Source organism: Aquarana catesbeiana, linkage group LG03 (assembly GCF_042186555.1).
Source record: "Aquarana catesbeiana isolate 2022-GZ linkage group LG03, ASM4218655v1, whole genome shotgun sequence".
NCBI classification, from domain to species: domain Eukaryota; kingdom Metazoa; phylum Chordata; class Amphibia; order Anura; family Ranidae; genus Aquarana; species Aquarana catesbeiana.
In genome coordinates, this window is record NC_133326.1 from 207888039 (window position 1) to 207960127 (window position 72089).

A 72089-nucleotide genomic window follows, 5' to 3' on the forward strand; every position below is an offset into this window, starting at 1 on the left:
ATCTGTACGGATCAATATCTGATCCGATCAGATCTATACTAGCGTCCCCAGCAGTTTAGGGTTCCCAAAAACGCAGTGTTAGCGGGATCAGCCCAGATACCTGCTAGCACCTGCGTTTTGTGCCTCCGCCCAGCCCACCCAAGTGCAGTATCGATCGATCACTGTCACTTACAAAACACTAAACGCATAACTGCAGCGTTCAGAGTCAGGCCTGATCCCTGCGATCGCTAACAGTTTTTTTGGTAGCATTTTGGTGAACTGGCAAGCACCAGCCCCAGGCGTCAGGTTAGCGCCAGTACCGCTAACACCCACGCACGCAGCATACGCCTCCCTTAGTGGTATAGTATCTGAACGGATCAATATCTGATCCGATCAGATCTATACTAGCGTCCCCAGCAGTTTAGGGTTCCCAAAAACGCAGTGTTAGTGGGATCAGCCCAGATACCTGCTAGCACCTGCGTTTTGCCCCTCCGCCCGGCCCAGCCCAGCCCACCCAAGTGCAGTATCGATCGATCACTGACACTTACAAAACACTAAACGCATAACTGCAGCGTTCGCAGAGTCAGGCCTGATCCCTGCGATCGCTAACAGTTTTTTTTGTAGCGTTTTGGTGAACTGGCAAGCACCAGCCCCAGGCAGCGTCAGATTAGCGCCAGTACCGCTAACACCCACGCACGCACCGTACACCTCCCTTAGTGGTATAGTATCTGATCGCATCAATATCTGATCCGATCAGATCTATACTAGCGTCACCAGCAGTTTAGGGTTCCCAAAAACGCAGTGTTAGCGGGATCAGCCCAGATACCTGCTAGCACCTGCGTTTTGCCCCTCCGCCCGGCCCGGCCCAGCCCACCCAAGTGCAGTATCGATCGATCACTGACACTTACAAAACACTAAACGCATAACTGCAGCGTTCGCAGAGTCAGGCCTGATCCCTGCGATCGCTAACGTTTTTTGGTAGCGTTTTGGTGAACTGGCAAGCGCCAGCGGCCTAGTACACCCCGGTCGTAGTCAAACCAGCACTGCAGTAACACTTGGTGACGTGGCGAGTCCCATAAGTGCAGTTCAAGCTGGTGAGGTGGCAAGCACAAGTAGTGTCGCACTGCCACCAAGAAGACAAACACAGGCCCGTCGTGCCCATAGTGCCCTTCCTGCTGCATTCGCCAATCCTAATTGGGAACCCACCGCTTCTGCAGCGCCCGTACTTCCCCCATTCACATCCCCAACCAAATGCAGTCGGCTGCATGAGAGGCATTTTTATGTCCTCCCGAGTACCCCTACCCAACGAACCCCCCCAAAAAAGATGTTGTGTCTGCAGCAAGCGCGGATATAGGCGTGACACCCACTATTATTGTCCCTCCTGTCCTGACAATCCTGGTCTTTGCATTGGTGAATGTTTTGAACGCTACCATTCACTAGTTGAGTATTAGCGTAGGGTACAGCATTGCACAGACTAGGACACACTTTCACAGGGTCTCCCAAGATGCCATCGCATTTTGAGAGACCCGAACCTGGAACCGGTTACCGTTATAAAAGTTAGTTACAAAAAAAGTGTAAAAAAAAAAAAAAATATGAAATAAAAAAAAATAGTTGTTGTTTTATTGTTCTCTCTCTCTCTATTCTCTCTCTCTATTCTGCTCTTTTTTACTGTATTCTATTCTGCAATGTTTTATTGTTATTGTTATTGTTATTGTTATTGTTATTGTTATTATGTTTTATCATGTTTGTTTTTCAGGTGTGTAATTATTTACACTTTACTGTGCTTTATTGTTAACCATTGTTAACCATTTTTTTGTCTTCAGGTACGCCATTCACGACTTTGAGTGGTTATACCAGAATGATGCCTGCAGGTTTAGGTATCATCTTGGTATCATTCTTTTCAGCCAGCGGTCGGCTTTCATGTAAAAGCAATCCTAGCGGCTAATTAGCCTCTAGACTGCTTTTACAAGCCGTGGGAGGGAATGCCCCCCCCCCCCCACCGTCTTCCGTGTTTTTCTCTGGCTCTCCTGTCTCAACAGGGAACCTGAGAATGCAGCCGGTGATTCAGCCAGCTGACCATAGAGCTGATCAGAGACCAGAGTGGCTCCAAACATCTCTATGGCCTAAGAAACCGGAAGCTACGAGTATTTCATGACTTAGATTTCGCCGGATGTAAATAGCGCCATTGGGAAATTGGGGAAGCATTTTATCACACCGATCTTGGTGTGGTCAGATGCTTTGAGGGCAGAGGAGAGATCTAGGGTCTAATAGACCACAATTTTTTCAAAAAAGAGTACCTGTCACTACCTATTGCTATCATAGGGGATATTTACATTCCCCGAGATAACAATAAAAATGATTAAAAAAAAAAATTATGAAAGGAACAGTTTAAAAGTAAGATTAAAAAAGCAAAAAAATAATAAAGAAAAAAAAAAAAAAAAAAAAAAAACACCCCTGTCGCCCCCTGCTCTCGCGCTAAGGCGAACGCAAGCGGCGGTCTGTCGTCAAACATAAACAGCAATTGCACCATGCATGTGAGGTATCACCGCGAAGGCCAGATCGAGTGCAGTAATTTTTCCAGTAGACCTCCTCTGTAAATCTAAAGTGGTAACCTGTAAAGGCTTTTGAAGGCTTTTAAACATGTATTTATTTTGTTGCCACTGCACGTTTGTGCGCAATTTTAAAGCATGTCATGTTTGGTATCCATGTACTCGGCCTAAGATCATCTTTTTTATTTCATCAAACATTTGGGCAATATAGCGTGTTTTAGTGCATTAAAATTTAAAAAAGTGTGTTTTTTCCCCAAAAAATGCGTTTGAAAAATCGCTGCGCAATTACTGTGTGAAAAAAAAAAATGAAACACCCACCATTTTAATCTGTAGGGCATTTGCTTTAAAAAAATATATAATGTTTGGGGGTTCAAAGTAATTTTTTTGCAAAAAAAAAAAACTTTTTCATGTAAACAATAAGTGTCAGAAAGGGCTTTGTCTTCAAGTGGTTAGAAGAGTGGGTGATGTGTGACATAAGCTTCTAAATGTTGTGCATAAAATGCCAGGACAGTTCAAAACCCCCCAAAATGACCCCATTTTGGAAAGTAGACACCCCAAGCTATTTGCTGAGAGGCATGTCGAGTCCATGGAATATTTTATATTGCGACACAAGTTGCGGGAAAGAGACAAATTTTTTTTTTTTTTTTTTTTTTTTTGCACAAAGTTGTCACTAAATGATATATTGCTCAAACATGCCATGGAAATATGTGAAATTACACCCCAAAATACATTCTGCTGCTTCTCCTGAGTACGGGGATACCACATGTGTGAGACTTTTTGGGAGCCTAGCCGCGTACGGGGCCCCGAAAACCAACCACCGCCTTCAGGCTTTCTAAGGGCGTGAATTTTTGATTTCACTCTTCACTGCCTATCACAGTTTCGGAGGCCATGGAATGCCCAGGTGGCACAAAACCCCCCCAAATGACCCCATTTTGGAAAGTAGACACCCCAAGCTATTTGCTGAGAGGTATAGTGAGTATTTTGCAGACCTCACTTTTTGTCACAAAGTTTTGAAAATTGAAAAAAGAAAAAAAAAAATGTTTTTTCTTGTCTTTCTTCATTTTCAAAAACAAATGAGAGCTGCAAAATACTCACCATGCCTTTCAGCAAATAGCTTGGGGTGTCTACTTTCCAAAATGGGGTCATTTGGGGGGGTTTTGTGCCACCTGGGCATTCCATGGCCTCCGAAACTGTGATAGGCAGTAAAGAGTGAAATCAAAAATTTTCACCCTTAGAAATCCTGAAGGCAGTGATTGGTTTTCGGGGTCCAGTACGCGGCTAGGCTCCCAAAAAGTCCCACACATGTGGTATCCCCATACTCAGGAGAAGCAGCTAAATGTATTTTGGGGTGCAATTCCACATATGCCCATGGCCTGTGTGAGCAATATATCATTTAGTGACAACTTTATGAAAAAAAAAAAAAAAAAAAAAAAAAAAGTGTCACTTTCCCGCAACTTGTGTCAAAATATAAAATATTCCATGGACTCAATATGCCTCTCAGCAAATAGCTTGGGGTGTCTACTTTCCAAAATGGGGTCATTTTGGGGGGTTTTGTGCCACCTGGGCATTCCATGGCCTCCGAAACTGTGATAGGCAGTGAAGAGTGAAAGCAAAAATTTACACCCTTAGAAATCCTGAAGGCGGTGATTGGTTTTCGGGGCCCCGTACGCGGCTAGGCTCCCAAAAAGTCCCACACATGTGGTATCCCCATACTCAGGAGAAGCAGCTAAATGTATTTTGGGGTGCAATTCCACATAGGCCCATGGCCTGTGTGAGCAATATATCATTTAGTGACGACTTTTTGTAAATATTTTTTTTTTTTTTTTTTTTTGTCATTTTTCAATCACTTGGGACAAAAAAAATAAATATTCAATGGGTTCAACATGCCTCTCAGCAATTTCCTTGGGGTGTCTACTTTCCAAAATGGGGTCATTTGGGGGGGTTTTGTACTGCCCTGCCATTTTAGCACCTCAAGAAATGACATAGGCAGTCATAAACTAAAAGCTGTGTAAATTCCAGAAAATGTACCCTAGTTTGTAGACGCTATAACTTTTGCGCAAACCAATAAATATACGCTTATTGACATTTTTTTTACCAAAGACATGTGGCCGAATACATTTTGGCCTAAATGTATGACTAAAATTTAGTTTATTGGATTTTTTTTATAACAAAAAGTAGAAAATATCATTTTTTTTCAAAATTTTCGGTCTTTTTCCGTTTATAGCGCAAAAAATAAAAACCGCAGAGGTGATCAAATACCATCAAAAGAAAGCTCTATTTGTGGGAAGAAAAGGACGCAAATTTCGTTTGGGTACAGCATTGCATGACCGCGCAATTAGCAGTTAAAGCGACGCAGTGCCAAATTGGAAAAAGACCTCTGGTCCTTAGGCAGCATAATGGTCCGGGGCTCAAGTGGTTAATGACTGTGTTGAGTTATTTTGAGGGGACAGCAAATATACACTGTTATACAAGCTGTACACTCACTACTTTACATTGTAGCAAAGTGTCATTTCTTCAGTGTTGTCACATGAAAAAATATAATAAAATATTTACAAAAATGTGAGGTGTGTACTCACTTTTGTGAGATACTGTATACAATGGATATGTCCTGAAAGTGAACACTCACAGGTTTAATTTGAGGGTATGTACATCCAAATCAGAGGAAGGGTTTACGAATTACAGCACTTAAGAATAGCCACCCCCCTTTTCAGGGGACCAAAAGTAATTGGACAATTGAATCAAAAGCTGTTTAATGGCCAGGTGTAGTATAGCCAGTGTTTATCTGGTGCTCCAGATGGAGTAATCCTTAGTGGTATACTCTGTGGCTGTAATAGCTGGATGGTGATGTATCCATAGAAAGGGGTATTAAGGGTCAACAAGGAAGGCAGCCATCCTTCAGAGTGTGTCCAGAACTCTGCAAAACACGTAAGAAAAAAACAGGGACCTGAGTGTAGTATTAAAATGATGACTTTAATAGGATAAGATTAAAAACACTTACAAGATGATCAAAGATGCATGCCCGTCAAAGTAAAGTGCAGTCCTGGCATTCCACATGGCTCTGTGGATCCCTGTTCCGGATAGCTGGAAAGGATTGAGCAGCTGGCTGGAATGGATCACAGTGTTTCTCCAGGAGCAAATGAACCAAGCAGCTCCAAACAGACCAGCATGGACCGTGGAACAGGAAGTGATGTCACCGGCATCTGATTGGACCAAGGCAGGGCTGGAATCTTGTCAGTCAGGGCTGCAGTGACAAAAGGCTACGCGCTCGGAGCTGACTGCTTCTTCCATTGGCCTGCTGCCCTCTAGAGGAGGACAGCTATATATACACATAATGGAGAGCATGTGGGTGTGGCCGTGGAACTGGAACTTCCAGCGAACTAATCAGTAAACAATAAATTATAGTAAGGGGCAAGGTGAAGCAGGGGTTAACAGTCTTGGATTGACAAAAAATCAAAAAATATATCATTATAATTAGAAAAATAATAATAATAATAATAATATATGTATATATAAAAAAATTATATAAAATAAAATAAAATTGAAAAAAAAAGGAAAAAAATTAAAAAAATTATACACATGGAAATATTTGAAGCATAGTTCTCTTCTATATGTATAGAACCATCCATCCCCTCCGCCAATGGTTTGGCAAGCACAGGTGGTTCATCGAACAGGGATATGATGAGCACAGTGTGCCAAGACATTTTTTGACTGAACATCAAAAGTCCAGCGAAGGCCTGAAGATGTGGATCATAGAGGCCATCTTCGGAGGTTTGCCTGCTGTGGAGCGTTTCAAACGACTCAGCCAGTAGGATACTTTCTGGATATATTCCCTCAATTCCCTCTCGCCAGGTGGACTCAATGAGGAGTTAGACCTTGTACCTTCTCCTTACCCCTGTCTCTCCCCCCCCCACAAACAGGTCTGTCTCTGCTCTACCGGTTGGGAGTGGTATAGTAAATATATTATATTAATATTTCATATGTTTGTGTGTGTATGTATATATGTGTATGTGCAGACATATATGCATGTTGCATGATCCATCATTAGGTGCACCCCACTTGGTATCCACACCATGAAGGGACACACACATATACATCCCTTGTATACAAACTAGGGGGAACACAGCACCAAGTTTATCTTTACTGTTCATTATTATTATTTTTATTAATTCTTTACACTACAGCCTGTTCCTCCTCCATCACCTCTTCATGTTTACATGCATACAACCCCCCTTGCTTTTTTTCTATTTTTTTTTCTATTTTACTTGCTTGGCCCTTTATACATCATCAACCTTGTCAATAGGCTTCTATACATATAGAAGAGAACTATGCTTCAAATATTTCCATGTGTATAATTTTTTTAATTGTTTACCTTTTTTTCAATTTTATTTTATATAATTGTTTTATATATACATATTATTATTATTATTATTTTTCTAATTATAATTATATATTTTTTTATTTTTTGTCAATCCAAGACTGTTAACCCCTGCTTCACCTTGCCCCTTACTATAATTTATTGTTTACTGATTGGTTTGCTGGAAGTTCCAGTTCCACGGCCACACCCACATGCTCTCCATTGTGGGGGAACACAGCACCAACTTTATCTTTACTGTTCATTATTATTATTATTAATTCTTTACACTACAGCCTGTTCCCCCTCAATCGCCTCTTCATATTTACATGCATACAACCCCCCTTTCTTTTTTCTATTTTTTTTCTATTTTACTTGCTTGGCCCCTCTTCAATAGGCTTATATACATATAGAAGAGAACTATGCTTCAAATATTTCCATGTGTATAATTTTTTTAATTTTTTTTTTTTCAATTTTATTTTATTTTATATACAGTGGGGACGGAAAGTATTCAGACCCCCTTACATTTTGCACTCTGGGTTATATTGCAGCCATTTGCTAAAATCATTTATGTTCCTTTTTTTTCCTCATTAATGTACACACAGCACCCCATATTGAGAGAAAAACACAGAATTGTTGACATTTTTACAGATTTATTAAAAAAGAAAAACAGAAATATCACATGGTCCTAAGTATTTAGACCCTTTGCTGTGACACTCATATATTTAACTCAGGTGCTCTCCATTTCTTCTGATCATCCTTGAGATGGTTCTACACCTTTATTTGAGTCCAGCTGTGTTTGATTATACTGGTTGGACTTGATTAGGAAAGCCACACACCTGTCGATATAAGACCTTACAGCTCACAGTGCATGTCAGAGCAAATGAGAATCATGAGGTCAAAGGAACTGCCTGAAGAGCTCAGAGACAGAATTGTGGCAAGGCACAGATCTGGCCAAGGTTACAAAATTTTTTGCTGTCAATCAAAGTCAGTGAGCCAATGAGGAGAGAGCGAGGGCGGGGTCGAGCCACGGCTCCGTGTCTGAATACACACGCAGAGCAGCCGCTCGGCTTGGGTGCCCCCTTAGCAAGCTGCTTGCTGTGGGGGCACTGGACAGGAGTCAGGGGCCAGGAGTGCTGGCAAGGGACCCGAGAAGAGTAGGATCTTGGCTGCTCTGTGCAAATCCACTGCACAGAGCAGGTAAGTATAACATGTTTGTTATTTTCAAACAAAAAAAACAAGTAGTATCACTTTAATACTCTCAAACACTCAGCAGCCATTTGTTTTGTTTTTTTTTTTGGTATATGTATTTATTTCATCATAGTCAAGTCACTGGAGGCATAGCTTCAACGGGGAAAACGATAGCCATAAGCTGCCTGCCCTTCCACAATGCAGGGGGAGGGGCAAGCAGCAGCAAATAAAGGGGGAAATTGTATGGTCATGGGAAAGGGTAGGCAGCAGCAAAAACCAGGTGCAAAATCCTACTACCATAGGCTGCCACCCTCCCCTAAATCATCTTTTGTGGGGGGGATATTGTTTTTCTTGTTTCTATAGCCTTTTTTGTTGGGGCCTGACACAGGCAAAGCTTCACTTTGTTTGCACAATGTAAGCATATACTTGTGCTGTAACATAGTATGTACCAAAGTACCTCACATTTATCATTCCATTTTCATAGCTGCCATTAAATTTAGGCAACCCCCTTTTCTAAAAGAAAATGTGAGGCAGGCCTAAAGTGAGAAGTTAAAGTTCTGCATACAGAAGTATTAAGGTTTTTTTTATTTGTTAAACATTATTTACAGATCAGATTTACATTTTTTATAATTAGCATTTTTCTTTTTTTTTTTTTGTGTTCTCTGTGTATGACCATCCCTGTCCTGGTCAAGCAAAAAGTAAGAAGGAAGCTCTAGACCCTTGTCTCTATGCAAAACAAAAAAGGTACCATGCAAGGTCAGGCTGCTAGTTCAGACTCTCACCTACAAGGTTTCACCTATTGGAGAGGGTGGAATGTCTCTAATGTGTTTAAAAAGGACATTTCTATAGAGAAAAATCTTACTCAAGAAGCAGGGCCATCTTAATGCCCCCCCCCCCCCATACTGTACCCTTTGTGTTGATTAGCCTTTGATTTATGGCATGTTTTCTTATTGTTTAAAATTAATTTTATTGAAAGTACTAATAAATATGTTTAATTATATCAGCTAGTTATACTTTACCTCTTGAGAGTAGGTGTTAAAATTGTGGCAGGCTGAGAGGGGGTCCAATGTATTACTTTTCCCAGGGGCCCATGATGCTATTAAGAGGGCCCTGTCAAGAATAGGGATGAGCCAAACACCCCCCCAGTTCGGTTCGCACCAGAACCTGCGAACTGACCGAAAGTTCACACGAACTTTAGAACCCCATTAAAGTCTATGGGACTCGAACGTTCAAAATCAAAATTGCTAATTGTAAAGGCTAATATGCAAGTTATTGTCCTAAAAGGGGTTTGGGGACCTGGGTCCTGCCCCAGGGGACATGTATCAATGCAAAAAAAAGTTTTAAAAATGGCCGTTTTTTCGGGAGCAGTGATTTTAATGATGCTTAAAGTGAAAAAAAAAATTGAAACATTCCTTTAAATATCATACCTGGGGGGTGTCTATAGTATGCTGTAAAGTGGTGCGTGTTTCCTGTCCTTAGAACAGTCCCTGCACAAAATGACATTTTTAAAGGAATAAACGTCATTTAAAATGACATGGGTACCCCCCACCCCCCAGTCCATTACCAGGCTCTTTGGGTCTTGTATGGATATTAAGGGGAACACCGCACAAAAATTAAAAAAAGGAAAGGCGTGGGGCCCTCAGGCCCTATATACTCTGAACAGCAGTATACAGGCGGTGCAAACAAGACAGGGACTGTAGGTTTGTTGTTAAGTAGAATCTGTTTGTAATTTTGAACTGGTACATTTTTAAAGTGTAGCTCCAGACAAAAAAATCTATTTTTAAGCTTTTTGGAAAACATAGGGAAGGGTTATCACCCCTGTAACATTTGTTTTGCTGTCTGTGCACCTCTTCAGAAGATTTCACCTCACTTTCTGTCCCAATGACAAATGTTTTTTGAAAATTTGGGGGTTTTAGTGAAACAAGGATTGGTGATAAAGCATCAGTGAAGAGGAGACACATTTTTCCCATATTAACTCCTACAGGAGAGAATTTCCCTTCCTAGGGGTAGATTTCATCTCACTTCCTGTTGTCTTCTTCCGTTTTCAAGTAGGAGTCGTTTGTAAGTTGGATGTTTGAAAGTAGGGGCCTTCCCTATATACTCTGCAGAAATTGGGGCCCTAGGTGTTGGTGTTGCCACAACACTGTAAGCCCTCACAGTTACTCTTGGTGGGCGCAGGAATGGGCCCTGCTGTGAAATATTAGATCAAGAATTGTAATGACATGCCATTGTTGAACAGTGGTAGAAAAATTTGGCCTTTGGTGGTGGTGGTGGTACTGGTGCCACAACACTGTAAGCCCTCACAGTTACTCTTGGTTGGCGCAGGAATGGGCCCTTCTGTGAAATATTAGATCAAGAATTGTAATGACATGTCCCTGTTGAACAGGGGCAGAAAAATTGGGCCTTAGGCACTGGTGCCACAACACTGCAACCCCTCACAGATGCTATAGTTGGAGCGCAGGAATGAGCCCTGCTGCAAAGTATTGCATCAAAAATTGTAATTATACGCCCCTGTTAAACAGGGGCTGAAAATTTGGGCCTTGGGCACTGGTGCTGGTGCCACAACACTGCAACCCCTCACAGATACTCTAGTTGGAGCACAGGAATGAGCCCTGCTGCAAAGTATTGCATCAAAAATTGTAATTACACGCCCCTGTTAAAAAGGGGCAGAAAAATTGGGCCTTGGCCACTGGTGGCGGTGCCCAGAACCAAAAAAGTTCTTACAAGCTATCAGCATAAAAAAAATTGAGGAGGAAGAGGATTGTGACTCAGCATAACAGGATAGTCACTCAGCATCAGCATAGGCAGTCTTGAAGGGATCTCACATTAAAAAAAAAAATCAATTGGTTACATTAGCATCAGGTGCTTGGTAGCTGGTGATCCAAGATTGATTCATTTTTATGAAGGTCAGCCGAATGACCGATTTGGTGTACAGGCGCACCCTGTGATCGGTTACAAAGCCTCCAGCAGCAGTGAATGTGCGTTCCGAAAGAACGCTGGATGCAGGACAGGCCAGTAGCTCAATTGCATACTGTGTAAGCTCTGGCAAGTGATCCATCCTCAAGACCCAGTAACCCAGAGGATTTTCGGTGGGAAAGGTGTCCAAGTCTGATCTTGCCCCTAGGTAATTCTGCACCATGTGAATCAGACGCTGGCGATGGTTGCTGGAACCGATCAGACCTTGGGGCTGCGGACTAAAAAATTGTCTGAACGCATTGGTCAGATGGCCACCTTCTCCACCGCTCCTTCTGTGACTGACCGAAGCCTCAGCAACACGTTGTCCAGGAGGACCAGGAAATTGTAACCTCCCAGGCTCTGGAAACGCGTTGCACAAACCTTCTGCAAGGCCTCCCGAAGATGTTTCATCCTCTGCTCCCTCTGCAACGGCAAGCTAAGGTCAGTGGGAAAGGTGTCCAAGTCTGATCTTGCCCCTAGGTAATCCTGCACCATGTGAATCAGATTCTGGCGATGGTTGCTGGTACCGATCAGACCTTGGGGCTGCGGACTAAAAAATTGTCTGAATGCATCGGTCAGATGGCCACCTTCTCCACCGCTCCTTCTGTGACTGACCGAAGCCTCAGCAACATGTTGTCCAAGAGGACCAGGAAATTGTAACCTCCTAGGTTCTGGAAACGCGTTGCACAAACCTTTCTGCAAGGCCTCCCGAAGATGTTTCATCCTCTGCTCCCTCTGTGATGGCAAGATAAGGTCTGCAACCTTACCCTTGTAACGTGGATCAAGGAGGGTTGCCAGCCAGTAATCATCCCTCCCCCTGATACCACGAATAAGAGGATCCTTCCGCAGGCTTTGCAGGATCAGGGAGGCCATGCAACGTAGGTTTGCTGAGGCATTCGGTCCAGAGTCCTCTGGGTCACTAAGGACGACATGATCTGCAGCCACCTCCTCCCAGCATCGTACAAGTCCATGGGTTTCTTTGGACTGTAAATGATCCCTTGAAGACTGCTGCTGATGCTGAGTGCCAGGCTCCACCTCCATGCTGACACAATCCTCCTGCTCCTCCTCATCCTCTTCCTGTGCGATCGGCGGGCACGCAGAAACACTATCTGGATAAAGGGGGCCTTGAGAGGTAAGGAAGTCTTCCTCTTCCTCCCTCTGTTCTGCCTCAAGTGCCCTGTCCATTATTCCACGCAGCGTGTGCTCCAACAGGTGGACAAGAGGGACAGTGTCACTGATGCATGCACTGTCACTGCTCACCATCCTTGTGGCCTCCTCAAATGGTGACAGGACAGTGCATGCATCTCTGATCATAGCCCACTGGCGTGGGGAAAAAAAACAAGCTCCCCTGACCCTGTCCTGGTGCCATAGTCGCACAGGTACTCATTGATGGCCCTCTGCTGCGTGTGCAGCCGCTGCAGCATGGCCAGCGTTGAGGTCCACCTGGTGGGCATGTCACAGATTAGGCGGTTCTTGGGCAGGTTAAATTCCTTTTGGAGGTCAGCCAGCCAAGCACTGACATTATATGACCTGCGGAAATGCACACAGACTTTTCTGGCCTGCCTCAGGACATCCTGTAAGCCTGGGTACCTGCCCAAGAACCGCTGCACCACCAAGTTAAGGACATGAGCCAAACAGGGCACATGGGTCAGTTGTCCCTGTCGGAGGGCTGAGAGGAGGTTGGTGCCATTGTCGCAAACCACCATAACTGGCTTAAGCTGGCGTGGCATCAACCACCTCTGAACCTGCCCCTGCAGAGCTGACAGAATATCTGCCCCAGTGTGGCTCCTGTCCCCCAAGCACACCAGCTCAAGCACCGCATGGCATTTTTTTGCCTGTGCGCTTGCGTAGCCCCTTGAATGCCTACAGAGCACCGCTGGTTCCCGAGGACAAATCAGCACAGGAAGAGGCCATGGAGGAAGAAGAAGAGGAGGGGGTGGAGGAGAGAGGTGTGGCAGAATCACCACTAGTAGAATTTTGGAGGCATGGTGGCGGAACAACCTCCAACACTACTGCACCCTGTCCTGCATCCTTCCCAGCTGCCAGAAGAGTCACCCAGTGTGCGGTGAAAGATAGGTAACGTCCCTGTCCATGCCTGCTGGACCATGAGTCAGCGGTAATATGCACCTTACAGCTGACCGCCCTGTCCAGCGAGGCCAAGACATTGCCCTCCACATGCCGATAGAGAGCCAGAATCGCCTTCCGTGAGAAAAAGTGGCATTTGGGAACCTGCCACTGAGGAATTGCACATTCCACAAACTCACGGAAGGGGGCAGAGTCTACCAACTGAAAAGGCAGCAGTTGAAGTGCTAGCAATTTAGCCAAGCTAGCATTCAACCGCTGGGCATGTGGATGGCTGGGAGCAAACTTCTTTCGGCGGTGCAGCAGCTGGGGCAGGGAAATTTGCCTGGTACAATCTGACGTCGGTGTACCGATAGCAGATTGCCCGCAAGTACTTGGCTGTGACACACCTAATTCTACACCTTCATTCCTCTCAGTGCAGGTTTCAGAGAGGACTGAAGGTATAGTGGGGTTGGAAATCCCAACTGATGAAGAGCAAGGAGAGGTCCGCTTTGTTCTTTGGTGTGGGTCTTTTAGGTACGCTTGCCAATGAACTGCAGGGCAGGTCGACATATATCTGGTCAAGCATGTGGTGCCCAAGTGGGTGATGTTTTGGCCACACAAGATACGCTTGAGACATATGTTGCAAATAGCAGCGGTGGGATCTGATGCACTCATCTCAGAAAAGGCCCACACCAAAGAACTTTTGGAATAAAGCGCAGAGACAGCAGCATCCTGCACATGCAGAGCTCTGCGGTGTGATGCAGTCGGTGTGCTGCCCTTAAGCTGGCCCTTGGAGTGCATCCTGCCTCGTTGAAGATGTGCCTCCTCCTCCTCTCTCCTATCAGGCACCCACGTGGAGTCAGTGACCTCATCATCCCCTTCCTCCTCATCACTGGAGCAAAGCTGGCAGTATGCTGCAGCTGGGGGAACATGACTGCCAGATTGCTGTCCTTCTTGGGCACCCCCTCTCTCTGGGCTCACGTTACTGCCTTCCTCTAGCTGAGTACCATCATCGGAGCCTTCAAAACGCTGGGCATCCTCCTGGAGCATGTACCCAACACTGTGGTCAAACAGTTCGGGGGACTCCTTAAGGAGGACATGGTGGGGCTAGGGAAGGAGTGACTGATGTCACTGAGCCGAGAGAAGAGGCCACATTGGCAGCTGCTTTGCCAGACAAAGTACCCTGAGCCTGGGTGAGGGAGGATGAGGAAGATGAGGATGGCTTGGTCATCCACTCTACCAAGTCTTCCGCATGTTGCAGCTCAACACAGCCAGCTGCCGAAAAAAAGGACAAGCGTGTCCCACGGCCACGTGCTGATGAGGATGCACCTTCTCCACGACCAGCACTGTTGCCTCTAGACACAGAGTCTGCTTGCCCTCTTTTATTGGCTTGTGACTGTCTGCCTCTCCTTGTTGGCCTTCCAGACATACTAATGGCCTGCAGTGAGATGTAGCTGCACAAAACTGGAATGTATATATATACCGATACTGCAGCTAGCAGAATCAACTGCCTGCCTGTGGTACTAATAGGATCAGAAGCACACCACCAATTTTCTTCAGGTAGCTTTAGGTGGACACTGTGCAGAGGGAACAGTACACTAATGCCCCGTACACACGGTCGGATTTTCCGATGGAAAATGTGTGATAGGACCTTGTTGTCGGAAATTCCGACCGTGTGTGGGCTCCATCACACATTTTCCATCGGATTTTCCGACACACAAAGTTTGAGAGCAGGATATAAAATTTTCCGACAACAAAATCCGTTGTCGGAAATTCCGATCGTGTGTACACAAATCCGACGGACAAAGTGCCACGCATGCTCAGAATAAATAAAGAGATGAAAGCTATTGGCCACTGCCCCATTTATAGTCCCGACATATGTGTTTTACGTCACCGCGTTTAGAACGATCTGATTTTCCGACAACTTTGTGTGACCGTGTGTATGCAAGACAAGTTTGAGCCAACATCCGTCAGAAAAAAATCCTAGGATTTTGTTGTCGGAATGTCCGAACAAAGTCCGATCGTGTGTACGGGGCATTACTGTAAATACTGTAGCTGCCTGCCTGTGGTATTAATAGGAGTAGAACAACAGCAATTGTCTTCAGGTAGCTTTAGGTGCACACTGTGCAGAGGACACAGTGCACTAACTGTAAAAACTGTAGCTGCCTGTCTATGGTATTAATAGGAGCAGAACAACAGCAATTGTCTTCAGGTAGCCTAAGGTGCACACTGTGCAGAGGACGCAGTACACTAACTGTAAATACTGCAGCTGCCTGCCTGTGGTACTAATAGGATCAGAAAAACACCACCAATTTTCTTCAGGTAGCTTTAGATGCACACTGTGCAGAGGACGCACTACACTAACTTGTAAATACTGCAGCTGCCTGCGGTACTAATAGGATCAGAAGAACACCACCAATTTTCTTCAGGTAGGTTTAGGTGCACACTGTGCTGAGGACGCACTACACTAATTTGTAAATACTGCAGCTGCCTGCGGTACTAATAGGATCAGAAGAACACCACCAATTTTCTTCAGGTAGCTTTAGGTGCACACTGTACAGAGGACGCACTACACTAACTTGTAAATACTGCAGCTGCCTACAGTACTAATAGGATCAGAAGAACACCACCAATTTTCTTCAGGTAGTTTTAGGTGCACTCTGTGCCAAGGACGCACTACACTAACTTGTAAATACTGCAGCTGCCTGCAGTACTAATAGGATCAGAAGAACACCACCAATTTTCTTCAGGTAGCTTTAGGTGCACACTGTGCAGAGGACGCACTACACTAACTTGTAAATACTGCAGCTGCCTGCGGTACTAATAGGATCAGAAGAACACCACCAATTTTCTTCAGGTAGCTTTAGGTACACACTGTGCAGAGGATGCACTACACTTAATGTAAATACTGTAGCTAATAGGACTAATAGGATCAGAAGAACACCAGCAATTTTCTTCAGGTAGCTGTAAATACTGTAAAAACACCTGCCTGCCTGCCAGTAGGAAGAGAATAACAGGAACGGATCTAGCTAAACTGAATACAGTGTATATATACATATAAATATATATATTATATATATATATATATATATATATATATATATATATAAACACCTAGGATGCATATATATATATATATATACACAATACACTGTAAGTGCAGCTAACTGACTCACCTGCCTACTCTATCTAACTTAAATCAAATGACACTGTCTCTCTGTCTATCTATCTCTCTTCACCGCAACACACTACACAGGGCTGACATGCAGGCGGCCTTATATAGTGTGGGGCGTGTACTACACCCCCTGAGCCATAATTGGCCAAAGCCACCCTGGCTTTGTCCAATTACGGCTCTCTGTACAGACAGCGCTGACGGCATAGTGCATGCTTGGCCAATCATCAGCCAGCAATGCACTGCAATGCCGCAGTGAATTATGGGCCATGATGCGCCACTCGAATTTGGCACGAATGGCCCATATCGTTTGCAATTTGACGAATGGTCAAAAATGCGATGTTCGAGTCGAACATCGCATGTTCAAGTCGAACATGGGTTTGAGTCGAACTTGAAGCTCATCCCTAGTCAAGAAGTGGAGGCCAATGGTCTCTGAAACAAGACAGAAAGGGCAGAAACCAAACACTACTCCAGACCCAGCCATCAGCAGGACAATTTTTAATTAGCAAGGTTGGGCCCCATTTATTAGAGATAAAGAGCACAGGTTGGCGATATACTACAAGAATTGAAATACTGTACATCAATGGAAAAATGATGAAATGGGAAGTGAGGTAAATGTGAATGATTCACTCTCCCCATGCCCTTATTTTTTGTTCTATACTATATTTATATACTTTTTTGTCCTACAGAGAGATCTTATTTTTTCCCCCCTCATTTTAACCATGAGTCATTTTTGGCATTCCTTTAAGAAAGTTTAATTTCTCTTCATAAAACAAATAAATGTTGATATGCAACAGTTAATTACTTTAATAGGTAACTGCTAAATGCACAATAAAGCGAAATTTTGTCATTCACAGCCTGTAAAAAAAAATGGACTTATGTTTGTTCTTTCTATAAACTTATTTGAAATGTCCTTTCTTGTTTTCCAGGTATAAAAAGATCAAGTAATCTAAGTGAATCACCAAAATTAATTCCGTCAGCTTTTACTGTGTCAATAGCATCATCCATCCATGTCTTTCTTGGTCAGTGTCTTGATTTTCTTTCTTCGTCAGAAGTGCATCATCTATCTTAGGCCTTGTATTTTACCCATTTTTCAAACAAAGCTTTAGCAGCTAGGACTCTATACTCTGGCTTTCTCAATGGTATTTCCAACACCAGCTGTTTCATTACTGCTGACTCCCTCTGTTCACTGTATCCTGTGGGTTGTCGCATTTATCATTCTAAAAGTTTCCTTTTTGCTGTTTCAAGGTTTCTTGTAACCTGTCTTTTCTACAATACAACTCTCTATGTTGGTAGTCCTTTAACACTAAAATACACTCACTGGCCACTTTATTAGGTACACCTGTTCAATTGCATGTAACACAAATTTCTAATCAGCCAATCACATGGCAGCAGCTCAATGCATTTAGGCATCTAGACATGGTGAACACGACTTGCTGAAGTTCTAACCAAGCAGCAGGATGGGGAAAAAAAGGAGATTTAAGTGACTTTGAACGTGGCATGGTTGTTGGTGTCAGGCGGGCTGGTCTGAGTATTTCAGAAACTGCTGATCTACTGAGATTTTCATGCACAACCATCTCTAGGGTTTACAGAGAATGGTCTGAAAAAGAAAAATATCCAGTGAGCAGCATTTGTCTGGACAAAAATGCCTTATTGATGTCAGAGGTCACAAGAGAATGGGCAGACTCGTTTGAGATGATAGAAAGGCAACAGTAACTCAAATAACCACTCATTACAACCAAGGTATGCAGATTACCATCTCTGAATGCACAACACATCAAACCTTGAAGCAGATGGGCTACAGCAGCAGAAGACCACACCGGGTGCCATTCTTGTCAGCTAAGAACAGCAAACTGAAGCTACAATTCACACAGCCTCACCAAAATTAGACAATAGAACACGGAAAAACATTGCCTGATCTGATGAGTCTCAATTTCAGCTGCAACATTAAGATGGTAGGGTCATAATTTGGTGTAAACAAAATTAAAGCATGGATCCATCCTGCCTTGTATCAATGGTTTAAGCTAGTAGCGGTGGTGTGATGGTGTGGGGGAAATTGTCTTGGCACACTTTGGGCCCCTTGAGCACCAATTGAGCATTTTTTAAATGCCACGGCCTACCTTAGTATTGTTTCTGACCATGTCCATCCCTTTATGACTACAGTGTACCCATCTTCTGATGGCTACTTCCAGCAGGATAATGCACCATGTCACAAAGCTCAAATCATCTCAAACTGGGTTCTCAAACATCATAATGAGTTCACTGTACTCCAATGGCCTCCACAGTCACCAGATCTAATTTTTTGGGATTCCAAACACCTTTGGGATGTGGTGGAATGAGAGATTCACATCATGGCTGTGCAGCCGACAAATCTGCAGCAACTGTGTGATGCTATCATGTTAATATGGACCATAATCTCTGAGGAATGTTTCCAACACCGATTTAAGGCAGTTCCAAAAGCAAAAGTGGGTCCAACCCAGTACTAGCAAGGTGTACCTTTAAGTTGTTTGAAAGTTGTGATCCTTTTTAATAGATCAAAACCCTAGTCATCCTAGGATCCACAGGGCTGGCCCATAATTTTAATACAATCCTAAGATCCAGAGGATCCAGACTGTGTCCTGGGGCCAGTTGCTTGGACTCTTATTCCAGCACCTGGTTCCAGTTCTATGCAGACTTTGTAGGGCCAACTGATCTCCTGCTCTGTGTAGCCCTGGCACTGCAGTGCAAAGTAAAGGTTTCCCAATGACATCAATGTTTACTCCCACCCACTCCGGGAGCTTTTGTTCTCCTCCATCACCTACTGTGCATTACTGATCTCCCTCACCCACCACTGGGCACCATTGCCCACCCTCTCCCCCACTGGACATTATTGTTCCTCCCATCCCTCACTGGTCATAATTATACTCATTTTTCTTTTTACAAATTCATGCAAACACTAAAAATAAAAATGACATAAGAAATACGTAAATAAATAAATATATTTACATAAAAGAATACAGTAATTTAACTACAGCAATTTCTGTTGCTAAACAAAAAGATGGCTTTATGACAAAAAAGATAATCACACAAGTTAAAAAATATTACAGGGGGAAAGCAAAATCTTTATAAGAATCATACCAATACAGCAAACATCAAGCTGCGAGGTTAAAGCGGAGTTCCACCCTAAAGTGGAACTTCCGCTCATCGGATTCCTCCCCCCCTCCGGTGTCACAATTGGCACCTTTCAGGGGGGAGGGGGGGTGCAGATACTTGTATAATACAGGTATCTGCACCCACTTTCGGGTATAGCTAGCCGCAGCTAGCCGCAGATTCCCCGCCCACCCCCATTGTGTTGTGGGAGATACACAGTTCCCACAACACAACGGGGACCAGTGTAGACGCGCAGCGCGATTCGCGCATGCGCAGTAGGGAACCAGGCAGTGAAGCTGCAACGCTTCACTTCCCGATTCCCTCAGTGAGAATGGCGGCGGCAGCACCCGAGGATCGAGGGACGGTTCGGCCTCGGGTGCCGACATCGCTGGACCCCGGGACAGGTGAGTGTCCTTATTTTAAAAGTCAGCAGCTGCAGTATTTGCAGCTGCTGATATCTAAAAAAAAAATTTTTGCGAAACTCCGCTTTAAGAAACAAACACAGTCCTTCTTCAAAAATCAGATACAAAACCAAAGAAAAGTAAGGGGGTGAAAAGCGCAGCTTAGGAAAAAAGCAATTCATCCAGAGATGGATAGTTCACAAGGTCACAAGGTGGAGGTCTAATACTCCTCGACACCTTTATTGTCTTCTTCTCTTCTCTGATATCTGCAATATCTAGATTTCAGCACACAAAAGAAATAAGTGACAATAATAGTGATGACCCCCAAGGGGAATAAAATGGTGAAAATACAACTATAACTATATAGATCCTTTTATAGTGACATAATCAAAGTTGTGAAGCATAAGCTTATACTCAAAATCAACATTCAAATGAAACAACCATAACAACTATCCAATCATGCATATTATTAATAATCTTTGTGCAGTGAAAATCATAACATCCAGTCCATTTGGTTAGTGCACATGCCCATAAATGCTGTGCAAGTGATCAAAGATCCAATAGCAAGCTTCAGTGATGTTTGTGTACTTGTCTAATATAAATAACCAAAGTGCAGTGCCCCCCACTGGTCAATCTATGTGCTCACCTCCAGGGGAGACCCTGTCAGGGGTCTGAATTCGCCTTTCCCTTAGGCGTAAAAAAACAGGGGTTTGCAACTTCCCTGGTGGCTCTTGGACTCTTGTTCCCTTCGATGGTATACCTCATACACATGTATCATAGAAGCAGAAGAAAAACTGACATAGTGTTTAACTGTATAAAAAGGTGATCTTTATTTAAATAAATAATGGCACTCACATTTGCAGGTGCACTATCTCTGGTGCACACAAGTGGCTCGCTAAGTACAACTGGAGTGTAGGATCCCCTTGAGATCACTTAGACATTCACAGATACTCCTCCCTGTAATCCCCAGTGGCTGGCAGTCTGATGCGTTTCGTCACTAATCACATGACTTTTTAAGAGTGTGTGCCATACCTGTGATATACCCATAGAAGCTGGAAATCATTGTGGTAGGCACTGCTACTACAGTGAGCTCCCCTAGCTTCCTGGTCCTATGCTGAGCAGCTTCCATGAATTGTGAACACAGGAGGTCGCTCGATTGGCAACAACGCCATTCAGAAAACATTTAGCATTTTCTCAATGGAAACAAAGCACTCTATGATTTATTATAGCAAAAAGTAAAAAATAATGTGTTTTTTTCAAAATTGTCGCTCTTTTCTTGTTTATAGCGCAAAAAATAAAAACCGCAGAGGCGATCAAATACCACCAAAAGAAAGCTCTATTTGTGGGAAAAAAAGATGTCAATTTTGTTTTGGTGCAATGTTGCACGACTGCGCAATTGTCAGTTAAAGCGGCGCAGTGCCGAATCGCAAAAAGTGCTCTAGTCAGGAAGGGGGTAAAATCTTCCGGGGCTGAAGCGGTTAAAGAGCTCTGAGAGAGTTGGGATAGTAGTTTCAGGGTTGGATATAAAAAAGAGGAGATCTTTGGTGTATGCTGCTACGTTACATTTCATGTTAGGTGTCGACAGGCTAGACAGATAAACACAAAACAAATACTCTTGCGCACAAGTGTGTTAATCGGGTGATCTAGTGTTCAAAAGGATAATTTCTCAGGCCTTGCTTCCCTCCAGGACAGGGACATCCTAGCAGTCAAGAGAAGAAAATAGAAAAAGAGAGCGCACTGACCTTGTGCATTATCCTTCGTAATTTTATTTAAAAAAACAGATTAAAAACTACTCACAAACATATGAAGGAAAACTGCTTCGTGAATGCCATCAATTGATGGCAATCTGTCTAGGTACAACAGTCTCCTGGTGGTAAAGGAGAGGACACGAGGACCACTGCTGGCTCTGAGAAAGAAGGTATCCCTTTGAAATACATCAGTCAGCAGTGAGCACCCATATCAAGCATATAATATAAAGGCAAGATGCGTATTTACTTGACTGCTCCACATATGGCATACAGGGAAAAAGGCAAAACTGTGATTATAAAAAAAATATAAAAAAAGGAAAAACAAAGAATATATATACATTTTTTTTACTTTATTGCGAATTTAAGTAAAAACAGAAAAATTTGCAAAAGGTATTTACTATTAATAGAAGGGCCAGTGTCATGGGATAGTATTACAAATCTGTGTCAGTGTACAGTAGGGGATGTACTTGTCCTCCCTTATGATGTATTGGAGGACATAAAGCTATTTCAAGTAAAAGTAAAAGTAATTAAATGCGATTTCAAAGTAAATAAGAAGAAATGGAATTGAAAATGTAGTTTGTTTTACAAACTCACTGTTTTTAATAGGTTTTGGCAAAGTCATGAGCATAATTTGTCCTTGCCAGTGTGTATTTGTAGATAAGTAAAATACTATAGCTACAGTCAGGAACATCTTTGACATTTATACTGTCCAAAGCAAACATAAATGAACAATTCACCATTTGTATTCAATTATTTATCATGATAATACATGCAAAAATCCAAAAACCCAAAGTCAATAAGTAAACAAATGTTTTACATGCTGTTGGAACTGATCATGCCCCCTTTACCCTTTTGTCCTGGGCACATTCCCAGAAGTCACATATGGTAAATAAAGTCTAATCCTTGGTCATGGGAATTCAGAGTTCTACCAGGACTCTGTAGAATGTAAAGTTGATTTCTAGTTGCATTGTCTTACCTAAGATCAGCCAATGCTTCCTGTTAGTGGAATCAGGTATTGTGGAGCTACCATACAGATTATTTTTTATTACCCAACTATATCTGCTTGATTTAAAATTAGACTGATGTTACCACAATCATTTATAAAGGGACTGTGTAAGGTAATAATAATAACAATTCTTCTATATTATAATGAGATGTACCAAGTAGGTTGGTGTTTTTATCTAAACACAGTACATAGACTTAGGCAAGACTTTCACTTAGGCTGCTTAGCTAATTACTGCTTAAAGCGGAGTTCCACCCAAAAGTGGAACCTCCGCTTAACTGACTCCTCCCCCCTCACATTTGGCACCTTTCAGGGGGAGGGGAGGAACGGATACCTGTTTTTGACATTGATGGGATAAAATAGTATTTTATTTTACACAAAATTTACAAATACTGTGACAATATAACTTTCATTATATAGATAAAATACAAGAGCTTGTGCAAAGTGAGTAGTATAAATATATGTGCCCGGACATAAATTCATCCTGTCTATGCGGGTCAATAATATAGGGGTGCTGAAAAAAATTGAATTAAAGGAGAAGTCCAGCCAAAGCGCGTTTGGCTGTACTTCTCCTATGGATCAGAGGAGTACAATTCGTTTTGCACTCCTGTTACCCATTTTCAGCAGAGAGAGGACTGAACTCTCTGCTGACATCACGGATATCAGTCCGGGAACTGCATCATCACAATGGAAGTCTGGATCCGCCAGGTGCCTAGACTGACACCCCGCTTAGCCTCTCAGCGAGCCGCTGAAAGCCGGCCGCCCCCCACCCCCTCCACAGCGAGGAGGGAGCAGAGTAGAGAGCTGTGACTGACAGTCTGCAGCTCTCTACTCAGGGAACTGTCAGAACTGAGCGATTGGTGGTGTTCACTGGGGAACAGATGCAGCATGGGACCGGTGCTGCATCCACCAAGGTAAGTTTGATTCTAAAAAAAATGAAACCCATACTTCTTTTAAATTTAAAAACCCCACAAAAATGTCTCTCAAATGCTATATGACTGCAAAAGCTTCCAAACGTGTTTCGTCACCCTGGACATCAGGAGAAGATGTATCTGATGATGTGTGATAAAATGCATTGGACAGGGCTATGCACTGTAACACCAATGCAAAGGTGAAAAGGGGTCTGCAAACACTGAATTTGTGATGCAGGAGTTTTGCATTAGTGCAGCAATTGAGAGACATTTACCACAGGCTGTTTATCCTGAATATTAGGCTAAGCACTTGCTTGTGAGTATGATTGTTTTTAACTTACTGTTTTAATAAAGTTACGTTGTTGCACTATGAGCTTTTTTCTGTATTTTACTCAATGGATCCATGAGGGAAAAATAAAGGAAGCCATCCATCTCCCTGTCTATTTAGCATTGTTACAGAGCCCTGTTTGACCAGCTTGTAATGAGAGATCAGACATATATATCTGTAAGTGATTCTGAACCACTGGGAATGCACTTTTAAAGGTGTGAAGCATCAGCTGTTTATGGTATAAGAGTGTTTTTTTTTTTACACATTTCTGCTTCAAATGGACACCATTAGTGCTATGAACTTTTATTTTATATGAATTTTGTTAAGCACCAGTAGTTTATATCACTGAGAGAGGTTATACACATATGATTTTGTACTAATAGTTTTAATGATCATTGAATGAACAAGTTGAATCAACTGGTTTTATTACTGTGATATATGCATTGCTTTATTGATTTGATATGAATTCTATGTATTTATTTATTTACATGTAATAAGTGGGTTATTCATTTAATTTAATCTTGCTATGAATGCTGTATTTTTTAAGTATTATATGTTTTAGTCTTAATAGGATATTTACACAGCTGCTTGTTTGGGGAAGGAGATTGTAGAACAGGAATTGCAGAACTTTCTAGAAAATTTGGGCCTAGCTTCTGGCCAATTTTACACTGCTATGTAATCTGCAGTATCTTAATTATTGTGGTAAAAAAAACTGATAGCCAATTCCCCCTGCAGTCTCCTAATCATTTTAGTGAAATAATTAAGAGACAGTTCTCCCTTATTAAAAATATCATGCTGCTTGCCAATTTTATGCTAATGTGGCATCTGTGGTCTCTAATGTGAGCTAGATAAAAATTGGCCAGCTGCAGGTCACAGCAGGAGGGCTGACAGCCACAGAGAACGACTTGCCTTTTTCTATTAGGCTTTTTACCGTATGATGAGAAAGCATGAGTTGCTGCTAAAATTACCCAAAAAATACTTTTTTTTCCAAACTGAGATTAATCAGATTGGGGTGCTGCTGCTGTATGTTGTAAAGACCAGATGCAGACACTCCAGTCAGAATAAATAGTGGGGAGTGTAGTTCATCTTTAGCAGCCACGTTTCTCTTAAAGTGGTTGTAAAGGCTGAAGGTTTTTTTATCGTAATGCATTCTATGCATTACGATAAAAAACCTTCTGTGTGTGGCAGCCACCCCAGCACCCCCTAACACTTACCTGAGCCCCATCTCTATCCGGCGATGTTTGGACTCTCCCTCCTTATTTGCTGAGACACAGCAGTGGTGCCATTGGCTCCCGCTGCTGTCAAAGTAAGTTAGCCAATCAGGAGAGAGAGGGGGCGGGGCTGAACAGCGGCTCCATGTTTGAATGGACACAGGGAGCTGCGGCTCAGCTTGAGTGCCCCATAACAAGCTGTTTCCTGTGGGGGCAATAGACAGGAGGGAGGGGCCAGGAGCAACGAAGAGGGACGCGAGAAGAGGAGGAACTGGGCTGCTCTGTGCAAAAGCACTGCACACAGCAGGTAAGTATAGCATGTTTATTATTTTTGAAGAAAAAAAAATTGAGACTTTAATATCACTTTGAGGTGCATCAGGTATGAAGTGACAGAGTGAAAAAGCAGGGCAAAATAAACTAGAAACACAGACATCTGAATTAGGTACAAGTAATAGAGAACAAGAGCTAAGTGTTGGACACAGGATACTGAGACAGAAATACAATGCAGACACTAGATACAGGAACAAGATACTAAGACATGAACAGGATGCAAGATGCCAAATATAAGATACAGGAATTGGATACAAGGCGCAGATCTACAGAGACTGAATACAGGTTTGTGCAGACAGGACTATCACAAGCCCAATTTCCTGAGCTTGTAATGTTTAAATAAAACTGGCTGGTGTGTGGCCAGGTTTGTTAGCCCACAGCTGGAAAATAATGCCACGCACACACGGGCGGACTTTTCGACGGACTAGGTCTGGCGGACTTTTCAACTGACTTTCCGACGGACTTTCCGAATGAATGGACTTGCCTACACACGATCAACCAAAGTCTGACGGATTCGTACGTGATGACGTATGACCAGACTAAAACAAGGAAGTTCATAGCCAGTAGCCAATAGCTGCCCTAGCGTCGGTTTTTGTCTGTCGGACTAGCATACAGATGAGCAGACTTTTCGTCCGGACTCGAGTCCGTTGGAAAGATTTGAAACGTTTCATTTCTAGGTCCGTCGAACTTTTGGGGAAAAAAAAGTCAGCTGGAGCCCACACACAATCGAAATATCCGCCGGACTCCGGTCCGCCGGACCAAGTCTGCCGTAAAGTCCGCTCGTGTGTACGCGACATAAGTCTAGCAAAGGTGCTGGAGGGCATTTGGTCATTCTTGTTAGCCCACTTTTGACAAAGAAGACTGGAAAGGGTGCAGTGCTGCTTGTAACCATTAGGAGGTGCTGAGATCTGATAAACGTTCAAGTAACAGTGTGAGGAGCTGGAAGGCTGCAAAAGGCAAATATTGGCCTATGCCCACCTTCCAATGACTTTTGTTTATAGTAGTTTGTCTATTAGCCCCAAAAATGGCTAGAATTGAAAGATTCAGACAGAAAGATTCTTGTCTCATAGACTTCGATGGGATCCACCTCTAAGTTCACATTTGCCATATTTTAAACCGAAACTTGTGGTGAACTGAACCTGGATAGAGTTACCTATCACTAGTAAATGACTGTACTCTGCATGGAGCTAAAACAGCTGAGTCCACCTTCCAGTATCTAACCTGTAGAAATCAGTTAAAAACATGCTCATATAATGACTCATCAATCTCTGATTAACAAGGACTAGCATTTGAGTGACCAGAAACACTGTCTCCATTAATCTCTTTTGTTTATGCATGAAGAGTATACTTCTATTCACCAATTTCTTTAAACTGCTGAACACCCACCTTTGGCACCTGACCATAGGCGTGCGCAGGGGGTGTGCCAAGTGTGCACACCTCCTGCAATGCCGATTACCCCATTGCTTGGGCTTCACCCTGTGTTGTGATCCCAGAATGGAGAGTGGGGAAGGAACACAGTGAAAACACTCACTTACTGTAATCATTAATTACTTATGCATAGTAAACTGTGTTTATTATGCATCAGTTTGTGAATGAATAGGGAGCCACTCAGCACAGAGCATTATCCCATTCATTCACAGTACAGTGCAGCCAAAACTGAGGCATGTGTGTTTGAGCTTTGGGGTGCACATCTAATGCAATAGGATGCGCACACCTATGCACCTGACTATTAGTAAGCTATCTCTTTATGCTATCAGGAATAAATATATGGTACTATTACACAATACTACGAAGGTAATAACATGTTTAGCTTAATATGAGGGAAAACGCCAGTGCTAACATAGCAAGATGTTTATGAAAAGTAGCTATTAATAGTATATATTTATAAAGGGCAATCATAAATTTATATTTTACTGAAAGTTGTGCAGCATGGAGCAATACTTTTCAACCTACAGCTAACTTCAGGTAAAGAAATCCCATAAAAATGTATTGTAAATGTAAACCATGAACGTAAAGTGGTTGATAGCCCAATTGCCCCCAATTAATTTGGCACACAGTACATGGTTCCCTAAGTAGTGCAGCGTCTCTCTTCTTCTTACGTTTTTAGTGTAAATGCATTTTTTGAGCTGATTTAGCGATGTCACATGTCCTATATTCTCCCTTGTCCTGAACCCGAGGGAGCCGAGTAGGAGGGACACAGATTCCCTCTGACGTATGCAAGATACGTCAGAAGAGGAATCTGTGATCTTCCACTCTGTGGACATGCAGCTCCGATTGGCGCCGTGCCGGTCACATGACTGCAAAAAAAAAAATAAATAATTAAAAACAAAACAGTAGATCAAAATCATGTTTAAATGCACCAGAAACATTGCAGACAGTGCACAAATGATATCTATTTTGTTAAAATGATAATTTGATTCCTGTAAAATGAATTTTGTGGGCAGGGCGGAGTTACTGGTGACAGGTAGTTTCATTTTTGCAGACTTGTGAAGTATGTACAGAGAAGAGAGAGGAGGGGGGAGGAGAGGGGCGAGGCAGGGCTGGGAGTGAAGGAGATCGTTTTTCTCGCTCATGACTACGAAGAGGGAGGGGGAGGTGAAGATGGGCACAGAGGAGGACAGGAGAACTGCGGATGACGCAGACACGCACAATGACAACAATCTCTTGGCTCAACAGACATGATAATCAGAGTCTGCACCCGGGGGGGGGGATCAGGATCTGGCATTTTCAAACAGGTATTGTAGGAGAAACAGAGGGATAACTTAAAAAGCAAATGCACCATGCTGCTAATTTCACGTTAAAGGGACAGGAGCAGCATTTTTTTTTGGGGGGGGGTTTACAAAAGCTTTAAAGCATAATTCCACTATATGTTTGCATTGTGTTCTCATTCACACAGCATACCTAAAAAAATAAATGTTTAAATATTTCTTACATTTTAGATGTTTCTCAGGACAAGTTGTCATGGCTGACTGCAAGTTTTTCTGAACAGTGTTAAGCAAGCCATACAAGGCTAGCCATTAATGCAAATAAGTAATAAAAGAATGTACTAAGGATGTTTGTTAATTTTCCTAATCATTAGTTGGTAAAATTGATGTTTTTTTTTTACCATAGTGAAAAGCCAAAGAACCAGAAAGGAAAATTTTTCTCAGTCGAACAAATTTCTAACAATGTATATGATTTTGCGTACTGTAAAGTTACATTCATTGCAAAATCAAATGTTAAAAGCAAACTAAATCTTCCAAATGACATTCAAATGTCCTAAAAATGACCTGAGAACTTTCGTACAAATTTTCCTAAGACTTTTCCTAAGATTTTTCATTCAAAATTTTATCCATCTATGGCCAGAGTGAATTTGTCCTCATTAACGCACAGGGGTTTATTTACTAAAATTGTAGAAAACAAAATCTGGTGCAGATCTGCATAGAAACCAATCGGCTTCCAGTTTTTTTTTGTCAAAGCTTAATTGAACAAGCTGAATTTAGAAGCTGATTGGCTACCATGCACAGATGCGTCAGATTTTGCACTCTCCTGTCTTAATAAATCAACCTCACAATGTAGGAGGTTGATTTCTACATTTTTAAAGTGGGAGTAAACTCCCATCTCTGACTTTCACCTATAGGTAGGCCTATAATAAGGCTTACCTATAAGTACTGTAAATATCTCCTAAACGGTGCATATTTACTGTACATGCAGCTGGTGACATCATCGGTGCATGCACTCTGAAGAAACAGCCACCCTGGGCCATTCCTTCAGAGTCCTGCGCTGTACATGGCGGCTCGAGCGCACATGCACGGGAGTGATGTCATCCGGGCTCGGCCATTCACACAGCCGGAGTCCGCAAACCTGAAAGGAAGACTGGGTGAAGATGGGAGAGTCTGCAGTGGTGACAGGGCGGCACTGGAAGACTTTGTTTTCAGAGAAGTTTGACATAATGTGCTAGTATGCGATACATACTAGCACATTATGACATTACCTTTCAGGTTAGAAAAAAAAAACACCAAGCGGTAGGCTACCACTTTCATTGTGGGTAAAAAGTGTTCAAACCTAGTTACGACTAATAATGAAGATCTGCCTACACAGTACAAGCATAGTATTTCATGCAAACACAGCTGCCTCGTGCCCTCACAAACAAAGATAACTACCTTGTATTTTTCCTTGGTGGGGGGTCCAGAATAGAACATCTAAAAGAGGTAAGCTGAAATTTTTTAATATTTTGTTTAGGTTATGCTATGTAAATAGGGCTGCAAAAGTGGAAATGTACTTTAACTACTTGCCGACTAGTCACTGTCGTTATACGGCGGCAGGTTGGCTCCCCTGCATGAATTGTCGTAGGTGTGCAGTGGCCGCTTTAAGGGCTATAGGGGGCGCGCACAAGCCCGTGGTGCAACACCGGAGCCGATGAGCATGCACGGTGGCCATGATGTCTGCCAGTGACCCGCGATCGATCCACAGAGAGCCAGAATGGGGATCTGTCTGTAAACAGACAGACCCCCATTCTATCAGGGAAGTAGAGAGAGATCTGCTATTCCTAGTGATCAGGAACAGCGATCTCTCTCTACTGTCAGTCCACTCCCTCCACAGTTAGAAACACCTCCCTAGGGAACACAACCCCTTGATCACCCCCTAGTGTTAACTCCTTCCCTGCCAGTGTCATTTATACAGTAATCAGTGGCTATTTTCAGCTCTGATCGCTGTATAAATGTCAATGGTCCCTAAAAAGTGTCAAAAGTGTCTGATCTGTCCGCTGCAATGTCACAGTCCTGCTAAAAAATCGCTGATCACTGGCATCGCCAAAAAAAAAAAATTAATAATAACAATGCCATAAATATATCCCTATTTTTTAGACGCTATAAATTTTGAAATCAATATACATTTATTGCAATTTTTTTTACCAGAAATATGTAGAATACATATTGGCCTAAACTGATGAAGAAATTTATATATTTTTGGGGGATATTTATGTTAGCAAAAAGTAAAAAAATATTGGGTCTTTTTCAAAATTGTCAATTTTTTTGTTTATAGCGCAAAAAATAAAAACCACAGAGGTGATCAAATACCACCAAAAGAAAGCTCTATTTGTGGGGGAAAAAAGACATCAATTTTGTTTAATTACAACGTCGCATGACCGCACAATTGTCAGTTAAATCGACGCAGTGCCGTATCACAAAAAATGGCCTGGTCAGGAAGTGGGTAAATTATTCCGGGGCTGAAGTGGTTAAACTTCCTTTAGCCTAAAACTGCAGCTAACTTAGCACACTGCAAAGTTAAGTGAATGTCAAATTACTAATTACTAATTTTCTCCATATGTGCATATATGCATATTTATGTAAATGTTATCAGTGACGCTTTTACATAAGCCATCTTCTAAACTGATAGTGTTGTTCATGATAACATTATACTCTATATGATTTTTTTTTTTTTTTTTTGGTTTAACAAACATAAACAAGCTGCAATGGATACAGAACACTATATACAGTATGATTCTACATGATTTTCTTGTCTTTTAGCCAATAATAGAGTACAGCAGAACAATTTAATGTTCATTTGGCTCCCTTTGACCTTTCTAATTCCAGTGAAGCATTGTTTCATTCCTTCTGTGATTTATGATATTAGATAAGAGTACAGCACTTGTGTGGGTGAAGCAAAAAAACTGTTATTTTAGATTTAATATTTCGAAGATAGTATGGACAAAAATACACAGTTTGAAAGGTATTCCCCTGTCATTTTTGTTCAGTCAGTAGTAAATGTCCTGTTTGATATTAAAAATCTAGTTGAATCCTGTCTTCTGAAGATTTACATATTCCTGAAATACGCAACTTAACAATATTGTCCTGAGAATTACATATGCCGGTAAATGAAACTGAAATAATTTTTCGATATAAATATTTCAAAGAAGGTTGGAAGCAGAAGATGCATAAATTTTGTCTGGTGGTAAAACATTTCCATAAATGAATGACTGATACAAAAAATTTTTAGACTGTGAATGAAAGTGTTTCTGATTTAAATCTAAAAGTACCAGAATTGTGTAAAACAGATGCTATGATATCATGTTTGTGTTACATTTCCCTGTGTCATTAAGCCAACATCTGAAATGTAACATTTAGGATTCTGCTTTTGATCAAGTCATTGAAATCTTGAAAAGAGACAAGTCTGTCTTTTTCCCTTGAACATTTTCTCAATGAACAAAACATTTTTATCTTAAAATAAATATTTAATAAAAACACTAAGCCTCACACAAAGTAATTGTGTTTTCTAATAGTTTTAGAAAAAAGTTAAATCAATGGATGTTTTTTTTGGAAGCATTGTATAAATGAAGAAAACTTGTTGCATGTATTAAGCACATAAAAAACTAATAAAAGAATTTTGGTGGTAAAGAGTCAACATTCCTAGCATTTTGATAACTTTGTCTGTGACCCCATTGGGCAGATCATTTTGCTGTACTTCCTGGTCCTGTGGTGCCTGTGTAAGAAATTAGGGTAGCTGGTACGGGGCAGAGGGCACAAACAACACAAGTGCAAGCTCTTCTCCATTTTACTAAAATGTGTTTTTGCATTAGTCTGTGTCTGAGTTGGAAAGATTTTCCTTTACTCCCTTTTCCGACAGAAAGTATGGAGAAAATTTACCAATTAGTGACAAAGACAGCAATAAAAACCCAACAGAGGTTCTGCACCTTCCAGCTATAGCCAAAACAAAACAAACGGGCTTATTTACTAAAGGAGCTGAGAATTTTCAAATGATATTTGTATTAATATTTACTTTAAGTATCCAATCATGTGAAGATGAAATTAGTACATTCCTATTCATTCTGAATACCCAATCTTGTGTAGATTATTTGACGTTCTGACCACCCCAACCTTAAAAGAGAAGTATGGGTTTTCTTTTTATTTAAGGATCATACTTACATAGGTGGATGCCACATCGGCCCAGTGCTGCATCTGTCCCCCCCCCCTGGCTCTAACACTGAGAACCAAATAATCTAACACCGCCGATCGCTCAGTTCTTACAGCTTCCTGAGCAGAGAGCTAGTGACTGTCAGTCACTGGAGCACTGGCGTGTGAATGGGTGGGAGCACCCAGCTCAGGCTCTCAGCAGCTTGGGTGTCAGTCCAGGCATGTGAGTGGATCCTGACCATATGGTCCCGATCATTCTCAAGCCTGGATCACCTCTGTGACGTTAGCTGACTGTGGGCTTCAGCCCGCTCTTTGCTGAAAATGAGTCACAGGAGTGTGGAACGAACTGCACTCCTGTGATCCACAGGAGAAGTGCAGCCAAACGAGTTTTGGCTGTACTTCTCCTTTAAGCTTTGTCTTTTTTTTTTACTATCCGTGTCCCATTAGGAAGTTTTTCCTGGATTATGTAAAGGTCTGAGTAGTGTTGCAAAGTAAATAGACCAGACCTGTGGCTAGAATACTGGAAATCCCCCCCCCCAAAAAAATAGAAATTAAACAAAGAGGAACACACAGATTAAAGCGGTAGTAAAGTTTCTTTTACAATAAAAAATTATGTGTCCCCTGCAGGTTTAGCCATAATGTACTAGTATGCACTGCATTATGACAGACTTACCTACAAACGGAGCCCTCCAGCGATACTCTGTCAGGGCTCTCTCCAGACCCCAGCACTTCCATCTTCACCCGGTCTTTGTTTCAGGTTTTGCATCTCTAGCCACTTAATTGGCCATGCCGATGTGATGTCACATGCGTACAGGAGTCCCATCTCTGCGGCATGCAGAGCGGGCCATAATTGTGATCTGAGCTGTGCATGTATGGCTCAGATCACACTACCCGCTGACAGGCAGGGGGGGCATGTATGACAGAGGAGACCTCTAGGGTCTTTTCTATTATAAAAAGTCTGCCTGTCAGCAGATTTGAAAAATGATGACTTTACTACCAGCAAACCACTACCACCTTAAGCACAACTAATTAATACAAAAGCACATATTAAAAGAAAATCCTTTTTTTAGGTGTGTAGCGCTTACTTCCGAAGAAGGCGCTGTATCTCAGGTCCCCTGTTTCCAGTGCCAGCTGGCAGCACTACACTCTCTGATATACCAAGACTAAAGAGGGAATATTTATTGCTGCAACACACACTAAATCAATAACCAAAAGATGTAAAAGCAATACTAAACACTATAACAGGTATACCAGGACAGATGCAAAATAATGGAATTGATTTACTAAAACTGGGGAGTGCGAAATCTGATGCAGCTGTGCATGGTGGCCAAACAGCTTCTAACTGAAGCTTTTTCAATCAAAAAAAAACTGGAAGCTGGTTGGTTTCTTTGCAGAACTGCACCAGAGTTTGCACTATCCAGTTTTAGTAAATCAACCCTATTGCGTATCTATGAAAATAACAAGCAGAACAATGTCCATGCCCCTAAGCTCTATACTAAGAAGGGATCCTAACTAAAGGCAATGCAAGAATCAGAAAGAATCAGAGTTCTAGTCTCTGTCTGATGCCCTCCCACTGGGGTCAAAATCCAGTGTTGGGCACTGAAACATGACTCTCAAAAACCTGGCCATAGGTGCCCTAACCTTGTCTCAAACTGGTAAGGCTGTTTCCTTAAATAATGAGCAGGAGGTTGTGGCCAGCAGCCCCCTACCACCACATAAGTTGATATAAGTTGATAAGTTGATCCTCGCAGTCTTCATCTGGACTCAGTAATGCCAGCTGTAACATGACTCCATGGTGATGTCCACCCCACAGACCTGGTGATGTCACTAGATGAGCCTCTCTAAGTCTCCAACACTGCAGAAAATCATTCAGTAGGCAATTCCCACCGACACAGCAAACCTCTAGATGTGCACTACACATTGTCCTCCAAAAGACTGCCCTAAGCCCCAGAACTCTCTGCCTTTCCCTTTCCTGGAGACCCCTGCTCTTGTTGGAACTTGCAAAACATTCTGCAGCACCAGGTATATGCTCTTAATGTCCTCATCGCAAGAAAACAAACCCTGTTCCCCCCAGAGATACAGGTTTGCATGCAACAAGTCATCTCCATCATTCTGGGGTTGTTAGGAAATCTATTGTATATTTTAAATAAGAGGGCAATCTTTCAGCATGTGGGCGCAGATGGTCATTGTTGGAATACATTGTTTGTGTATTTTGTGCAACAACTACATCAGCCAGTAGATGGCAGTGTTTACAAGTTTGGAGCTGCATCTATGGTAATACTATGTCTTTCCTCTGAAAAGCAGTTGAATTTTACTTTTGTGAGACTTTGGGAGGATATAAAAGATAGGTGTTACAGAAAATTGAATTTTCTGAAAATCTCAAGTGTTCTTAGATATCGTCCCATTTTCTAAAGCCTGATCCACCAGTTAAAAAAAATCCCATTTGTACTCCATCAACTAACTAGATGTGGTAATCTGTACCACTCTTTGTCTGTCAAAAATGTATTACACATACCAATATAGTGCTCCTTATCAAAAACAACCAGATTTCCTCACTTAGCGAATGGTTTTGTATAAGTTCAATCATTTGGACTCAAATTTCTTAGGGCTTCTTGTTGCCCTGCATTCAAATTATTTCTGGACCCATTCACTGTCTCAGGATCATTTTGCACTTCCCTGACAAAGTGATCCACACTAGTGTTAAATTTTAGGAAGGACATTTTCTTAGATTTATTAGAATATTGTATTTGTTTTACCTTTGCATTTACCTAAATTTTTTCTTCCACAGTTATATAATCTATGATGGCTCTGTTACCCATTTATTATATTTGAGATTTAATATCTCAAAGATATGATGTGGGTTAAATGAGAGTTCTGTGACCACAATTGAAAGATTTAACACAATTACAAAATAGTATTGGTGAGTAGTTGAAAGTCTAATCTAATACACAGCCATTAATCCATAGTCTATACCAAGGAAGAAAATCTTAGGTTAAAATAAAATAATACAGAGTATATTCCTCCAAACATCAATATACAACAGCAAACAAACAAACATATGGCAAACAGGTATACCTCAAGTGCTGGGAGCTGACCTGATATTTACCAGTAGTGATGTGTGTGGGCCCAAGTCAGACTTATGACTCCTTCTGCCTTCCCTGTGTGTACCTTACACTAATAAAGGCCGATCTCTCATTGACTTGAACAGGGCCAACCTGATTGGTGGAACGATGTTACCCCTCTCCTCCCTCCGGACTTATCTCCTCCAAGATTGGACAATTTCCCCTTAATTTAGCATAGCTCAGCCCCTCACTAGCACCTCCTCTCTTGAGGAGATAATTAGCTAGAAGAGAAATAAATTAAAGAGAAGGTCATCACCTTTTCTTGAATGGGGCACTTAACTATGCAAGATCATAGCCGGGGCAAATTGTCCATTCCTGAACAGATCTGAGAAGTATTCTCTGCATATCAAACGTTTCTTCGAAGTAGATAAAGGGTTGGTTAACTGGTTAACACAGGGGACTACAAGGCCTTTATCTAGCTAATGAATTTGGCCCCGTCAGGTCTCCACTACAGTATTTAACTCAGATGATCTCTTCTTTGCATTTGAATTTACGACGGGTAAATAGCAGAGCATCTCCCATATTACACACACCTAACACTCCTGCAGATCATATATATATATATATATATATATATATATATATATATATATATACAAATAATCCCAGTTGCTAATGGAGATTACTTATAAACTCCTCATAAGGCAACAGATGACCCCTTGTGGCAAGTTGGGACAGAAGAGACAAGGCCACACTCAAGTGAGTAACTATTTATGTCTAATCTCAATAAGTGATTTAAGTTTCTCCCTCTGCCATCTTAGAAGTCCGCCAAGATATATCACCATGCCAGTCATAAAGAACAGTAACCCACACTACCATATGAGGAGACCTTTTATTCCCATTTCCACTCAAGTCATAGTGGTGACTAAGCTGAAATCCCCATTATGTAAAAGTTCATTCAACCTTTTTCCTGTCTTTCATTACTAATTTGAATTATATGGGTATCCTTCCTTGCAAGCAGATTGTGAAGGTTTACTGACAGGGTATCAATTTTGATATCAAAATGAGGTATGTATGGTATAGGATCTGGGACATCAGGGGTACTCTCAATGATATATTTGTAGCACTAACTCACGGTGGAGCTGCTGGTTTAAATGGGTCTGTTACCTTCACTTTGCTTCCCTCTGTTTCACTGGCACCGGATCTAGGGGTTCCGTTGAGTTTACTGCTGGATCACACACGCACCCACACTGGAGTACGTTTTCAATGCTTTATTGAACAGTCAAACTTTAGGAAGTAGCAGGAAAGAGACGGAAAAGGAAACTCTCAGGAAAACTCAAATATCTTCTTGCAAAACCTTAGTGACAAATGTCCCTGTACAACTCAAATAATTATGTGGAATGCGTTCCCCTCATGGGACACACTCTTTGCTCGTCTGGATAGGCCTCTCTCACTGGTCTAGCAGCCAGTACGCAGCACAAATCTAAAGTCTCTGCCACAGACTTACTTGGGGGGTAAATCTGCACGATCCTCTGCCACAGGATGTATCAGATCTTCTGCAGTGAACAGTCAGTCACAGTGCCTGAACCTTTAAGCCGAACCGGCGACACTGTGCTGTATGGTTACTTCTTTTGGATACGTTCTCCAGCCAAGTCACCAGGCCCCTCTATAGACCAGCGCGCTGCGTATTCTCTCCAAGACGGGTCCTCCCCTGGGATCTCCTCGGCTGTCCAGCTTCGTCAAACAGGACCGACAGCTCAGGACCATTCCTCGGCCGCGGTGGTAGGCCCCAGACAAGCCTCTGGACCCACCCCTGCGCCGTAGCATCGTGGGCCTCCCAATCGGAGGACCACGAGGTAGCTCCTTAACGCATACCTGTCGGCCAGGAGGGCCAGCAGGTGGCTGTAAAAAAACCCTAGAACATGGCGTCTGTCCCATAAATACCCTCGCCCAGAATGCAACTCGGAGGACCACCTCCACCGAGCTTGCCTCCGAGACAGAGGAGCATCTATACACTTCGACACGTTGCCCTTCCAACACTGACCAATGGTAACAGCGACACCCACCGGTCAGCACGGAAGCACACACAACGTCAGCCAAGCTGGAACAGAGGCGAACTTTTAACCTTCCTAACACACAATTTACTAAATTTACCTAATCTGCGGTAGATTGTAAATCTACCAGCGCTACATACTCTTCTGTTAACACTGGTATGGGGGTTACTACAGTTTCCCCAATAATAGTGTATGTGGAATGAAGCAAAAATTTGGATAGGGCATTGGACACGACTGACCCCCATAGAGTAATGTCTGGTGATTGGTAACAAAACAGTACAGTCCATCCATGTGGTAGATGACCTTTGTGCTTAGTGTTCTCCATTTTGTCAACTTCATGGGGCAGTTAGCTTCCATCTCACTTGGACTAGTTTCTTGATGTGGTTGGTGTGGACTTTCCAGTTGGGGGTCCCTTGCTGAGATCCGGGTCATTGCTTAGACCACAGGCTGAAGTGTCCATTTCGAACACATCACAACAGCATAAGTACCTATTGTCTTTGACAGTGCAGAAGACAGTATGTGGTGCTTTCCATTGCCCTTGAAATTGAATGAGCATTTTGGGGAAGTGCAACCTTTCCTTGTACATGTCGTTTTCGATGTACCCGAGGGAGTGTATGGATGCCATTGTGTTAAAGTAGTCATCTTGTGGATGGAACACTGGCAGCGAAATGATAAAGGACACATACATTAGGTTACGGTAGGCACACAGTGACTGGCTCTTCTTGCAACCAAATGGCCCTCTATTTGGGTGTGGTGTCACTATACCTATATTTCGAATTGTGGAAACCAACAAAGGTTTGCACTTATCTCCAGAATGTACATTCATTCCACCACTAATATTAGTGTGCGTACAATACCATTGGGTAAGGTCTGTATCTTTTAATATATTAGGGATTTTATCTGCTTGAATATCTCGGATGACATTAGTGAACTTTGTTAAAACAAAATTTCCATACGCAGTGCGTATTACCTCTTTGCCCATACCATCCTCTAGCTTTCTGATTATTTATATTTATGATTTTGTTTATTTTCTGTTGTGTCTTTTTGAACAACTTGACAAAGTCTTTAATGTTATAAACTGTAAACCTTTCCTCCTCTGCAAGCCCCTCAACACCCTGCATAACTGGTTTCAGCACTTGCCGACCCTCTTTCTGTTCAAAATTTCTGATATGCCTGCGAATCGCTGACAAATCGGCTCGGTTCCAAATTGACATGCCAGATCCAAAAAGTCCTAGGATGGACTCAAGTATGCTGTCCAAAACCTTTAATTTTCTGGATCTGAAAATGCCCCTGTGGGGAGGGAGGTTTGGTTCTGCAAACGGATCCTGAGTTCGGTTTGCATGGGAGGCAATCAAATCTACCAGCAAGGAAGAGTAAAACAGAGACACATTTGTCCGGGCACATGAGCCGAATTTAGCCATGTTCCATTGAGACAAATTAAGTACCACAGGTTACGTGAATGAACTTAATGTTATTAAACAGTATTCCAGAGATTGATGTTGCTGTTAGGCCACTAGGTGGTTCCTTTTGCAGTGATGGGCATTCCAGGGATGTTGGTTCGTAATAGGGGATTGCAGCTGTATTCTTGGCCAAAGTTGTAGGAGCAAGGGTGTTAGTCTTTGGGGACACATACAAGGTAACTTTTCCTGGGACATACTGAAGAGTGGATGCATGTGTGTTGCTGGACAAGGGGATGAAGATAACAAAGGAATATTTCCACTCTCCAGCAACACTTAACCGTGTCTCTTGAATCAACAATGATCCATTCTGAAAACTCATGACTCTATCCCAGTAGTCAGTGACATTCCCAGCAATGCCATTAACCCAGACTAGATGATTATCAATGGGATTCCAATAAACCAATAAACTTGCTTCCCCACAGTCCCTACAATTGCCACAGGCAGTAAGATGGATTCCCCCTCTAGGCAGTAGACTGGATTCTTGTCAATGATCAAACTAATGAGCGGTCCAGTCTCTTCTCTCTTGGTCTGTCTGATCCGATGGAGCTGGATAACAATCCACATCGACTTCATGGCTCTAAAAGGAAAGAAAGCAGCACATTTTAGTTGATTTCTTTGGCTCCATGGAACTGTTTCAGTTGGTTCCCATGAACCCATTTATCTTGTTTCTTTTTGCCCTCCTCTATTCTGATCTTGTATTACCAGAAGGACTTCATTTGTCAATAATGGGAAACGAGCCTCTCCATTTTTGGCTTAGACTGTTTGTTATCCAGGGGACGTAGCTCCAAGAACATGACTCAGTCTCCTATGGCCCATGTGCATTCTCAAACCCCTTTGTCAAAATACGCCTTTGCTTTCTTTTGACTTTTACCCATTTGTGCCACTGCAAATACTTGGATCCCGTTTACCGCTTTTTGGAGTTTAAGGAGGTATTGGTCCATTGAAAGTCTGTCTGTGGTAGGGGTATGCATTTCTAGCCAGAGATGTAAGTAACTCTGCCCCACCTTCTGCTGAATACCACTGTGTTTATGTGTATGACCCTTCAAGTGTCCAGGGTGATCTTGTTCCCATCGCATCTCACCACTAACTCCTTTTACTAAAACTGTGTTTAGTTATACCACCCTGATGGGCTAAAACCTTGGCTGGTGCCAAACATTTGTGCATATAGCTCCGTCCTTGGCTACTGTGTGTAGCTACTGTATGAGTCCTGCCTTTAGCAGGTTATGGAAGAGGTCATAACTTTAAGAGGTCTCAGTACAGATTAGGCAGTGTCAACTAAGCAGACAAAAATAACTTGATTTCAGAATATGGATAAGTGTGATATCACCAGTTACTTATGACTTCAGGAACAATCAAACTAAATTACTCTTAAGTACCATTGTACTAATCTTCCTACTATTTGCCAATCACTATGAGTCTCGCAAGTCCCAGTATATCTATACGATATACAAGCCATGCTCTTTAAACTTAGTTATGGCACAAAGAAACTTAACAAAAATGTAATACTATGCTATCTGTAAAAACTAAAGTGATTAAAACTCATATGAAAAATAAATCGAAATCAAAAACTCCACTGCAATGTCATGTGAGACACACAGAATACCATACAAAATTAAAAATTCAAGTTGCGCTGATTGATAGTTGATGATATAGAAAGATACCTTAGATTTGTGACACATAAACAAATTTATACGTTTATAAATAAACTGTGAAAAAGGTTAATGGATACCCCTAGATATTACAAAATAGTGCAATTGGTGAAAGAGTCACTAGTTAGTCCTTAACAGATAAAGAACCAAAAGAAAAAGTCCATGAGTTAAAAGTGGTACTGCAATGTGTTCCTCCATGGTGCCCCAGGCATCAGGGGTGACGAAAGGTACGTAGGGAGGAGCGACGTGTTGACGTCATCACATGTACGCAGGTCTTTAAATTGAATAGAATAAGGATTTACACTATGCAAGCCTTTATTATCTTTCCATTGGGACCTATTGAATACATTTGTGTATGAGGCTATCCATTGGTGAGGATGCTGGGAGTATTGGTGCACAGCACAGAGACCCGAGGTGGGGTAATATAAGCCACAAGTGCATCTGATCTTCCATAACAGGAAATCATTTACAGCTGGTAAGCGGCAGTGCATGCAGAGGTGGAGGCACTATCCTATTTTTCATTTGACTCTTTCTGTGGTGTCTTGTTCGCGTGCCACCGTGGAGGAACACATTGAAGAGCCACTTTTAACACATGGACTTTTTCATTTGGTTCTTTATCTGTTAAGGACTAACTAGTGACTCTTTCACCAATTGCACTATTTTGTAATATCTAGGGGTATCCATTAACCTTTTTCACAAAAAAAAACTGACTAACAAAAAAAAATTGACCAATGACCACATATGATGACTGCCACATATTAGGACTGTAGAAAGGACTGTGTGTCACATATACAAAGAACATGACTGTTGCTAAACCCCATGTTACTGTTACTATTGTCAGTTGGTAATAGCTATAATGACATAAATGTATATAAAACCATTATCCAATGTCAAAAGAGGAAAAAAAAGAAAAAGAACTGTTGGGACTTGGCTCAGCCCCCAACATGCTACAGGGAAGCTTTAATATTATATATTAACATTTTTAACTGTTTTAAATGTTCTCCATAAAATGTTCCCCATACTCCCCTCTTTTTTTTTTCTTTATTTCACCATAGCAAAACAAACTCCAGAATCACAAAAAAATAAAGGTGATATAGGAAAGAAAGAATAATAGTTATTAATAAAAGAAAAAGAAGAAAAATAAATGACCCCCCCCCCCCCCCAAAAAAGGGCAGATTTAGTGCTGCCTCAACATGAGATTTGTGATACCGCATTAAATCTGTATTTAGTTTAACGAAAAAAAAAAAAACATAATTTAAATTACTTCCAAACATTGCAGCTATACAAAGGCAATGCCCTTTCTCGGTGATGATCAGCATATTAATTGATCCTCCAATTTGCAAGTCAAGCAGTTGTAGTAAAGAGAGGACAGAAACTCTGTTTAATGAAACAGACAAACCAAAAAAATATATATATATTTTAGAATTTAGTTAGGCCTGACTGCAATTAATTCCATACAAGGCTTCTTCTTTAAATAAATATAAAGCTATGCTTTAAGGTTCTCTGTGTTTCAAAGTAATTTGCCCAGTCTGGGTCTGCTCTGGGTTATCCATCCATAAAACTCAAAAACCATTAATAACACATCACTCTACCTCTAATGCCCCGTACACACGGTCGGATTTTCCGATGGACACTGTCCGATCGGAGCGTGTTGTCGGAAATTCCGACCGTGTGTGTGCTCCATCGGACATTTTCCATCGGATTTTCCGACACACAAAGTTGGAGAGCAGGAGATAAAATTTTCCGACAACAAAATCCAATTCTGACCGTGTGTGGCCTGTTCCGACGCACAAAGTGCCACGCATGCTCAGAAGAAATTCCGACACGGGACAGCTCGTTCTGGTAAACTTAGCGTTCGCAATGGATACAGCATGTTCGTCACGCTGCAATGTTAAAAATGGTTTAATACAGCGCACTCTCTTCTTCTTTATAATGTGACAAGAATTAAGTCGTTTTGCTGCTCATATTCACACACACTTCTCACAAACTTTTATTTGTGTTTTTTTAGTGGGATTCCCTGAATATATTGTTATTAGTTGTCACATCTGACAGTTTTTAAATTTTTTTATTTTTTTTAATCTCCAGGAGATTGTTTGGTGTTGGTGTCCCTTGTTCATTTCACATTGTATATTTGAAATGTACCTGAATCCTCACAAACCAACTGTCATTTTTGAAGTAAAACACATAGGAGAGTATAATTCAAAACAAAAATCCTTTATTAAGGGATCAGAACCAAACAAAGAGGAAGGCAACACTGGATCAACATGAGAAATTAGCGAAGCCTGGGACCCCCACGGCAGACATCAATTCTTCAACATCAAAATTGGTGGCCTGAGGAGTCCATATGTAAGGGAGTGCAGTCTGGTCCGGGATTCACAGAGACTCGGATAGCAGCAGATGACATCTGTGTCCCCAGGCTGTGGTACCACAAGAGGCTGCATTTTTTGGCCGACCAGACTGGATCCAGGGTCCTCACTTTCTGGTCTTCCTTTCACGCTTCATTCCGGGCTGTGGCTGTGCAGTTGGAGATGTGGCAGGAGGAGGAGTAGGACCTGGAGGAGGAGGAGGAGGAGGACCTGCAGGAGGAGGAGGACTGGGAGGACCTGGAGGAGAAGGAGGAGGAGGACCTGCAGGAGGAGGAGGAGGACCATCCCAAAGATGTGTGTGAGGTGTAATTTGGCCCCTCATACCTTTCTCCAGAGCCTCCGATATGAGGGCCTCACACATGGCTTTTTGGCCCTCCTCCATCCTCTGCATTTTATATGCTATGAAGGCAGCAATGTTCTTCTGCCTGGTGTGTGGTGCTCCCAGGACCTCTGTAGCCCTCCAAAAGAATGCTATAGCCGCCTCCTCTAGGGTACTCCTCCTACTGCCACTTTCTGTTTTCAGGGGGGGTGGAGGGACCTTGATATCAGCCAGCCGGCTCGGCCCGGCCACCTCCTGGCTGAGACTTCCCTGTGTATGAAAAAGGGACATAGTTTTAGTTTTTGCATCATCAATCATAATCCTAAATTAGTACTCCCAACTAACATCTAGTTAACATCATTGATTAGACAAGCAGAAATATTTAGAGGAATGCTATACCTGGCTCAATCTGGGCTCCTCCACATGCGGCCTGGAAGGCCCAGGTTGGGCGTCAGAAGCCTCAGCTGGGGGGGAAGGAAGCGTGGAAGGAAGACTGGAGAGGGATGGCCTGGGTTCAGTCTGGCCTGCCAGAAAGTGCAGCCTGTCATAGTACAACATCCTGGGGACATAGATGTCATCTGCTGCTCCGGATCTCTGTGGATCCAGGACTTTCTTGCGCTCCCTCAGATATGTGCTCCTCAGGCCACCAATGAAAATCTTTAAATAAGTGATGTCTGCCGTGGGGATCACCTGCTTCACAATTTCACACAATTGCTCCAGTGCTGCCTTCCTCTTTGCTTGGTTCTTGAAATGGGGGTGGGTAATCTCCCACAGACAGGGCAGCTCACTTAGCATATCTATGAATACTGACATGAAGTCATTATCTTTCATTAAGATATCCATGTTCACTGCAAGACACAACACAAGACAAAGCCTAATGTCACACAAAACTCTCCTAATCTTGTTACAATATAAGCCTCAATCTAGAAGCATTATAGGCACAAGTTTGTCTCTTACCTTCGTTCTTACGATCGGCGCGTCCAATGCTCCTTCCTCCGATCACAGATCAACAGGTACGTGATAATTCTAACAACGAGGAGGAGGAGAAGGAAAGCCCGGATCCAGGCACGTCCCGATCCAGAAGGAGACGTTTTAAGGCCACAAATATGTCGTTTGGGGAGATGTTGGAGATGGTCGACATCATGAAGAAGTCTGACTATGACGGAAAATATGGGCCTTACCCCAACCCGAACATTCGAAAGGCCATGGCGAAAGTGGTCAGGAGTCTTGAGCGGAATTTCGGGGTCCGAAGATCGAAAGATCAGCTCAGGAAGCGGTGGTCGGACCTGAAGTTGAGAGAGCCAGAGCAGTACCGAAAGATCCGGAGAGTGCTGCAAAAAAGTAAGTAGTTGTGCTGTGTTCCTATTCTTTCTGTCTTTATTCCGTTCGTTGTGCTCCATATGCTTTTATTAATTGTAACGTTTAAAAAGGTCAACTTTATTGTTCATGGGCCCATTATTCGTTCGTATCAAACATTTTTCTTTCGGCCTCTAGAACACCGTTGTTTAGGCCATATGCATTTTCACACATTTTTTTGGGCCTACTTGGATGCCAAATATTTGTTTGTGTAGATGGATTTGTTACTAGAATGAAATGCAAACTAGATTGTGTGTAAGGAGAGGACACTGAGCAGCTGTTTTCACATCTGGACACTGGAGCACTAGTGTTGGACCCCAGAACACCCTTTTTATTAGGGGGGCCACACAGGTGCTCCAGTGTATACTATAGGGGGGGCTACATCTGTGAAGCTTGTACCAAACAGGTAAAGTATTGCAGCTTGACAAAGGACACTAAAAAAGATACATCTTGGAACTCGGCTAAAATAGACAATTGTACCCCACTTCCAAGCAATGTTTCCTATTTCTAGTTCTGCCATCAAATATCTGTGTGCTAAGTATACCATTTTTGTTTTACATAGGGGAGAAAAGACTCGGACACCCCTCATCCGAGGAGACCAGAGCCCCCCCCCTCTGGAAGAAGGGGAAATACCAACCCAGGAAGCTGAGCAGGAGGAAGAAGAAGACATGGTGGAGATTGGCACCACAACAGGTGAGTGTCTGCGACCACAGGCTCAGGTAAAAGAGATGGATGTTGGCAGATTTTTGAGACCTTTTTTTTTGTTCTTTATCTCTTTTTAGGTGATCGTGATCCAGAACGCTTTACATCTGAAAGTGCCCAGATACTCATCGGGGAGATCATGGGGTGTAATCTCCAATTGCAAAACATCCAGCAACAAATCACTGATGTTATTAAAAAAAATAATAACATCATTGATGTTTTGGGGCGAATTTAGACCCCACAAAATCACCTGTTTTATCTTACGAAAATTTTTACAATGTTTAGAAAAGCCAAATTTGGAGGATGCACACAGTGTGCCAACATGTGCTATCTGCCGTCACGGGAGATCAATGGACGCGTTTTGGGGGTGCAACCCCTTCCTCAATTATAAAGTCGCATTGAGGAAGGGCTTGCTCCCCCAAAACACGTCCCTTGATCCCCCCTGATGGCAGATAGCACATGTTGACATTCGTAAATTGGTGTGCATCTTCCAAATTTGGCTTTTCCAGGGGTGATTTCCCCCCATCTGAACGCTATATCAAATACAGTTCCTAAATACTCATGTCTGATATAGCCATCAGGTTTTACCATATGTGAACTTTGTAAGTTCAAGTTTTTTGGCTTTCCTGTTGGTTTTACACAGGCCTGTTTTATCTGAAATGGATATTTCGATTTTTGGGAATGCTACTGCAAACATTGTTATACAACAAACATGTTGGTTTGTTTTAAAAACCTTTGGGAAATGCACATGTGATTGTGCAGGTATAAAAAAGTGCCTTACTCAAGAATGTGTGGATTATTGTCTCAACACTACAACACTTTTGGGGTGATGTAATTGCTGTTTTATGCAAAAATGGGGGTTATTTCCTAAGGGCAAATACACTTTGCACTACAAGTGCAGGTTCAGTGCAGTTGCAAGTGCACTTGTAGTGAAATGTGTTTTGGCATTTAGGAAGTACCAGCCAACAGTGTTTTTTATAAGGTTACCCAATCACGACATTTTCTGCACTCAACACATTTCTGTCAGGGTCAGCTAAAACAAACACAAGCAGTAAATGTCCACAAAGAATTTCTTTTGGTTGTTTTTTATTTGAAAAAGGTGTCACAGATTGTCTGGCATATTGATAGCCCCCCTACCCGCAAAGAACTCCAGGTAGCGTAACCGGACATCACGGGCATTCAGGGAGGGCAAGCCAGGACGGCCACTTTCAAGCGCCGTCAGTGTTGATGGATTTGGGATTCCGGCCTCAGGCCCAACTGAGCCAGCATAGTTGCCTGAATGTTTTCTTAAAAAATTATGGAGAACACAGCAGGCAAGTATTATATGGTTCAGTTTATACTCCGCCATATGGATGGGTGTCAGAAATAATCGGAACCGGCTGGCCAGGATTCCAAATGTGTTCTCCACCACTCTTCGGGCTCTGGCCAGCCGGTAATTAAAAACCCTCTGTTCCGGGGTGAGGGTCCTCATCGGGAATGGCCGCATCAGGTGGTCCCCCAGCGCAAATGCTTCATCAGCAATGAACACAAATGGGAGACCTTCAACATTGTCCTCTGGAGGTGGCAAGTCCAAGCTGCCATTCTGGAGACGCCTGTAGAACTCCGTCTGGGCGATCACTCCACCATCGGACATCCGGCCATTCTTCCCCACGTCCACATACAAGAACTCGTAATTAGCCGACACCACCGCCAACATCACTATACTATTAAACCCTTTGTAATTATAATAGTATGACCCCGAGTTGGGTGGTGGGACGATGTGGACGTGTTTCCCATCAATTGCCCCTCCGCAGTTAGGAAAGTCCCACCGCTGGGCAAAGTGGGAGGCCACAGTCTGCCATTCCTGTGGCGTTAAAGGAAACTGTTGAGGAAAAAACAATAAACATTACTATTTTTTCTAAGATACATGGCAAGCAGATTAGACACAAACATTATGGGGCAACCTCCAGATAGCATTTACTAAGGGGAATTTAACAAGGCCAAAGTATAAGGTACACCTATCATATTCCCCCTCCCCCCCTCTCATGGGCCATTTCTAACATTATAGGGGGGGGGGGGGACTCTTGGACAGGTAACCCTCTTCACTTCATTGAGAGATGAATGCCTAAATACAGGGTATTACTTGTAACAGCCCCTCCTTAGTTACACTATTGGCAGCCCACTGGACAGGTAAGAAGTGTCAGAATACAAAGATATAAATACACACTGTACACATTTGAGGACATTTGGACATTCTGCTATTACCTATCAAGATAATAATAGAATAACAAAACTTTAAACAGTACCATTGGGAAGTATACAGGCAGGCCCTTGCACTACATGCTTTGGGGAATTCATCCATACATCTGACCAGTAAAGAGATGGGTATAGTGTGTATGGGTTTGGCAAAGTCAGCAGATAGATGATTGAGGATAGATAGAGAATTGGGATCAGCTGACTTAGCAGTTGAGGGAGGGAGGGTTAAAAAAAATTGGGGGACACCACAAAAAAAACCCTCTGGCACTCTGCCTGAATTGAAATCAAAAATCACATTTCCAAACATTTTAGGGGGTGTTGGCATTAAAGCACTACTATAGAGCTGATAAAATACATTGTTAAGTGACTACATGAGGTGAATATAGGGCAGGAGACACCATGCTGGAAAGGTTATTGAAGGGCAAATATGTATGAAGGACCTAACATAATAACTACATAACAATCCAGCATGCATGAGGACAAAGGGGACATTCACAGCATATTACAATCATGGTAATTAGGGAATGAGGGAAGAAATACAAGATATTATCAAACATTAAATACAATAAAATGTGAGATAAAAGGATAAAAATCTTACCTTCATATACTCCTTCTGCAGAACCTGGATGATGGCAGAACAGGTCTCTGGGATAATGATACCCAGAGCCTGGGGGGAGATGCCTGTCGAGAACTTTAAGTCCTGCAGGCTTCTCCCTGTGGCCAAATACCGCAAGGTAGCGACCAACCTCTGCTCCGGAGTGATGGCTTGCCTCATGCAAGTATCCTGCCTGCTGATATAGGGGGTCAGCGAAGCCAACAAACGGTGAAACACGGGGTCCGTCATCCTGAGAAAGTTCCTGAAATCATCAGGATTATTCTCACGGATCTCACGGAGCAAAGGCATATGAGAGAACTGGTCACGCTGAAGCAACCAATTCTTGGTCCATGAACTCCTCCCCACCCTGTTCATGGACTGGACTTGTGTCAAGGTCAGGACCCCAACACCAAGCCCCCGCACAGCACGAACTCTACGAGGAGTACGCATACAAAACATGGCTAGAAAACGGTCGGCTGCTCAGAACGAAGTAAGAGAACGCACTGAAGAACAGCAAGGCCTGTGAAGAACGACCTGAAAACCAGTAACGAACGAACAAGAATACAATGACTACTTAAAGTCACGCGGAACTTGCTTGCACGCACTGAAGAGCAGATACAAACCCACAAGCACAAACTGAACGGCAGAAAACGATCTGAAAGCCACGAGTCTGAAAAAGCGCGAATCGTCTCTCACCAAACTTTTACTAACACGAGATTAGCAAAAGGAGCCCAAAGGGTGCCGCGCTTGGTTCTGAACCGGCCTTTTCTAGTCTCGTCGTACGTGGTGTAAGTGACCGCGTTGTTGGCGATCGGAAATTCCGACAACTTTGTGCGACCGTGTGTAGGCAAAACAAGTTTGAGCCAACATCTGTCGGAAAAAATCCTAGGATTTTGTTGTCGGAATGTCCGAACAAAGTCCGACCGTGTGTACGGGGTATAAGAGGTTCCTAATGGACTAAACTAGTAGTGGATGGTTGGAACAGATTTCCAGTAGAGGTAATGAGTCCATCAACAGTAAGTACAGTCAAAAATGTACAGACACACCCACATATCTATACTCTGACAGACAAAAAAAGTTATGGGAAAACTTGGTGGGTTTGTAAGTACTTAAAGTCTAATGTCCTGTACAAACGGTCAGACATTGATCAGACATTCCGACAACAAAATCCATGGATTTTTTCCGACGGATGTTGGCTCAAACTTGTCTTGCATACACACGGTCACACAAAGTTGTCGGAAAATCCGATCGTTTTAAATGCTGTGACGTAAATCACGTACGTCGGGACTATAAATGGGGCAGTAGCCAATAGCTTTCGTCTGTTAATTTATTCTGAGCATGCGTGGCACTTTGTGCATCGGATTTGTGTACACACGATCGAAATTTCCGTTAACGGATTTTGTTGTCGGAAAATTTTATAGCAAGCTCTCAAACTTTGTGTGTCAGAAATTCCGATGGAAAATGTGTGATGGAGCCCACACACGGTCGGAATTTCCGAAAACAAGGTCCTATCACACATTTTCCATCAGAAAATCCGACCGTGTGTACAGGGCATAAGAAGACAACATGCAGACATATAACCTTCATAGATATTACCAGGACATGAGTCAATTTGGAAGGAAAAACAAAACACAAGACATACTCAATCCATAAGATGCCACAAGGTGCAAAGTAATGTATTATTATGTACTTTCTGAGTGTCAGAGTAAATTAAACTTCACTCTAATCCACATGAAAGGAAAAAGAAACAAAACAAAATCCCTACAGTTTCTCAGAGTTATCAGGATCGAGATTAAATGAATTGCTAGGCATTTCTGGCAACTGGGAGAATACAAAAGAAAGAAGAAAAAAAAATGGAATATAATACTTTAACTTCTGTTAGGTGTGTGTATTTACGCATATGTACAGCTATCTACATACAGCTGCTTTATATGTAAATATACTTTCAGGAACTCACTTAACCGGAAAAAAGATAACTTGTAGACAACAGTTATTACTCTATCCCCTTTTTTCTTTAACCTATTTAAAGCAAACAATACAACATCCTTACGTGTACATTGGTAAATGATCAATGACATTCCCACGTTGATCTAGTGATAGTAAAATGCGATAGACCTCTAAAATATAACTTATATCTTGTATTTCATCCCCGGTTTTAGTGTATCGTTTTGGTTCTCAAAAGGCAAGTTGCTCCCTCCATTTTTCCAATTTAAAGATTCAATAAAGACTCTTTTAAAGGATTGGAATTCTTTCACAAATTCATCCCGTTCCTGTTTCATTTGCCTAATCTCATACTGTAAGGCCTCATTCTCTCGCTTAATAGTTGAGGAAGGGATGTATGATCTAGTATTTTTGGATTTATTACACCTAGGCCCTGTTCCCCAGCAAGGTGAGCACACTTCCACATCACGCCTCTTTGTTGTATATTTATTTTGTTTCAATATCTTTTCACCAGAAGACAAACAGAATTGAACAACATGACCGAATAACCCATAGATGTAGCATTTTATCTTTTGTAAAGTAATAAAGCATCCCTTAACAACCAGTGTGGTTTTAGGCTGATAATATTTAATAGCTAAAACCTGATTCATAGCTTTTCCTGTCTGCATATGAGACATAGGCGCACTTTCAAAAGAGCTCCCACCTTTCAATGAGTTGTTGAAACTTGCATATACTCCAGATGGAGATAATTTCCCGTTGCATCTAGAAATACTCAAACCAGTTGCATTACAATCTATGGTATGTGGAGATTGCACAAGCTGCCCTGGGCTGGATGATGTAGACAAATGTTTAAATTTACTCTCTGCCTCTTTCAGCCCCTGTGCCAGCTGATCAATCTCTCCCTGCTCATTTTGGTTGTCTATTGTTGGTTGCTGGTGGCTAGCATTCAAATTTGTCATAGAAGCTTTTATGGGTACTGATATTACTTTTGGCTATTTCTAGATCCTCCTTGAGAGATATGTTTTGCAACAATAACTGTTTGTAATTGTTAGCTAACCAACAAGCAGCAAAGATTTGTGCAGTCTTACCCTCACGTTTGCTGTATTTTTTCTCTGTAAGCTTTATATTTACATACTCTTGTGCCTGGTTCCATGAGCTTTTAGATTCCTCCATTGCGCTTATTATTTCAGAGTAGGGATGAGCCGAACACCCCCCTGTTCGGTTCGCACCAGAACATGCGAACAGAAAAAAAGTTTGTTCGAAAACGCAAACACCGTTAAAGTCTATGGGACACGAACATGAATAATCAAAAGTGCTAATTTTAAAGGCTTATATGCAAGTTATTGTCATAAAAAGTGTTTGGGGACCTGGGTCTGCCCCAGGGGACATGGATCAATGCAAAAAAAAGTATTAAAAACTGCCGTTTTTTCAGGAGCAGTGATTTTAATAATGCTTAAAGTCAAACAATAAAAGTGTAATATCCCTTTAAATTTTGTAGCTGGGGGGTGTTTATAGTATGCCTGTAAAGGGGCGCATGTTTCTCGTGTTTAGAACAGTCTCATCCCTATTTCAGAGCTATTTTTAACATTAGCAATCCTGGCCATCAATTTCTCCATGATGTACAAGTTCAGTGATGATACAACAATACACCACAGAACAGACTTCTGACACAGTAGTCTACCACTTAGAAAATACACAAGAGTGGAGACACAAACATTAAAATAACACTAGTATTTTCGCAGAATAAAGTCTATACCCAAGAAAAAAAAGATAGGGGAGATGTGCTGAACAATAGAGATGGGGATACCATATGTACAGTATACACACCACAAACAATAGTGCTGATATAAGCACACAAGGAACAGTAGGGTAACCCTATAGGTAGACAATAGAAACAGTAGTGTTGAGATACCGTGTGTTCAGTAAGCCCACCCAATTCAGTTAAAAAAAAAACATACATAAAAACTATACAACAAATTGAGCCTATCAAATTATTGGTAGCATTTCTCCTTTCAAAAAAAAAAACAATTTTACGGTATAATATAGTATGCTAAATGCACCTTATTTTACAATCTATGATTAATTGTTCTAAGATATTTGCTTCAGTAATCAGACTTCCATAGTTTGGCACTTTAACGGGCAACAATGAGAATATTACTGCTTGTAAATTCCCACAAAAAAAAATAAAAAAAACGATCGCCAAAAAACAATTAAAACCTAGTTCAGTTTCAATGTCCTAAACAAATACTATTCCTTTAGTGGACACAATTTAAATTATAACCAAAAACCTGTTGAACCTGTTTCAACCCAAACACAAAAGAAAACAAGCACGTCACGTTTTTTTTTTGTGTGTCTTAAAAATTAAAATAAAGCATAAAAACTAAACCAGGAAAAGAGAGAAAAAAAACATTAAAAAAATGCAAAATTTTTCCACAAAACAACAAGGACCACACTCTTTCAGTGTCTTTCCAATAAAACCTATATGTACTCACCATAAAGAAAACTCGAACAGTGATCACAGAGAAGCCATATGCTTGGTAAGCACAAACAAATGAAAACAAATTTTCCTGCTCAATACAACCTTCCCATTATATGACCGGTTATAATGGTACTTCCAATGTACTTTTTATACTATAATTACGGGATATTAAAAAAAAAAATGTGTGGTATCCTCTCTCACTACAGTTATTCTGATACCCACTAAAAAAACAAAACATTTACCTATATTTTTCCCTAGATAAACTTGCTGTGACCTCCAAACTATCGGAAAAACTGACTCAGTTTAAAATCCAGCCCAATAACCTAAATCTGCATTACACAAATCTCAGTATTATATTAAATACTTTCAGTCCTGGTCCCTTAGTGCATTGCCAATTATGTTACCCGTTTATTATATTTGAGATTTAATATCTCAAAGATATGATGTGGGTTAAATGGGAGTTCTTTGACCATGAGTGAAAGCTTTAACACAATAACAAAAAAATTATTGGTGAGCCTATCTAATACACAGCCATCTATCTATAGTCTATACCAAGGAAGAAAATCTTAGGTTAAAATAAAAGAATAGAGAGTATATTCCTCAAAACATCAATATACAAACAGCAAACAAACATATGACATATGTACCACTCTTTGTCTGTCAAAAATGTATTACACATACCAATATAGTGCTCCTTATCAAAAACAACCAGATTTCCTCACTTAGCGAATGGTTTTGTATAAGTTCAATCATTTGGACTCAAATTTCTTAGGGCTTCTTGTTGCCCTGCATTCAAATTATTTCTGGACCCATTCACTGTCTCAGGATCATTTTGCACTTCCCTGACAAAGTGATCCACACTAGTGTTAAATTTTAGGAAGGACATTTTCTTAGATTTATTAGAATATTGTATTTGTTTTACCTTTGCATTTACCTACATTTTTTCTCCCACAGTTAAATAATCTATATGGCTCTGTTACCCATTTATTATATTTGAGATTTAATATCTCAAAGATATGATGTGGGTTAAATGAGAGTTCTTTGACCACGAGTGAAAGATTTAACACGATTACAAAATAGTATTGGTGAGTAGTTGAAAGTCTAATCTAATACACAGCCATTTTTCCATAGTCTATACCAAGGAAGAAAATCTTAGGTTAAAATAAAATAATACAGAGTATATTCCTCCAAACATCAATATACAACAGCAAACAAACAAACATATGACAAACAGGTATACCTTAAGTGCTGGGAGATGACCTGATATTTACCAGTAGTGATGTGTGTGGGCCCACGTCAGACTCATGACTCCTTCTCCTGTTTTCCCTGTCTGTACTTTACACTAATAAAGGCCGATCTCTCATTGACTTGAACAGGGCCACCCTGATTGGGGGAACAATGCTACCCCTCTCCTCCCCCCCGGGTGTATCTCCTCCAAGATTGGACCCTTCCCTTTAATTTAGCATAGCTCAGCCCCTCACTAGCACCTCCTCTCTTGGGGAAACAATTAGTTAGAAGAGAAATTAATTAAAGAGAAAGCCTTCTCTTGAATGGGGCACTTAACTATGTAAAATCATAGCCGGGGCAAATTGTCCATTCCTGAACAGATCTGAGAAATATTCTCTGCATATCAAATGTTTCTTTGAAGTAGATAAAGGGTTGGTTAGCACAGGGGACTACAAGACCTTTATCTAGCTAATGAATTTGGCCCCGTCAGGTCTCCACTACAATATTTAACTCAGATGGTATCTCTTCCTGGCAGTTTGAATTCACAACGGGTAAATAGCAGAGCATCTCCCATATCACACACACCTAACATTCTTGCAGGTCATAAGAAACTTTTAAATGTATTAGGTTTTCAATCTAAAGCCTGTCATATGTGTACAGCTAGCTATATTAACCCATTACCAACAACAATATTTCATACAAACTAATCCTTGTTTCTTATTCTAGTATATATATATATATATATATATATGCATACAGTATCTCATAAAAGTGAGTACACCCCTCACATTTTTGTAAATATTTTATTATTTCTTTTCATGTGAAAACACTGAAGAAATGACACTTTGCTACAATGTAAAGTAGTGAGTGTACTGCTTGTATAACAGTGTAAATTTGCTGTACCCTCAAAATAACTCAACACACAGCCATTAATGTTTGAACCGCTGGCAACAAAAGTGAGTACACCCCTAGGTGAAAATGTCCACTTTGGGCCCTAAATGTCAATATTTTGTGTGGCCACCTGGGGGATGTTAGAGACCTTGCGATCCTCCACCTTCTGTTTGAGAATGCCCCACAGATGCTCAATAGGGTTTAGTTCTGGAGACATACTTGACCAGTCCATCACCTTTACCCTCAGCTTCTTTAGGAAAGCAGTGGTCATCTTGGAGGTGTGTTTGGGGTCGTTATCTTGGAATATAGAGGGGATCATGCTCTGCTTCAGTATTTCACAGTACATGTTGGCATTCATGGTTCCCTCAATGAACTGTAGCCCCCCAGTGCTGGCAGCACTCATGCAGCCCCAGACCATGACACTCCCACCACCATGCTTGACTGTAGGCAAGACACACCTGTCTTTGTACTTCTCATCTGGTTGTCACCACACACGCTTGACACCATCTGAACCAAATAAGTTTTGCTTGGTCTCATCAGACCACAGGACATAGTTTCACTAATCCATGTCCTCAGTCTGCTTCTCTTCAGCAAACTGCTTGCAGGCTTTCTTGTGCATCATCTTTAGAAGAGGCTTCCTTCTGCGATGACAGCCATGCAGACCAATTTGATGCAGTGTGCGGCGTATGGTCTGAGCACTGACAGGCTGACCTCTCCACCCCTTCAACATCTGCAGCAATGCTGGCAGCACTCGTATGTCTATTTCCCAAAAACAGTCTCTGGATATGACGCTGAGCACGTGCACTCAACTTCTTTGGCCGACCATGGCGAGGCCTGTTCTGAGTGGAACCTGTCCTGTTAAACCACTGTATGATCTTGGCCACCATGCTGCAGCTCAGTTTTAGGGTCTTGGCAATCTTTTTATAGCCTAGGCCATCTTCATGTAGAGCAACAATGCTTTTTTTCAGATCCTCAGGGAGTTCTTTGCCATGAGGTGCCATGTTGAACTTTCAGTAACCAGTATGAGAGAGTGAGAGCACTAACACCAAATTTAACACACCTGCTCCCTATAAGGCAACAGCTCCTTCCTATTCTAATTCATTAAATAATTTGATGTGTACTGGGGGAAGGGGATATGTGTACTGGGGAGGGACGGGGAGAAAAGTGTACTGGAGCAGGGAGAAATATTTGCTGGGGGGTTGCAGGGGGGATATATGTGCAATGGGGGAGTGGGAGATGTAGATGTGTGCTGGGGAGGAACAAAGAGCTGTGTAGAGGGGGAGAGGGGGGAGAGATATACTGAGTAAGGAAGAAATGCATACTGGGGGAGATGAGTACTAAGGGGAGGGTTAGGTTTTGACCCCTGTGCTGTATGTAAATCATGCTGGCCTTTACATTATGCACCCCATCTCCTGAACTTAGTGCATTGTGTACTCCTGACCCCTGCATTCTAAGCATTAAGCACTACTGACCCCTTCACTCTGCGGATGACATACTCCTAACCCTTACACTCTGTGTGGTTCACACACACGACCCCTGCACTCTGTACAAGGTCCTTGCCCCTGTGCTCTATGCTGGACACACTCCTGACCACTGCACTCTGTGCATTACTTACTCCTAACCCCTGCACTCTGTGTGTTACATGCTCCTGAACCTGTACTAGGGATTCTGTTCTATTTTTACTGCTATTACCATTTTTGATCACCAAAGCCCTGTTCCAAGACCTACTGTGGTGGGTTTCCAGAGCCAAAAAGTAACATCTTAAGCTTTGTGTACTTCCACAAGGACCAAGCACAGTTTTACAAAAGGCTTATACCATAACAAATAAAGCAGAAACAGAACACCGCAAATCTGACCACTTGTGCAGCAAGGGCTGGAAAGGTCTGGTGTTCACTGTGATTTAGAGAGGAGTAAACTGAGTGCAGAAGATTACACTCATGGGCTATACCTTAGTTTCAATAGTAGGCATTACCTCAATATGTGTAGAGGGAATGAGTGGAAACCAGTTTATGAATTGCAGAAGTTGTCCTAGAGAAAGAAACTCACTTCCAGTGACCGATGCCTGTGTTATTTGTAACTGTGGCCTTGGGGCAAGTAAAACTGGGCAGTACCCTACGACCATAGCATGGTGTTTTCTATCCCAGGTATAAGGGGGGGAAGGCCTAAAGCTTTCCACTTGGTCACAAGCAGGTTGTGTTTTTATGCACCTTAGAGATTAGTTCAAAACGCCACTCTAATTAGGCATTGATTTATTTATTTATTTTATCCACCACTGCACATTTTCTTTCTGTAGTACAGACATAAAATCTCGGCGAATACAAAATAATTCAACCAAAATGAAAGAGTTCCATCGGTGTTTGAAATCAGGTGTATAGTAAGCCATAAACGTAACAAATGGTAAGTTACTTGTGTAGTGGTAGCTTAGATCAGAGTTTTTCTGGCAGTACTCTACACGAGGGCCAAAAAGTAGAAGGAAGCAACAGTGTTGGAGTTTAGCCTGACTTGCAATGGGGTCTTTTTACCAGAATTTACTGAGGACTGTTGGAAGGTTTTTGTGGCTGATTTAAAGCTTAGCTCCAGACGCAAAAACTTTCTTATAGATATAGAACATTCCTCAGTAGCTGCAAAGGACATAAATTAACTTTGTTCACATCAAATATCTTTGCAAACCCAATTATAACCTTGTAAAAGTAGCAGTGACATCATCACTATGCGGCCCGTGCAGACAGCAAAGATGTAGGCAGGACCCAGTAGGTCACACCCACTACAGGTTGCCTGCAAAAAACTATAGGAAGGGGCAAATACAAGACCAGTCACCCTGCATAAGGAGAGAGAGCAGCATTAACAGGTCTTTATTACAGGAAGCTCCTGCACATAGGCAAAGTTTTTTCATTTTTATGTACACTGCATGGCACATGTTCTGCGCAGTGTACAGTTCTGACTCATTCCCAGCAATTATGGGATTCCAAGAATGAAGGTTGACGCTTCATTCCAAAAATGAAGGTGGATGCTGGGAAAAATATGACTCCTGTGCGCATGTGCAGGAGTTACAGCATCAGTCACTGCCCAGTGACCAAAGAGGAGGTTGCAGGACCCAAAAGCAGTGACAAAGGAATTCGTAACAGGGTACGAAGTTGCGACTGGAGCCCAGACCTGTCTTTGCTGGAGGAGGGCACACTAGGCCATAAGTGTGCCATACTATGTACATCTGATGCCTTTCTATCTGAACACAGTTGAAAAGAAATTTTGCAGCAGCTGTTGACCCCCTGCAACATTCTTGATGAGAGATCTACTCATCTTAGGTAATGTGTAAGCAAGCTCCTTTGATTTGTAAGGAGTGATAAATTAATGTATAAATAAATAAAAATCCAAATTAAAATCTATTCTTAGTTACCTATTTTGTATATTTATTTAGGCAAGTGTACTATTTGGGATATCATTTGAATGCAATTAAAGTACAACTGTATACACCAATCAGCCATAAAATTATGACCACCAACAAAATTTTGAGTATGTCCCTCTTTTGCTGCCAAATTAGCCCTGACCTCTTAAGCATGGATTCCACTAGACAAAGCATCACATTGCCTTCACTGGCTTGCCTACTTCCCATAGTGCATCCTGGTCCCATCTCTTCCCCAGGTAAGTGATGCAAATGCACCCGGCCATCCATATGATGTAAAAGAAAATGTGATTCATCACACCAGGCCACCTTTTTCCATTGCTCCATTGTCAAGTTCTGATGCCCACATGCCCATTGTAGGTGCTTATGGCTTTGGACATCAGCATGAGCATCCTGACTGGTCTGAGGCTACGCAGCCACATGCGCAACAAACTGACACCTGACATGTTCTGACACCTTTCTATTGAAACCAGCATTAACTCTTTCAGCAATTTGAACCATAGTAGCTCTTCTATTGGATCAGACTACACAGGCCAGCCTATGCTCCACATATACATTAATGAGTCTTGGCTGCCCATGAGCCTGTCACCGGTGCACATATTTTCCTTCCTTAGACCACTTTTGGTAGGTCCTGACAACTGCAGAACAGAGATATCCCATGAGAGTTGCAGTTTTGGAGTTGCTTTGATCCAGTCATTTAGCCATTACAAGTTTGCCCTTGTCAAAGTCACTAAAAACCATATGCTTGTCCATTTGTTCTGCTTTGAACATATCAAAATCAGGGACATGTTTATTTTCTGACTAATGTATCCTACCAACTTTCAGATGCCATTGTAGCCAGATAATTAATGTTATTCACTTAAAGGGCAACTCCACTTTTGCAAATAAAAAAAAAAAAATATATATATATATATATATAACATATGCAATTGTGACACAAGTCATATTGTAATCGGATTTTTCAATATGCAGCTCTGTAATTGTTTATGAAATGCAATGCAATATAACTACCTGGAGGTGTTCTGTACACAGAATGTGTACAGAACGCCTCCCAGATACGTAATTTCCTGCTTGTGTGATTGGCTCACTGATTTTCCCAGAAGTCTGTACTAAGATACAAGTAAGATTTCAGGCATTCCCTGCAATAAAAAATATTTTTTTTTGGTAAGATACTCCCAATAGGAAATCACATCAAAAGGATGCAGACCCTGAAATTTCCTCATTAGAGCTTTGCAGGTGCAGCAGCTGATTGAGAATTATGAAACCACTCTCACTAGACTGACTTCTGCACATGGGTTCAGAAAAACACACAGTGATTTCTTCAGAATAACAAAAGGTAGGAATCTGCAACAAAGTTTGGCAAAATCCTTGCAATGTACATAGATCACCCAGAGAGGAATGTTTTTTTCTCAACAAAAGTGGAGTTACACTTTAACCTGTTAGTGGTCATAATGTTATGGCTGATCAATTAGAAGATTAAAGCCCAACAATTGTTTAATCAAGTCGCCAAGTAGTGTTGCCAACCCCCAGAAGTAAAATTTACTGGCAGGACCCCAAAATTTACAAACGCCACCAAATTTTTTTTTTCCCCCAGAAATCATGACATTTACTAACAGAGACACATTTTTTACTGACACTGCAAAAAAGTACCTACAATGCCTGTTTTCAGTGCTAAACAGTGCAAATATCAATATTTAAACCATAAACATGTAGTTAGTGCTATTAGTAATGTGTTTAAGTTAAACAAAAGTCAAAAAACAAATTTCTTCATTTACATGGTACAGGAGGGGTTTAGAGGCTGTGTGGACATGGTACAGGGGGTCAGAGGCTGTGTGAACATGGTACAGGGGGTCAGAGGCTGTGCGGACATGGTACAGGGGGTCAGAGGCTGTGCAGACATGGTACAGGGGGTCAGAGGCTGTGCAGACATGGTACAGGGGGTCAGAGGCTGGGCAGACATGGTACAGGGGGTCAGAGGCTGGGCAGACATGGTACAGGGGGTCAGAGGCTGTGCAGACATGGTACAGGGGGTCAGAGGCTGTGCGGACATGATACAGGGGGTCAGAGGCTGTGCAGACATGGTACAGGGGGTCAGAGGCTGTGCGGATATGGTACAGGGGGTCAGAGGCTGTGCGGACATGGTACAGGGGGTCAGAGGCTGTGCGGACATGGTACAGGGGGTCAGAGGCTGTGCGGACATGGTACAGGGGTCAAAGGCTGTGCGGACATGGTACAGGGGGTCAGAAGCTGTGCGGACATGGTACAGGGGTCAGAGGCTGTGTGGACATGGTACAGGATGGGGTCTGTCTCTGTGGATGGCTCTGCTCCTGCTCAGTCGCTCTGTCTATCTGCCCTTCCTCTTCCTCCCTCATACTTGGCTCAGTATAGGTAGGTCAGCACAATACACATCTGAGGTCTGACTGACCTGGATGGATGGAATGTCAGTCAGTGCTTCGTTACGGAATCCTTTCCAAGCCAAGCACAGGCATCATCGACCTCCCCGGACCCCTGCTGTGGTGAGGCACCACCGAGAACGAGTGCTGGCCATTTAAAAATGGCGCCAGGCAGGGACATTACATCACTGCGCATGAGCCTGCCCATGACGCCCAGCCGAGCATGTACAAATTCTCTTGAGCCCGGAAGGCTTCGGAACGGTGCATGTGCAGTAGCGCTAGTGGCCTGCAGCCATCTTTTTTACGGGCACCGCTGCCCGTAACGGACATTTACGGGCACCCCGAAAATGGGGTGAAATTTACAGGATGTCTATAAATTAACGGGCGGTTGGCAACACTGTCACCAAGTCATTCATGGATGCACTTTTTTTAGGGCCTCGGTACACTTAGGAAGCCTAATTCAATAATCAAACACAGGTGCACATTTTGAAGGAAAAGAAAAATACCATTTTATTTTTGCTGGCACTTCACAGCAATGCTACAGATGTGCATTGGCAAAATCCTTCAGTGATTCCTGGCAACACATATACAGTACTAACCATCTGGCCTTTTTAACAGTCATCAAATGGGAACTAATGTGATGTTTTATTATTGCTGTTAGCGTGATGCAAAAATGTCATTTCTATGAAAGGAAGCAATTTTATTATGAGAGCAATTAAAATTGTTTATTTCTTTTGTGTTTGCTTTTGTTTCATGATAAAGTATGATAAAGTAGATCTGCCATTAAAATAAACTTCATATAACAAAAAAAGCTAAAAAAGGCACCTAAGGTGCATGCACATAGCTTTTTCTCCATAGAACTTACCAAAGGTCCCAGGCGTGCTCAAAGGTTTCACTTAAAGATTAGAAGCATTCTGTCAATACATTTGGATTTATATAGTGGATGGGTGCCAAACCCCTTGTTAGAAATTGCATTATTTTTATACTGAGCATTTCAGATTCATGCACAGGTAATGGGTTCATTCATGTTTGCAGTGTGTTAGTGCACTTGCATTAATGCATGTTATGACATGGGTTAACGTGCATTGCATTAGGGTAGCCCTTTGAAAATAATGCAGTGTGTGTGTGTGTGTGTAGGCACCGTGTAGCGACTACGTTTGCATTGATACATTACATTAAAGTAGAACTTTATTTAGACAATTAAGTCCTGCAAGATCTTTTCATGCTGCCCCCTTTTGTAGGTAAAACATTAAAAATAAGTGCATAAAAATCCGGTCATACACAGATTCACCTTGCTCTGCATATGATCAGCTGCTCTCTTTTTTTAACACTGTGCCAAAAATCAGAGCCACTAGAGGTTGATCTGCTGATAGCCTAAAGACTTACTGCTGCTCAGGGTTCCGGGCTTCAGCAAAATGGCAGCCTCAAGAAGAAACAGGAACAATGCTGGAGGAATTTTGCAGTACACACTAATTTTGGCATAATTATTAATATGTGTGTTCCTTGCTAAAGAACATAATTTTTTTATGAAGTTGTAATGGGTAAAAAATTACATTTACAAAGAAAAAAAAGAGTCAAATCCCATTTAAATTGACTTGTGGTTACAACTGCCAGCACCCGAGTACTGAGAAAATAAAGAAAAAATAACAGCGTTGGGTCACCCCAATCAATACCAAGCCCTTCGGATTGGTATGGATTGGAGGGGAACCCCATGCCAAATTTTTTTTTAAAAATGGTCACCCCCAAAATCCATACCAGACCCCTATCCAAGCATGAAGCCTGACAGGTCGGAAAAGGGGGGGACGAGTGTCCCCCCTCTGCTGAACCATACCAGGCCACATGCCCTCAACATGGTGGGGTGGGTGCTTTGTGGCGGGGGGCTCTGCCAAGGATAAGGGCCTCATCCCCACAACTCTAACTGGTGGTTGTGGGGATCTGTGGGTGGGGGGCTTTAACAAGGGGGCCCCCAGATCCCGCCCCCTATGTGAAAGAGTATCCCCCATTCACCCAAAAATTGTTAAAAGTAATAAAAACAGGAGACAAGCTTTTGACAAATCCTTTATCAAAAAATAAAAAAATTGTGTCCCTCAATATAAATTCATTGTCAATCATGCCACCTGCTGGCCCACCGACCCAAAAAATGAAAATGCTTTGCCTCCTGGGGTGGCCTCCCGTCGAAAGCCTCTTCTGCCCTTCGACAGTTCTTATATAGGTGAGGGGTGGGGCCACCTAGCAACATCACCTGGGGCCCACCCTCTTGTGATGTCACAGGCCTAGCATGCACCAGACCAGATTCCGATAAGTCCCCCAACTGCAGATCCCCACAACCACTGGCCACAGTTGTAGGGATGAGGCCTTTGTCCCCATCAACATGGGGACAAGGTGCTTTGGGGTGGGGGGTAGCACTCAGTTGCCTCCCCTTTTCTGACCTCCTAGGCTGCATGCATAAGGGTCTGGTATGGATATTGGGTGGGACCCCACGCCGTTTTTTTATTTTTATTTTGCCGTAGGGTTCCCTTTCGAATCCATACTAGACCTGTTATTCAGCACTTTTTTTTATTATTTAGCCGTCAGTGGGAAAACCCATTGACAGCTGATGACTCATCGGTTGTTAAGGAGGCAGAGGCCAGCTTCCCAGCCCGCTCCTTAACAACCAGCTTACACTGAGCCCTGATTGGGCAAAGCCTTGCCCAATCAGGACGCAGAATGCACTGTGCAGCGCTCAGTGCATTTTAGAGTGTTCGGCATGGCGAACACCCTGAAAATTTGGGTTTTCAGGGAACAGCCAAACAGTCAAATGTTTGCCCAACACTAGTGCCCATCAGTGCTGCCTCATCAGTGCCCCCTCATTAGTGCCCATCAGTGCAGCCTATCAGTGCCCATCAGTGGATCCTCATCAGCGCACATTAGTGAAGGAGAAAAGTGACTTGTTTGCAAATTTTTATAGCAAACTATGAAAATTTTTTCTTTTCCAAATTTTCGGTCTTTTTTCTTTGGTTAGCAAAAGAAAAAAAAAATCACAGTGATGATTAAATACCACCAAAAGAAAGCTCTATTTGTGTGAAAAAGAAATTTCATATGGGTACAGTGTAGAATGACCACGCAATTGTCATTCAAGGTATGACAGCGCTAACAGCTGAAAATTGGCCTTTGCAGGAAGGGGGTAAGAGTACCCAGTAGGCAAGTGGTTAATGAAAGCCTTAATTTACCCATAGATATTATGTGTTTTTTTTACTGGATTAAGCTTGTGGGAGAATTCTAACCAATGTTAAAGGGCCAAATAACTTTAAAATAGTTTGGCTTTGGTCCATCAAGACATTTAAAGCAGAATGTGATCTGCGAAAATGGGCACAGACTACTCATTCCAACCTTGAATAATTAATTACAATGTACTCATTGATGAGGTAAGATGTTAACAACCATAACTATTCTCAAAAGTTTCCCCATTGTGGTAGATTGGCAGGTCCTTGCTATTTTGCTAACCACTTTGCCCAGCAGTACCAGATGTGTGAATGTTAGAGCAGAGTTGTACCTAGGGTCTCCAGCGCCCTTTGCGAGAATCTGTATCGGCACCCCCCCCGGCACCTCCCCTTCATTAAAGAGTTAGAATTTCAGTTGTTTGTCTTTTACATCAATTTCCTTTCATTTTTAATTGTCTGCATATCCATTAAAGATTCTGCCACATATTTTTGGTAAAAAAAATCCCAATAAGTGTATTTTGATTGGTTTGCGCAAAAGTTATCGCGTCTACAAACTAGGGGAAAGATTTAGGTCATTTTTATTTATTTTTTTACTAGTAATACTGGTGATCTGCGATTTTTATTGGGGCTGCGACATTGCGGCGGACAGATCGGACACCTAACTGACATTTTTTACACTTTTGGAGGGACTAGTGACATTACTACAGTAATCAGTGCTAAAAATGCACTGTTACTGTAATACTGACACTGGCAGTGAAGGGGTTAACACCAGGGGTGATCAAAGGGTTAAATGTGTGGGTGTCAATAGAAAGTTAACTACACCCCAGATCAGTTTGCATATCGCAGTGCGATCTGTCAGTTTGGACAGGAATCAGATCGCACATTAGTATACATCATTGCATGTGTTTTTTTACATTTGAGGTTTCTACCAGAGTCTCACTGTCACAAAGGTGTAAATTCAAATACAATTGTCAGTTCATTTGTGACCTACCTACCTAACTTCACGGCAGTTGGCACTGACTCACTGGCACACTGAGATGAGTTCACCGACACTTGACTGTCTAGTTCACCGACACTTGACTGTCTGTCTTCCTGGTCCTTCTCCACACCGCGCTGCGTGCTGGAGAAGAAGATGAGATCAGAAGATGGAGGGACAGGAGGAGGTGGGTGGAGCTAGCCAGCCTGAATCCACTAGGAGCGGAGGAGGAAGAAGGTAAACCCTCCCTCCTCCCCTCTGATTGAATGCTGGAGGCTGGAGCCTTGGCTGGAAAGCGAGACCAAGGCTCCAGCATGCCATTCAGAGTGGAGGATGAGGGTTACCTTGTCCCCGCTCGCCACATCGCGGTCTTAGACTTAGCCAGCACCGCCACACCAGGCAGGCACACTAAGAGTCAGGCAGCCGCAGCAGGCTCAGCCTAGGCTCAGGCTCTCAGGCAGCACTCTGATCTGTCAGTGCAGCTCCACGGCTGCAGGCACCCACCCCGCTGCAGGCACCTCTGGACCCCTTTACATTACACAACACCCTGCACCTCTGGACTAGACCCCTTTACATTACACAACACCTTGCACCTACGGACCTCTTTACATTACACAGCCCCCTACACCTCTGGACCCCTTTACATTACAGCACCGTGCACCTCTGGACCCCTTTACATTACACAGCACCCTGCACCTCTGGACACCTTTACATTACACAGCCCCCCACAGCTCTAGACACCTGTATGTTACACAGACACTGGACCCCCTACATGTTACACAGACCCCCCCTACAGTGCAGACCCCCCTCATTCAGTACATACCCCCCTACAGTGCAGACCCCCCCACAGTTCAGACCTCCCCTACAATACAGACCCCCCTACAATACAGACCCCCCTACAGTTCAGAACCCCTTACAGTACAGACCCCCCACAATACAGACCCCCCTACAATACAGACCCCCTACAATACACACACCCCTACAGTGCAGACCCCCCTACAGTGCAGACCCCCTACAATACAGACCCCCCCTACAGTTCAAACCCCCCCACAGTACAGACCCCCCTACAGTGCAGACCCCCTCTACAGCGCATACCCCCCTCCTACAGTATAGACCCCCCTACAGTGCAGACCACCCTCTTACAATACAGACTCCCCCTACAGTGCAGACCCCCTCCTACAATGCAGACCCCCCTTCAGACCCATAACATACCTCAGCTCAGATGATCAATGCGGGACATGCACAGTCAGCACATGTAGACATAACAGAGGAGGGGGAGGCAGCTTCACTCTGCTCAGCTGTGTGAGACAGCCAAGACTTATCAGAGCGCGGCCACGAGAGAAGGGAATCGTTGCCTTCTGGGTCCCGGGTGTGCCGACGGGTGTCACTCAGGTGTGGCTTGCAACCCCCCTTGCAAAGCCAGGCTCTCCGTGATGTGTGTGTGTTAGCTGCCGCTGCCTGTCACTGCGCCCGCACTCCGTGCCACTGCTCAAACCCGCCCGCTGTCTCCGCTTCAGTCGTGGAGGGAGGGCGCCGGCCTAACACCCCCTAGTGTGTGGCACCAGGGGAGGCCCGCCCCCCACTTAGTACGCCACTGGGCCAGCCCACTAGCCCAGCAGCAAGCAGCTGTGCTCAGCGCTACCAGCCAGCCCACCGCTGCTGTGCCTGTGCTGAAGTGAAGAACACTGCCAATTGGCTACCCCCCTCAGCCTGTGCCCCTGGCGGGCGCCAGTCTCGCCAAACGCTTGGTACCCCCCTGTGTTAGAGTTCTCCTAACATCCTTATCACATCTTTCTTCTTATGCCGCGTACACACGACCGGAAATTCAGCCAGCAAAAGACCGATGAGAGCTTTTTGTCGGAAAATGCGACCGTGTGCATGCTCCATCGGACTTTTGCTGGCCGAATTTCCTCCAGCAAAATATTGAGAGCATGTTCTCAATTTTCCCGACGGAAAAAGTTTCTATTGGAAATTCCGCTCGTGTGTATGCAATTCCGACGCGTAAAAAAAACACACATGCTCAGAATCAAGTACGAGATGGAGCCGCTCAGTCTGGTAAGATGACCGTTCATAATGGAGATGGCACATTCGTCACACTGCAAATTTTTAAATCTTTCAATGCAGCGAATTCTATTCTTCTCTTCTTCTTTATAATGCTAGAAGAATGAAGTTATTTTGCTGCTCATATTCACACAGAGTTCTCACAAACTGATTTCTTTATTATTTCTTGTGATCGCATGACAAATCTTTTTTGTTTTTAGATCTCCATAATAATGTTTTTATTTTTTTATAGTCATTTTTTTTTTTAAATCAAGATCTCCTGTTGTATTTTTTTTTTTTATAAAAATAATTTTATATAAAGTTTTAATATAGTTTAAAAGCCAAATTTGGAAGATGCACACAGTGTGTCAACATGTGCTATCTGCCATCAGGGGATTTCAAGGTACGCGTTTTGTGGGTGCAACCCCTTCCTCCCAACTCTAGTAGGTGAGAGGAAGTGATTGCACCCCCAAAACACGTCCATTGATCCCCCATGATGGGAGATACCTAATGTCAACATGTGCTATGGGATCAGAAAGGAAATCCCCATTTTGACTCAATTTGTGTGCATCTTCTAAATTTGGCTTTTACAGGGGTGACTTCACCCCAGCTGATAAAGGCAAGATCAAGAAGCTTTTCACACTATAAAATGTCTGATATTGATTTCTTTTTTGCAATGTTAAACTTTGTAAGTTCCAGAGTTGTGTATGTTATGTTTGGAAACATGCCTGTTTCCGTATTTTTTTTTCAGAAATGTCAAGGTCAAACTTTGAAAAAAAAAATGTGTTTTTTTTACCGCCAAATGTTTTATAAAACGCACATGTGAATGTGCACAGAGTAAAAGGTTTTATACTCAAGGATGTGTCTCTTTTTCTTTCAATGCTCAATACCATTTTTTGTATTAAGTTGGTGTTTACAGTGACAATGGGTGTTATTTAATAATGGAAAAAACACTTGGTACTACAAGTGCACTAGGAGAACCTAGGAGGCAGCAAAAAGAAACCCAAGCAGTAAATGAAAATCAAGATTTGATCTGATAAAAGAGAAAATGTATTCAAAATGTGCTGGCAAAGCAATGGCCCCCCAGCCGTAAAATATTCAACATATTTTTCTCGCACTTCACGGGAGCTTTGGGGAGGCAAGCCAGGACTGCCAGCTTCCAGGGCCATCATTGGAGTTTCTGAAAGTCCGGCCTCAGGAGCAACGGAGGCAACATAACTTGCATTAGGTCTTTTTAAAAAATTGTGCAGGATGCAGCAACATAAAATGATATGGTTTAGTTTGTATTGCGCCATATTTATGGCTGTTTGAAATAGGTGGGAAAGGCTGGCCAGGATCCCAAAGGCATTCTCCACAACTCTTCTGGCTCTGGCCAGCTGGTAATTAAAAACGCTCTGCTTCGGAGTGATGGCTTGCCGCGTGCAGGTGTCCTGCCTGCTGATATAAAGGGACAGCAAAGCCAACAAACGGTAAAAAATGGGGTCCGTCATCCGGAGATAATTCCTGAAGTCATCAAGGTTATTCTCCTGGATCTCCCGCAACAAAGGCATGTGAGAGAATTGGTTGCGCTGGAGCAACCAATTCTTGGTCCATGAACTCCTCCCCACCCTGTTCATGGACTGGGCTTGGGTCAAAGTAAGAACCCCCAACACCAACCCTTCGCACAGCACAAACTCTACGATGAGCACGTACCCGCAACATGGCTTCAAAACGGTCGCTGGTCAGGACGAACTGAACAGAATGCACTGAAGAACAGCAAGGCCTGTGAAGAGCAAGCTGAAAATCAGTAACGAGCGGACAAGAACGGACTGAAAAACAGATACTAACTGACTTCATGCACTGAAAACCAGATACAAACCCACAAGCACAAACTGAACAGCAGTAAAATGATCTAAAAAAGCAGGAGTCTGAAAAGCGCAAATCGTCTCTCACCAAACTTCTACTAACACGAGATAAACACGAGATTAGCAGAAGGAGCCTAAAGGCTGGCGCGCTGGCTAACGAACTTCCCTTTTCTATTCCCCTCGTATGTGTTGTACGTGGCCGCGTTCTGGACGGTCAGACTTTGGTGTGAACGTGTGTATGCAAGACAAACTTGAGCGGAATTCCCTCGGAAAAACCATCATAGCTTTTTCCGACGAGAATTCCGATTGTGTGTACGTGGCATAAGGGTAACTCCTCATCATATTTCCATGAGTTCTACTATACATTCCTTTTTCCTATTCAATTATAGCTTCTTAATTTTCAAGAAGACCTTGAACCACTACACCAGCATAGTTTTCATTTACAGTAGTTCAGCACAATTATGTTATTGTGACATGTTGATGGGTTAAAAAAGTTTCTTGCTGCTGATATAAATACTGCTGCTACAAACACAGCATTTCATTGTGGAATACTGTAACACTAAAATTGCCGTATTTCAGTATCACCACGTTCACTGGTGCTTTTCTTAAAATTTTTAAATTGCCAAATGCTCCCAAAAATACACATAGACCAATACTGTAGGTTAATGCACATAGAACTGAGTTCTGTGCTTGTGTAATGAAATTGTTGCAAATGAAGCAGGTATTTCCTGACTAACTAGAACAGTAATTTTGTTTTTAGGCTTTTAGATAAGTAAAGTATTGTAGCTTTTAAGATTATTATTGTGGAGTAATTTATGGTGGAAGAGAATGTAAAATAAAAGGCTTAAATGAGAATTATGTTACATTTAAAAAAAAATCAGTAATGAACCAAAGCAGATTAATTATTTCTTGCCCTGCAACAAAAGAATAATAGTGCAACCATTCTTTCTCTTTTTAACTGCTAGTGGAAAACTGTTCTTTGCATTTAAATATGTCTCCAGGAAAACTATTATCTGTGCAGTGGTTAAAATGCCATTTATTCAAATTCAAGGTTTTAATTGGTGCATGGTAAGGAAGACAAGCTAGTGAGCAAGGCTCTCATTTTTTCGTATTTATTTATTTACCCGAAAAGAGTGGTAGAGAATACATTATCACTTCACATTCCATCAATTACATATATAATCTTTTCCATCCTCTTAACATTCAGACTAACTTGATATTTCACAGTGTTTACACCCATATATAGACATATAGCTTTATCTTCCACCTACACCATGTTCCAGGGACTTAAGGTACTTATCACCAATATCTCACATTTCCCTCCTGAATTTTCCAACCCCCCTCTTTATTTTATCCTTTACAAAATACCCCAACCCCCCCCCCCCAAAAAAAAAAGGATCCCCCACACCCAGAGAGATGGAAGGATTCCAGGTTTATGGTGTACCCAGGCGGGCAAATCTTACCCCTCAGGAGCCACTTCCATCATTCTCTTCCCCTCCTCCGAGTACATAAATCAATTCCATACTCACCATGTTTTATTGTACTGCTCTTTCCTATTTTGAGCTGAGAGGACTAAATCATCCATGACCCCTATCTCTCTTACCCTATTAAGCCACCTTGCAATAGAGGATGGCCTAGAATCCTTCCAACATAAGGTCACACAGGCTTTAGCAGTATTAATCAGATGATACAGCACCGACTTTTATACGTCTGCACCGGGATTTGTGAACAGTGAAGCAGAAAATAAGTGGGATCATCTGGTATTAAAAGTTCTGTGAATTTTTCGGAAATCTTCTGGACCTCTATCCAATATTGTCTAATCTTTGAACAAGACCAGAATATATGGAATAGGGTCCCTAACTCCTCCCCACATCGCCAGCAACAATCTGATGCCTCCGTACAGAATTTACAAAGCCTTGATGGAGTGTAATACCATTGCGTCAGTAGTTTCTAGTTGGATTCTTGGATTCGTGTACAGATCGATGAGTTCAACGAAAGGTAAATAATAGTCTAAGCGCATACATCTTTGAGATCAGCCGGGGGAGTGGTTCTTGTTCTTAACAATATAATTCAAATGCAGTTAATTGACTTTGGTAATTTGCTGGTGATCCCAAGGATCTTAGGAAATGGCATAGCTGTATTCCCTGCCAAAGATTTATTTCGAAGATTTGTATCAAAGAAGCAATTGTGGACCAAGTCTCCGAATGCAGGAAGTGTAATGCCTGAAAGCAACCCTTCTCTAAGAGATTATTGACTGCTCCTGCCTCCATACCTGGTAAAAAAAAATAGGGTTTCCCAAGATAGGGAACAAAGGTGATTGTCTCAAAGAGTATTTGGTGGTCATGACAAATCCTAGCACTAATTCGCAGTGTGGGGCCTATAGTAGGATGCGTTTTAATAGAGATCGGTAGTACTGCGTAGCACCAGGGTGCTCTACGCAGAGGTATCGGGCTGAGCTGTTGTTCCATGTCTATCCATAATTTAAATTCTCCATGTCTACACCAGTCAACCACCCTATCAAGATGAACTGCTTGATAATATTTAAATACATCTGGGACAGCACTCCACCAAAGCACCTGGGTATCATCATCAGATGTCTCCTAATCCTTGGTTGTTTCTTCGCCCATATAAATTTAGTGAAAAGAGTACCGATTTGGCAAAGAAAGACTGCTGGAATGGTGATCGGTAATGCTTGAAACAAATATAAACGGTAAGATACAGTATTCATTTTAATAATATTACATGGGGCAAACCACAAATGAAATCCGTGGTGCCATTTGTCTAACAGAGACCGTACTGAGTTGTATAACGCTGGAAAGTTTACCTTGAAAGTGTTTCCTACATTTGATGGTATATATGTACCCAAGAAGTTTAGCGCCGCAGACACCCATTTAAAGTTAAAATTTGGTTGTATTATATTTTGTGACATGGGATGCAATGCAACCCCCATTGCTTCTGATTTAGTATAATTTATTTTGAAATTTTATAGGGCTCCATAGCTTTCAAACTCCTTCATAAGGTTGGGCAGTGAGACATGTGGGTTAGACATAGAGAACAACAGGTCATCTGTGTAAGCTGAAACTTTGTAGTTGTGATCTCCTAATCGTAGTCCCTGAATACCAGGATTTTGACGGATTTTGTTCAGTAAGGGCTCTATCGAAAGGGCGAACAGCAAAGGTGAGAGAGGACATCCCTGGCGCATGCCATTTGCAATCTTAAAAGGTTTTGAAAATACTCCATTTACTCTCACCGAGCAATCCACTGAGTGATATGGTCAGCCAGGCCAACATACCTCAGTACTGCAAACAGAAAGCAAGGCTCTTATTTATGCAGGAAATATTTTTTTGCCAAACCAAGGTAATAAAAAAAAATGTTTTCCTCCAAAGATAATAAATATTATAATTATTCTTCATTTATTTTTCTTTTAACTGTTTAGAATTGTGTTTTAATTTCTCTAAAATGCTACAGAAAATGTATTGTATTCTGTGTGCTGATTGGCAAGCAAATAAAATGCTTTAATTTGTACTGAACACACTTTGTCATAAAACATGTATGAACAAAAAGCCAGCATATACGAGTATGGTTGTTATTTTATTTTATTTTGCTTGAGAAGTGTACTTCCTTACTTTATTATTTCTGTAAACCAGTGCAAGAAGTGTAGAATGCCCTGTGAAGCTCAGAGGTTGGG